The 72089-nt window shown below is 37.8% G+C and overlaps 1 protein-coding gene across 1 annotated transcript; it reads right to left on the bottom strand.

The window, feature by feature from the left end:
- Positions 1-38696: 38696 nt before the first annotated feature.
- Positions 38697-39220, bottom strand: LOC126500236 (phosphoglycerate mutase 1-like). Its single transcript, XM_050139952.1, has one exon. It carries the CDS (start codon positions 39120-39122, stop codon positions 38697-38699), a length of 426 nt encoding a protein of 141 aa, XP_049995909.1. The 5' UTR covers positions 39123-39220.
- Between the last annotated feature and the right edge of the window lie 32869 nt (positions 39221-72089).

The raw sequence follows: 72089 nt of genomic DNA, 5'->3' as shown, positions 1-72089 counted from the left end.
ATAGTGTCTAAAACAATTTGAAAACTAAAAAAAGAAAAGTCTACTCTGCAGCCAAAAGAAGACAGCAGCACTCACACCTTAGTAGTTTTAGAAGAGAAGCCATGATCCTCCTCTCCGGCTTAGATGGACACAGTGACTTAGCACTCTGAGAATGAAGGTTTAAGGAGAATTGAATAATTCATTACTGAAACAAACTTATTATTAAAGGCTTATTTTGGCTGAAACTTTCAGTTCAATGTCAGCTGACTCCATTATTCTGGCCTGAGACAAATCACAACGTCACAGGGTTAGCAGTGTGTAACAGTAAGCAAGGAAGGGCATGGGAAGAAGATTGCCATGTTGTATAAAGTCATTCTGTCCTGCTCCTAGCAATATACTTTTTCTATCTAGGCTTCACCTCCTGCTTTCGACCACACATCAGCAAAGCCATCAAATTATTAAAACATTCATGGATTAATCCACTGGTTAAGTCAGAGCCTTCAGGATCTGATCACTTCTACAAAGTACCACCATTTTGCAAGCAAGTCTTCAACATATGAACCTTTTTGGGTAAACATTTCATTAACTCAACATAACATAGAGTTGGTTGACATTAAAGTAGAGAAGCTGTAATAAAATACAAGGAAAGCTATTGACCCTTCAGATGTGCAAAGGCTAGACAAGGTCCTGGAGACAGAGGGAGCAGGATGGAATGGACCATCTGACAGAGACTATGGCCTTCATTTTATGGAAGAAGCTAGCATGTAAACCCACAACCGACCAGAAACATAAGCTTCTCAACATTACTATTCTTTCTCCTAAGCCTTGTTCATGCTTCTTGTTGGGTAGTAAGAGGAAAAGAAGACAATAAAATTCAGTCTCCTTAGAAATAGAGGTAACAAAAGGACTGTGAAGCCAATAGAATTCCCAGGAATTGTTTCACATCAAGACTCAACTTCAAGCTCTCTTGCCACAAAGCAATCTATGGTCTTGATAGACACTTGATTTTTAATGAATTCAGTGTATTTTTCTGATAGAGTAGATTCTACCAACATTGGAGAAATTAACAAAGAGTTAAGAAATTTTCTAACAATTCAGGTTTAACTTAGGCTTAATTTAGGAAAACCCAACATATCTCCCTTCTAAAATAAAATACCCAGCTATCTCAGCTTCTAAAGATAGGAGACTTCCTACTCAGATAAAGGCAGTAATCAAAAGATACATATAAAAATCCAATAGGATCCTTAAGTGGAGAACCTTTCTCTTACAAATTTTAGCATCAACAGGTTCTGTTATTTTTCTCCTAAATAAATAAAGTATCTGAACTAATTGGGCTATAAAGAAATAGTTTTTATGTTGGCTCAGTGTTTTGAGGTTCATAATTGATTGTTTCTATTGCTTTGGAAAGGCAGTACATTATAGTAGATGAGTATGGCAGAGGATAACCACAGACCATGTGACCAGAATGGAAAGAGATAAGGGAATCTCCATAAAGAGCATCCCTAGAGTGTACAAATGACTTGTCTCCAGGCTCCATTTTCTAAAGGAGACTCTGCCTCCCAACCAAGCCACTCAGAGAACTACACCTTTAATATACTGCCTTAAGAGGAGACTTGCCTAAGTCCCAGTTAGCAGTAGATACTGAGTATTGTGTTAAGTATAATTCCTCAGATTCCTCTAAGCATCATCTCTATATTACAGGTCATCTCTATTCAAATGATGCTCAACATCACCTCTGAACTTGTTGGTACTGTGCCCAGGACCAAATATTCAGATCTGAACTTTTAAAACATTTTATTTTAATTTTTAAATGATGTGGGTCATAGAGAATATGTGCAAGGGAAGGAGGGGGTGATGCTGAAGAGTCAAGATGTGGATGTCAGATCTTTGGGAGTTTAAGTTACAGGCTAACTATCATGGATACTGGGAATTGAACCTGGGTCCTCTTGAAAGGCAGTGTGTGCTCTTCATCACTGAGCTATCTCTTCAAGCCCAGAATGTGCAGTTTTACCAGGGTTCTACAATAATTCAGATGTTTCTTGGAGTCAGAGGAGTATTTACTCCAGTCTCCGTTAGCACCAGGCTTCTATGTATGATCTATGTCCACAAAGCCGTTTGACTACATTTACACAAGACTTAGATGAATGAAGTGAGCAATCTGAGACAGCAGTCGTTTTCAGACTTTAGCCTGGATCAGAAGCATAAATCATTAGGCCATATGCCCAGATCATCTGGTTCCATAGGTCTGGGTTGGGACCTGGTGATTTGCATTCCTAACAAGTTCCCAGGTGGTACTGATGCTGCTATCTGATGGAACACACCTTTAAAAGCATTTTCAAATACCAGAGTCCTGGGAGGTTGGAAGGGCTGTATCTTCTGAGACCTGCAGTGGTGGTGGTCCTTGCCCAGTGTGCTATCTTCCTGATATGGCAGACACACAGGAGTTCTGAGGCCAATGGTAGCAGCAGCTTCCTTAGCAAGCCAGTTTTCGATGTGGTTCCGGGCATAGTTCCCAGAAACTCAGCCTCGAATCTGTACTTTTAACTCTCCCAATAACTGTGTGAACTATCATAAATCTCTTTCCAAGTAAACTTGTTAGGTCAGATTCTGGTGCCTACAAATAAGAACTCTGGCCAACACAGCTCTTTTAGACACTTAGCAAAGGAGTTTTAAACTATGCTTTTGTTGTTCAGTCCACTTCACTTGGGCAGTTCAACAGATAGAAGGGAGAGAAACTAACCAAGCATTTAGTCCCATGTCCCTACAATATGTAAACCTAATCCTAGTAACTTAAATGAGCAGAGTTTGTTTCCAAGAAAACTGATGAACACATGGTATCCAGCATCCTTTAAAGGAGCTAAAGGCTATATTTGGCACGTGACTAATACTTGTATTATAGTAATACTAACATCAACATTAATTAATGCTGAATTGTTAATATACCCTGATGAAGTCACAGTATTCAAACCATATCATAACTGACAAAAATCCTGACTTTTGATCACGATTAAACATATTTGAAATAATTTTGCACAACTAACGTAGATAATTTTGGATACTAACAGATCTTTTTCTAAAGGAAAAGCTTGCCCTGCTATTGAGTTATAATAATGATACAATGTCAAGTGCTGGTTCCCCGAATACTATCAACACAAGGCTGATAAAGCCAACTTGACTTTGATCCTCACCACACAAAGGATACTACGAGTCTGGCAAGATTTTGAAGGTTTCTTGGAGAGGCAATTTTGAAAATTATTGGCAGTTGAAGGCCTTGTTTAAGGAGGGTCTTTCAGTTTGGGGGTTAAATAAAGAAAGGGATTGGTTAGGGCTATAGAAGAAGCATTAAACAAAAAAGGAAAGTTTCTGTTTTTTTTTTTTTTAAGACAAAAGGCTCATAAATTTGAGTGTTAGAATAATCCATTGATACTTTCCCATTGAGGAGTTAAAGTCATGAGTTTATGCATGAGTTTTATAGAAATATTATTTTAATGTGGACAGTGTGTCAAGTTGAAAAAACCAAGACATTTGGAAGGAAGGACTCTCAACTGAGAAGTCACCTCCATTAGATTGTCCTAGAGGCAAATCTGTGGGATATTTTCCTAATTAATAATTGATATGGGGGGCCCAGTTCTCTGTGTTTGGTATCACTCTAGACCAGTGGTCCTGGGTAGCATAGGAAAACAAGCTGAAAAATCCAGTAAGGATCATCCCTCTATGACCTCTGTTTCAGTTCCTGCCTCCAAGTTCTGCCTTGATGTCTTGCTTTTGGCTTCCCTCAATTGACTGTGACCCAAGATATGTATACTCTTTCCTCCTCAAGTCCCTTTTGGTCATGGTATTTTATCACAGCAATAGAATCCTAACTAGCCCAAAACATAAGTTGTGGGATGTAAAGGTTAAAAAATTTAGTGTTCATAATTTAAGCTTTGTGCCTAGGCAGATAAAATATCTTCCTTCTTATATCCTACTAGAAAATGAAATTTTTCAGGGAAGGAAATGTTTATAATGTGTGCCTAGTAAGACCTGGAACTCAATAATATTTGTTGGATGGATGAATGGATGGGTGGATACATGCATGCATGCATTAATAATAGATACAAACATATGGATGAATTGGGTTTGTTCATAGTCCCATGGGAGTCCTCGGGTGTCCATTCAGAGCCAAGGGCAAGCAGATATTTTCTCCTGTGACCAAAACTTTCCTGTATTTAATGACAAAGTCAACCGATAGGAATGATTCTCGTGGTCGTGAGGATAGTACATTGCTCCAGTGTAGATCATGTAGTATCATTTTGAATGGGAGCTGAAGCTCCTATGTTGTTTGTGTTGACTGATGCAGTGGAGGTCAGATCATGGAAGATCAATACAGAGGACAAGGTGCCCTTGCTCTATAAATACCGCATGATTATCTCTCGCATAAGAGAGTATCAGGGGAAGACATCTTGAATGTGAATGAATTTAAAGTCAACATCATTGGAAAAACCATTAAAATTAGCCAAACAGATCTTCTTGCTTCAAACTGAAAGGGAAGGCTGAGGATTAAAAATTAAATCTGATTCTAGAAAGACGAATAAAGTTATTTTTGCATTTCTGTGACTCATGCAATTTGTACAGTGCTATATAAACATAAAATTTCTGCCTCCAATAGGAAGATTCATGCCCAGATAATCCACATTCCACAAAGTAAATAAGCAAATAAGCACTTAGGAGAAAGATAGGACCAGGCCAACACGACTGTAAAGAAAGCTCTAGAGAATAAGATAGATAGGCTTTGTCTTCCTTCAGAACAAACAAGGACAGCACACTAAAACCCCTTCCCTGCATTTCCAACAGTGTACCTGTATCTTCACTTTGCTCTGCATGAATTCCACCTCGCCCAAAAGTTAAAGACAGCGGAGGTGTCATTGATCTGTTTCCTGGGCCCCCAATGATGACCTCAAATAGCTACAGTAATGTGTGGAGTAAATCCAGAAGCAACTGGGAAGGATGCTGCTCCACGTTATAAACAAGCGCCTCTCAGGCTGTATCCCACCCCAGTACCGCTCCACTCAAAAGAGTTCCATCCTCAGAACATGTGTTCCAGTTCCCCCTCCAGCTGATGGAACAAACACAATCCTAACTTTGCCTGCTCGACCACCTTAATTTCTCCGCAAATTGCATTTTAAATTTCTCTCTCCTGTTCTGCCACCTGTTTTACCTTTCTTTGCTCTTTCAAATTCCTACCTCCTCACTCCCCCCTTCTCAAATTGTCTCCAACAGGTGTGCATCTAATCAAAGTAAGATTTTCCTGATTGTGGAAAAGTGTATAAAAGTAAATCCACATATGTACATTTTCATGAAAGGGAAATTGCATAGGGTAAAGGCTTTTTTTGTAAATGCAAATCTGTGTGAAAAGTGCACTTGAAAGCCTAAGTCCCGGGCAGCTAGAGTGAAGGGGGATTCGTTGTATTGGAGACCTCTGCCAAGAGAATTCATATTTCCCAACTCTAAGTCTTTGAGAGAAGAAAGAAGAGGATTGGACAACAAAGACTGTAGGTGCGTCTGGGAAAGTTACTATAGCTGTGTTTTTATAGTGTATGTGTGTGTGTGTGTGTGTGTGTGTTTGTTGTGTGCATTCCACAAAACAGGAAAACTTGCAAGAGTTTCTCTCTCCTTCCACCATGTGGGTCCAGAAAATCCAATGTGGATAGTCACATGTGGTATTAAGTGCTTAAACCCACTGAGTCCTCCTCCAAGGCCCCATTGTAGCTAACTTTTGAAAGAAAGTTGAATCTGGACTTAAGTATCAGTTGACAAGAAAACCACAGACAAATTACAATTTCTTCTTTCTTTATCTATTTATTCAACAAATTTTATAAAGAAAATGAAATGTTCTATCTTCTGTTCTGAGAATATTAAAAGAAGCAAACACACAGCCTGGCCCTATACTTACGACACTTGGAATGAGATTTCTTTCTACCACGTTAACAATATACTTGGCCTTGATGATGCCCTGAAGACATAAAGAATAATAAAGCATAGGTTCTGACTAATGTCAGCCATTAATTTGCTACTAATGATAATAACAGCTAAAAGTAAATGACATAAAGTAGAACAAATTAATTCTGAGTGAAAGATTTTCCAATCTGTTTAAATTGCACTGATAAAGATATTTTTTATTTTTTCCTCTATAACTGAAAATTGAACTTAGTTTTTTACATGCTAGCAAGTACTCTACTACTGACTTAACTAATTTCATAGATGCATACAATATATTTTGATTATATCTACTCCACTCTTTCCACTTCCAGCTCCTCTAAGGCTACTTCGTTATGTTCTCTTCTCAACAAGTTCTCCTTATAAGTTCATGTCTTTTTTTCAACTGAGTCCCCTTAGTGTTGCCTATGCGTACATGGGCGTAAGGGCATCCACTGGAGCACCTGGCAGAATACCAGGGGTCGTACCATTGAAAAAAAAAAGTTGGCCCTCTTTCTTTTAGTTTCACTTAATGCATAACCAGGTGACTGGTAATTCAGAGCAGCACCAAAGAAAAAAAGAGTCAAGTGTTTAACTTCACAGACTGGAAAACACAGCTCAAGACCTGCACTTTTTAAAGGGACAAGCCACCCTGAAAATCTGAAACAGGAAAGCTGTAGGGATAAGCCCTCCCCTTGGGGGCGGGCTGCCCTCGGGCGTATGTTTACTGATTTATTGGGCGGGCAGAGGCTGCGCGCTCCTTCCCTTCCTCTCCTGTCTCAGCCGCTACTCCGCTGGAACCTTGGTTTCGTGAGTCTGGTTTTGTTATTAAACTTGTTCAAATACCTATTACTTTTGGTGATTATTAATCCGACCGCTGCAGAAAGCTGGATTCCCTATTCAAAAAATAAATAAATAAATAAATAAATAAATAAATAAATAAATAATGCTATGACTATCCTTCCAAGCTACCTGAATCTGGACTGCAGAAAGGTACCTAAATAAACAGCAAAATAAAATTTCTAAAATCCATGCTTTCAGTGTTTCTGGATTGTCTCATGGGCTCTGGGTCATTATTGTGTGACCTGGAAGCCTAGTGAAGCTGGCTTTCTCAAGGACAGCATGTCCCTTCATCCTCTTGGTCTTATATCTCAAGCTGTAGCTGTTACCTACAGCAAAAGAGGAAATAATTAGCAAGGAAGTTGGAAGAGTACCAATATGCACCGTCATTTAGAAAATTTGATTCCCAGGAGCAGAGGTTTTCACAATGTCAAACGAATTATAAAAGCAATAAGTACTGAAAATATTTTTTTTCTATTTTCCTACATGGTCATATCTGGTGACAAAGGACAGGAGTGAATACAATCTATTTAATGAAGAAAACAAAAAGAATTGGTAAATGGCTTATAATTGTGGGGGCCAGCCATGATAAGCTAAGGATGAACAGGTCATACAAAGGAAGTTCTTCATTTCCAACCATTATCACCTGCCAGAGTAGAGGCCCTCAATAAATTTAATAAAAGGCCCAAGTCTCAGTAGTTTACCCTAAAGCAATACCTGGTAGCAGAAAAGAACCACGAGCAGAGACCCGACCACAGCCCAAGAGCAGACCATTCAAAGGAAATGCCTAATATTCCAACCACTGTAGACAGAATCACCTGCCAGCACACCTCACCAGGACACCCCTCGACAAATGTCTGTCAATCAGAGGTCCTGAACCTCAGAAACTCCTCACCCCCACATTTAAAATTATAAAAAAATTTCTAATTGAGCTTGGGGTTCTCCAGTTATTCCAATACATTGGACATGTGGAGAGACTAAGTTTACAAATTTGATTAAAATAAAGGCTCTTTGCTATTATATATGGGATTGGTCTCTTTTCTGACTTTGTGGGGACATACCAGATTTGGGCATCCTACAGTATATCTCTGCTAGATTAATCCTAGGGTGATGTAGGATTTGCCCATTATCTTCCCACTGAATGTCTAAGTAACGAATCTATCCATTGACCAAAAGTTGATAAAACTGGAGCACAGAACACTAGGGTGGAAGAAATCTTAATGTGTTGGTTCAGTATTCCCATTCAATCTGTCCCAAAGTCCTCTTTTTTTATGACAAATAATTTTAAAGTTCTCCCTTTACCCTGAAATACATATCCAATACATTTGCACAAAGAATTTCAAATAATGTTAATATAATGCCTTGACTATAAGGTAAAAGGAACAGAAATATAATGTGTAATAAAATGATATGCATTTTTATATAAAAATTCTCAGGTGTCATAATAAGAAGCCATATGAAGCAGTCAGATGTTTGTGTCTATACTTAGAGTCTGCATGAAGGTGACAACCACAAATGGAGTCAAGTACAGGTGTGCTGAGTTGGCAACTCAAATATCACAAATGGCGTTGCCATTGGTGATGTAATTTTCTGAAACAGTGAGCAACTCTTGATAATTTCTAGCAAGCAATCCTCCCTCGATATGCAATGCAGCCGCATTCCTAGAAGCTTTGGCATTCATTAAAACTGTACAAAAGTCCCTTGAAGCTTTGTGCAAAATGGACTTGGGTTCTATGTACTTGTCATAGGTGTCTAAAGCATTTGGGAAACTAGCAGACAATTCAAAGGAAGCAGCATGACTTAATATATAATTTTAAATTATGATTTTCTTTTCTGCATATAATGTATTACATGGATACGGCAGTGAGAGTAGGAATAGACACAACTTTATGAATCCATTATAAGCAAAATAAAAAGAGGTGATAATACCTCAAACTGAAGTGAAAAGACACTGATACTTGTGTGTTCAGGATTGGTGTTTGAGAGGGGGAGAAGCAGCTTCTTCTCACGGGGTCAGATGTGAGAAGAAAGACAAAAGGAACTGAATAGCTTCCTGGGTTCTGGTCAGGAAAAAAATGGTAGACACATTCTGAGATGAAAAGATTAAAAATGGAAAGGTTTTAGAGAAATGTACGTTTTTATATTTTTGGACACTCTAAGATGCCTGTTGTCTCCATAGGCTCCTATGTCTGAGTATTTGGCTCCCAGCTTGTAGTTCTTCTTTTAGAAGATTGTGTAACCATAGAAGGTGGGTGTTGCTGGTGGGAATGGGTCAGTGGGAGCAGACCTTGGTCACATAGGCTGGTGCAGCTTCCTGTGCAGTTTCTGCTACCTGCTGCAGACACAGCAAGACCTCCCTGTTCGTGTGCTCCTGCCTTCCTGCCCTCTCTGCTAGGATGGGTTTTATCCCTTCTTAAACTATGAACTCAAGTTGGCCTTCCTTTAAGTCTTCCGACAGGTACATGATTACAGTCACAAGAAGAATAAGTAATAAAGCTACTGTGTGAATGAATGAGAGTGGTAAGAAGGCAGACGCATATGCTGACCTATAGCTCAGTGAGATGGTTGAGAGAACTAACTGAATTAAATCAGAAAGGATATATGAGCGAAGTGAACTTTGACGTAGTCACCTGTGACACCACAAAAAAAAAAAAACAGAGGAGATATATATATAAAAACAACGTCATGGAGGGGGCAGAAATTAAAACTTAGGTAATACTTCAAATCAGTCAATAAGTAGAAACAAAATTATTGTTATTGGGAGGAAAAGCAACATATACAGGAAGTACAAAAATACTTTAATAATCAAAATTGGAATCTAGCAGAAGTTGAGAAGCAAGATGATTATATCAGACTTTGGAAATACCCTGGCCACATCCTCTTTATACTTACACTGAGGGTAACACTCATAAGTACTATTTCCCAGAAACCAAATCAAGTCTGGTCCCCATGTAAGGCATAAAGCGCCCTATAATGTGATTGGTGAGGAATTAGTAAACCAGTGACCCAACGTCTCCACTATTTCAGAGGAACACTGAGATACATGCTACACTGTTTCTCAGAAATTTCAGCAGGATTTAACAGCAGGTACCAGCACGATTGTTAGGACATCTTATTCACTTCCTTCCCTTCTCTATGACAATTCTTTTTTTTATTGAGCTCTACATTTTTCTCTGCTCCTTTCCCTGCCTCTCCCCTCCCCTTCAGTCCTCCCCCAAGGTCTGCATGCTCCCGATTTAATCAGGAGATCTTGTCTTTTTCTACTTTCCAAGTGGATTTTATTCTCTGCCAGTGCCTCTTGCAATGACTTCTCAAAGGCTTCGCAAGCAGATCCTTGACTTACAGATTGCTTCTGGAAGAATGCAAGCTGAGACCCAAAGAAAGCAACACAAGATGAAGTATGATCTTAATTTTCTCAAAAATGTCATTTGAAGAAAAGCTGGGAAAACATGATTACATTGTTAATATTAATTTACTTTCAATAGTAAATAGCTCAAGGAAGATATTTTTCAATTGCAAATGATAACAAACAAATCCCAAAGTAGTTTTGTAAGAAATAGGATTTGGTTGCTGGAGAGATGACTCAGTGGGTAGAAGCATTGCTGCTCTCCCAGAGTCCTAGAGTTTAATCCCCAGCACTCATACAGGGCAGCCCACAAAAATCTATAACTTCAACTCCAATTAATTCGATGACTTCTTCTGGTCTCTGTGCACAAGCACATAAAAATGTGCGTTCATATGCATAGACATACATAAATAAAGAAATATTTAGATAAAATAAATATCTTAAAAGTTCTTATCTTGATTTACATACAAAAAAAGTGCAGAGTGGGGGATCTGAATTGATTCTGAATTCATGTAAATCTTATGAAGAGTTCAGAGAGTGGCTCTGTACCCTAGTTCTCTAAACGATGAATACAATGGAAAATAAATAACCAGCATCCTTGCTAATACAAATAAGATCAGGAATTAGAACTTCTGCCTTAAGGGCTGATTTGAGGCACGTGGCCATCTTACAGCAACTCATGGTGGTCATACAGATCCAGTGCCGATTCTGTCCACTTCAGTAGTTCGGGCTGCCTCACCCTCAGCATGAGCGGCACCCAGCAGCAAATTATTCTCTGGGGCCTTTTGGTGAAGATGATATGTTTAGATTCTCTCCTCCTCACACATCTGTACTCCCCTTCTCCCATTATGTCGTTTCTGCGTAATACATATATGTAGGCGGAGTTTTCCTGTTCTTACCACCTGCTCCCAAATAACTTGAAGCCACTTCCCACATCACTGATTCAGAGACTTAATACAAATTATAATAGTTAAGGCTTGTTACTAGCTAACTCTTACACTTAAATTAACCCATATTTCTTATTTACACTTTGCCATATGACTCATGGTTGGTTACCTCATTTTCTACACATCCTGCTTCCTCGGCAGCTGGCTACCATCTCCTCTGGCTCTGCCTTTCCTCATCCCATCATTCTCAGTTTGGCTTTCCCGCCTAACTTTATCCTGTTCAACTATTGGCCAGTCAGCTTGTTTATTAAACCAATCATGGTGACATATATTCACACAATGTACGGAAGGATTATTCCACAGCACTCATTTATTTCTTGATCTTTAATGAAATTCTTATAGACTAGCCCAAATAATTAGCATCTCTCACTTTGATTATTCAGTACACCTTTTTACTAGTTCAAATGCACCCTCTCTTCCTGACATACCCTTATTCCAAATAAAACACCCAGAAGTTTCTTCATGAAACACAAAATTATTATTACTTGTTTAAATCCCCTTAGTGTTGCCCAATGCCCTTCAGATGAAAACACATGTGTGCCTGCATCCTTAAAGCATATTCAAGAGCACTAATCACACCACATAGTCCTGTACTTTCAACATGCTGCATTTTTTTCTGCTCCTTGAATATACCCTACATTTTCCTGCCACAGGGCTTTTATACAGGCTACATTCTCTACTTACAAAGTATTTATCCATCCTAGCTCCTTGCTCTTCACTGTCCAATGAATCATCAGGTCTCACCTTAAATATTTCTTCACAACAAATTCTCACTGATTTTTTTCCAGATCCCTGCCCTTTCCTTACACAGAAGAACTACCAACAGATATTCCGACAGAAATCTACACTTCATTCTAATTCTTCCTATATTTGATAACCTTTAGTCTCTTCTGCTAGACTGCAATTCAATGAAGACATGACTGTATCCCATGGTTACAACAAATGAGAGGGTTACCAATAGCACAGAGAAGCTATAACAAAGCATAAGACGTCAGTAATGGATAGTGTTACGCCATCAGATCTCTTAGGCTGGAGGGCACTAAGAGAGAACCTGGAGGCAGTATAAACAGTGTGGAATGAGCCATCCAACAGAGAATGGTCATTGGAACAACCAAATTAACTAACAAATTATACCTTTTGCTGCTCCACACCTTGTTGAGTCAGAAATCCCTGAAAACCTATCTGTAGAAGGCTGAATATTGAAGTGTTAAACATATATCTTAGGCTGATAATCCTAAATGCTGTTGATCACTAAATGGAGCCAGGTGCTTCTGAGAAGTGATTCGAACAATAATACACACAGTCAGTCCAGAACACCTTGTGCACCAAGAAGCAAAGACATGTTCAGAAAACCATGATGATGTCAAAAGAAAGTAGAAAAAGCTGTGATTAAGGAGTGCCCTCGGCACACATGTGGGATAATTCAAATATCAAAGAAAAGAATAACAATTAAAAAGTATAATCAGTTGAACAAAGAAAGAAAATTTTACCAATATAATTAAATGGATAATTTGAAAGTTTTATGAGGGAAAGGTTAAATGAATGAATTACACATATTATTATGATATAGACATTGGTAGAGCATCAAATTATCTTTCTACCAAATTCATGTAAATCAAAAAAGGGATATTTAATATCAATGGTTTATGCAGGCAAGTATCACCTTTTAAAGCACTGGCAAACCTATGAATCAAAATTGTATATAGCCGACATGAAAAATAAAAACATTGTATCCTGATTTTGTGTTTCCGCCAATGATGTATAGCTTGCATCTATTCATGAGAAACTATCAGACAAACTCAATAACATTCTTCAAAATGCCTACCTTTTAATCTTCAGAAGTGTCAAGGTCATGGAAAGAAAGATGAAGTAGTCATTTCAGAATCAAGGAAATAACCAACAGCTGGAAGCCAGACATGATTTTGAATGAGATCTCTGGCTCTGGTGAATGATGGCAGAAGGAACTGTACCACTCACAGGGGCCTGAGATTATGGAACAATACTACATCAATGACAGTTTCCTTGTTTTGAAGATCTTTTTGTGGCTACGTGGAGAAATGATCTGACAACGTGAAAGAAGTCCTGACATGTTCAGAGATTCTAGGGCATGAGAAGAGCAACTTATATTTGAATGGGACAGGTGAAGTTCTTCATACTTGAAACTTTGCACTGCCTGGGGCTGATTATGCAGAGAAGACTGTAAAGTCCCAAGAGTATGTGGGAGTATGTCTCTTTCTACTCCTCTCATGCTCTAACTCTCAATGAGGTGAATCCTAGGTCCAGTCTGATCTTTTGTGTGGGCTTGTTTTGTTTTTGGTATGGAAAATAAATGTAAAGAATATAACTTTCTACTTCAAAAGATTGATAAGCCATTGTTAAAGTTGCTAGGGTTTGCAACCTTCCTTTCTTGGCCTCCCATTTAGAGACTGATGATTGGCCTTGTTTTACCCCAGCCACCTTAATTGAGCTCTTGGAACTCAGTCAGTTTCTTATATTTTTAAATTAACCCAGTCAACAGGGATACAAAAGTACTTAATAAATACCAATATGGTGCCTATTACAGACACCATACAAGACAAAGGACAAAGGTTTTGTCAGTTCTTCTCACGAATTTCCATTATAGAAGCAAAGACTGATGATATTTAGGAAAAGGTAATTTCCAAGGTCAGATCTGAAACACATACAAGCCCAGATAAATGTACACTAACAGTCAGAAGGGGAAGATAATAAATAAAAGTTTGTTATTCTTATCTACCATTCCCAATTGAATGGGAAACACAACAATAAAAACATAATTGTACCTGAACCTATCAAATGTCTACGACTAGTCTCTAAAGCACCCCATTTGATTTATAGCGATTCTGAATCAATTCTCCCAAAATATCATTAGTGTAAATGGGTTACTTTAAAAGAGTTTGGACAAAAGAAGTCTATATCCAGGGCTAGGTTTAATGTAAACACATTATATATGTGTGTGTGTGTTTTTATATATATATACATATTCTGACATCTTTCTTTGATAACAACTTTTGATTACTCTAGTGAATGAGCAAATGACCACATTTTTAAAATTGTGGTATCAAATATAAGACACAGTGACTTCTATCACTCTTAACTGCTATCACTCAGAAGAAATATATCCATCTATCTGTACAATTCATTCATATGCACAGCCTGTCCTGTTCTTAAAGAATTATAAGAATTTTATTTTACTGCAGATCTTCGAATTTCATTCCAAACTTCTCAAGGACATCCCATAAGACAATGTCTTGCCTAAACTGATTTTTATATAGTAGGCAATAAGTACTTTAACATAAAATTAGTTTTAGGGGATTGAGAGATGGTTCAATTTGATTCCCAGCATTGAGGAGGCTTATATCTACCTATAATTCTAGCCCTAGGCAAGTCAATACCCTTTTCAGACATCTGTGAGTATCTTTAAACACTCACACACTCTCACACATGCACACATACGTGTGAACATACATACATATAGTTAAAATAAAATAATTAAGGAATACAAATATGTTTTGATTTAATTTAAAGATGATATACATGCTTAAAATACAAGATCTAGTCCATCTTTTCATCTAGACAAATAGCACAATGATTGCAAATAGATCTCATTGCTTTGTATTGCTCACTGGTATCACTACTCCCCTCAAAAAAACATATCTCAGTGGTTAGTTTTCAGCTTTACATAGTTACCCAAACTGCCAACTTGTGAACATTTCCCTTTGTGCATTCTCTTACTGGCTCCTGTAACCTAGTGTGCTTTACCAACATTTGATTCTTGCCCACTTGCTGTGCTATCATAACCTATGGAAAACAGCCCACAGACTGCTTCCTAGTCAAATAATCAAAAGCACTGATCTTCCCAAGTCCCTGACATTCTCCAAGGCTTTTGAAGCTCCATCTTTCCATTATCCCATATGTTCTGTAGTTGTTGCTAGGTATGGTAGGGGTGGATGTTTCATTAGGACACATAGCTCACAGGGAGAAACTGAAACACAAATCAACTGAATGATAGTCCTTATGGCTTAAAATATGTTTCCATGCTGCACAAACAGATTGTTTGCCTAGATATAGAGAAAGCATCTATTTATACTTGTTCATGAAGCTGTAGGAGAGCGGGGTTTATCCAATGCCATCAGAATAGTGAATCTTGGCCCCATACTAACAGGCTCATGTTGGATACAGGTTAGACTTCATACTCTTGAAATACACAGATTTATCTTTGTATCCAAGGCAAAATTCCCTTTCTACTTAAACTGTTTTATTAGTAAGTTTTGTTCTTTACGTATGTATATACATGTCTGTCATCAGGAGTAGTGAGTTACCTCATTTAACTTTCTTTTTATACCTCTATTTGGCTCATTTCTCTCTTGCCCTGAAAGATTCCCTTTCTTATCAAATATATTCAACATTCTCACTACTTTTGGGTTTGTATTGTGTTCTACAGAATTTAACTAGTGCTATCTGTATGACTCTGGGTTTGTAAATGTCTATCACAGTCTAGTGTGCTCACAAGTATTTATACAACTGTATACTCTGCCTCCCCATATCCTGGAATATTTTGTCTTCTAATAAATAATCAGTGGGTGACAGGGCCCAATGATTGCCTTCCCCTTTCAGAGCTGACTGTTATGAGGCCTCAGTTTGTTTGAGGCCAGCACTAGAAGACACAGCCATTAGGAGTTCGTGACTGTTACAGCCATATTGTGCTTAGAAGACGGCATTTTGTAGAACTTCTCTCTGTCTTCCAACTCTTACACTCATTCTACCCTCTTCCAAATGTTTCCTAAGCTTTACTGAGTTGGTATAAATATCCTCCTATGACTGCGACCTCAGTAATCCCTTTCTCTCAGCATGTTTTGTCGTCATAGATCTTTGAATTTATCTCTGTTCACTATAGTGAGAGGCTTCCCTGATTAAGGTTAGTAGTAACCTTGTTTGTGGGTACAGATCTTTATAAGGTGAATTCTACATCAATTCAGCTACACAGTATTATTAGATTTACCCCCTATGGCTTAAAACCTTGTCAGCTGTGAGTTTCAAGATAGGTTTTCAGTACCAGGTATGTATTCTTTCTTGGAAAGCAAGACTCAAAACCAATCAGTAGTTAGTTACCCAAGTGCTAGTTAGTTTTTTGTCAACTCGACACAAACTGGAGTCATCTGGGAAGAGGAAACCTCAATTGAGAAAATGCTTCCATCATTATTGGCTTGTAGGCAAGTCTGTGGGACATTTCTCGATTGATGATTAATGAGGAAAGGTCAAGCAAACTCTGGGCAGTGTCATCCTGTTGCAGGGGATTTTGAGTTGTATAAAAAAGCAAGCTGAGTAAGCTTCTGGAGACAGCCTTCCTCCGGGCCTCTGCTTCAGTTCCTGTTTCCACATTCCTGCTTTGAGTTCCTGTATTATCATTTAGTCATGAAGAGGGTGAAATAAATCATTTCCTTCCCAAGTTGCTTTTGGTCCTGGTGTTTTATCACAGTAACAGAAAGCAAACTAAGACGGCCCATAATAATTGTGTCACTACTGACTCAGTGGACCAATCTGTCATGGGAGATTGTTGGTATGATAATTCGTGGATTTCTATTCACCCACAGCATTTGCATAATGTCTTTTGGCATCATGAAGTCTAGCCAATGCAGAGGAAACTTCCAGCTCATTTTGGGCTTGATTTCTCTAGATCTTGCTTCCAATGTATGTAAAGCCGTCAGCAATTAACTAGTTCTGATGTATGGTGACAATGGTGAGAGCTGTGCAGTGTTTAGCATGAGAATATTCCCCACTGGCTTCGAAATTTGAATACTTGACCCCGAATTGGTGATGCTTTTTAAGAGGATTAAGAAATGTGGGGGAGAGAAGTAGGGGGAGGGTGAGAGGAGTGGGAGAAGGGGGAGGGAAATGGGAGGCTGGGAGGAGGCGGAAATTTTTTTCAATAAAAAAAATAATAATAATAAAAGAAAAAAAAGAAATGTGGCCTTTGTCAGAGGAGGTGTGTCACTGGAGACAGGTGTCAACATCTCAAAGCCATGAATCATCCCCCAGTCTGGCCTCTGCATCCTGTCAGTGTGGCTCAAGATGTGAACCTTCATTCAGCATCCTACTTATTGCTGGCATGCTTCTTCCCCATCAAGGACTCAGTCTTCTGAAGGCAAAAGTCCAAATAAACTCTTTTTGTGTATAAGTTGCCCTGGCCAAGATATTTTATAATAGCAATAGAAAAGTAATGAATATAAAAGTCAGTCCCAGGGAGTGGGCTACTGTGGCAAACATGACCGTACTGTTTTTTGTTTTTTGTTTTTTGTTTTTTTGAAGGAGGATAAAAGACTTTGAACCATAAAAGCAGTTGAACAAGCAGAGTTTAATGGCCTCTCCTGGTAGGAGATGAGACAGCGCCCAGAGCAACATGGGCTGTGGAAGTTCATATCTAGAAGTCTCTGGGTGTAAAATATTACTAACTGAACAAAAAACTGATCTTGATTATTTTGTCAAAGAATGTGGCCATTTTTAGCCCTGTCTTAAGAACTGTCTGCATGTAAATTTAAAAGTAGTGGATTAATTTCTTTGGTGGGAGAGATTTCAAGATAACTGAATATCAAGTCTGCCCAATGCTAATTAGTAATCACTACAATAGAATAGACAAGTAGGGAATAAGGAAATAAAATGGAAGAAAAAATTGTAATAAATATTCTGTGTTTTTTGTTTTGTTTTCGAGATAGGGTTTCTCCGTACGTAGCTTTTGTTTTGGTTCCTGTCCTGGAACTAGCTCTTCTAGACAAGGCTGGCCTCGAACTCACAGAGATCTGCCTGTCTCTGCCTCCCGAGTGCTGGGATTAAAGGCGTGCGCCACCACCGCCCAGCAATATTCTGTCTTATAATGTATTAGAAATATAAAATTTGCTTTTTTTTTTTACTTTATAGGGATCAACAGTTATCTTGACTCTGAGGAGAGGCTGAACTTTTGAAGACTATTGAGACAGAAAGACTATAGAGACTTTTTGAAGTTGTACCAAATGCATTTCATATGTTGATATGGCTAGATCCTATAGGAGCAAGGGAGCACAATGTGGTACTCTAAATGAGAAGGTTTCCCATAGGTTCTGGCATTTGAGTATTTGGTCCCCAGTTTGTGGTACTGTTGGGTAGCTATGGCTTTGGAAGAGGAAGTATGTCACTAGAGATGGTCTTTGAGATTTCAGACAATGAGCCAGCTCCCGTTCACAGACGAGAGCCCTCAATATCTTGCCTGAGCTCCAGCCTGCTGTTGGCTACCGTGCTTCCCTTTCATAGGGAACTCTTATCCCTTGAGAGCTGTATGGCAAACAAACTCTAGCTTCTATAAGTAACTTTGATTGTGGTATTTTATCACAGAATAGAAAGCAATTAATGCAATCCTACATAGTTCTGAGTGCCTGCAGGTCCTCTCTGAACAATAGCTCCTGCAGAGGTAGTCCACACTTGGCAAAATTTTTATTAAATGATCCATTACTTCTAAGACTGGTGCTATCTATCCTTGTGTTATATACCTTCAATTTCTCTTCTCTCTCTCTCTCTCTCTCTCTCTCTCTCTCTCTCTCTCTCTCTCTCTCTNTCTCTCTCTCTGGTTTTTAGAGACAGGGTTTCTTTATAGCTTTGGAGCCTGTCCTGGAACTAACACTTGTAGATCAGACTGCCCTAAAACTCACAGAGATCTGTCTACCTCTGCCTCCTGAGTACTGGGAGTTATTTCCTTTTTAAAATTCTGTTACCAGATTGTACGTTTCTAAGTTTTCTAAGTAGTTTTCTCACTTTCCTTTCATTTTGATAATCCCCTATTTTTTAATTTCCAAATCCTCTGTCCCTCCTCTTTTGTAAAAATAAAAAAAAAAACTGCTGAAACTCTTCTACATATGAAAAATATGTACTTAAACTGCTAATGAGAAGCTGAGTTAGGTCTATGCCAACCTAGCCCAAGTCAGGACTGAACTAAGTCAAACCTGGCTTGCAGCTTTTATAAATCTTTCTCAAACCATGGTTTACCAATCTGATATTTACCTTCCAGGGTTTCACTTCGCTTTACAGATTGAGGCTATGGTAGTTTGAATGAGATTTGCCTCCTAGGCTCATGTGTTTGGCTATGTGGTTCCCAATTGGTGGAAATATTTGGAAAGGGTTAGTAGGTATAGCCTCGTTGGAGGTTGTGTGTCACTGGAGTGGAATTTGAGGTTTCAGAGGACTCACACCATTTGCTTTCCTTTATAAGTTGCCTTGGTCATGGTGTTTTGCCACAGCAATAGAAAAGTAACTAAGACAGGCTTTTTGATTAATTCATAAAATCTAGCTTTACTCAGAATAAGGATCATACATCATGATTGGAGAGATGAGCCTACAGTTTAAAGCAAATATTGGTCTTGCAGATGACCGATGTTGAGTTCCCAGAACCCACAAAATAGTTTACAACTACCTGTAACTCCAGTTCCAGGGACCCAGTGCCCTCTTCATGTCTCTTTAAGCTCCTGAATGCACACGGTGCATATAAAGTCACTCAGACAAACAATCATACGCAATTCCACAAAACATCAAGGGAGAAGCAGGTCTCACTCTACTTCTCTCTCCCGCCTCTCTGTTTCTCTTGTCCTGGCAGCCTTTATAACTTTGAATGTCAGTTTTTGTTTCTTTCATATTTTTAATCATCAGAAGTTCTGTGGGATTCTCTACCTCACAGCTGCAACTTTCACCAAGATTTTTATGCCCAAGAATTGGTGAATATTTTCCAGGAGGAAAGCTGCTCACAAAACATCTTCAGTTCAGGAACTGATGTCAGAGAGGAGTTCTATGCAGAGCACTGCCTTAGCAAGGGACAGTTTCTGAGTTCAATCCCAGCACCAGAAATTAGCTAGCTGGCTGGCTGGCTAGCTAGCTAGCTATCTTTATTTAATTATTTTTTTCTTTCTGCCACGTATATGTCTGTCTAATCAATTCATCTAGAAACAAAATGGCTCCTGAGGTGCTCACATACTCTCCAAATTCTTCGCACAAATCATCTTATATTTTGTCCAACTTTTCTGTCATTCTCAATGGGAGGCTTATTCAACAATAGCGAAATATATCATGCACTTTGGGATCTTTTTTGACAAGCTTTTAATCGGAGCAGTCATCACAGTTTGAAAGAATGCAACTTAAGCGCAAGTTCATAAAACAAGTTTGTAGCTCCTGTCTCTGTTCTTCTGTGGCATCTTATTATCTCTTGTGATATGATTTGAATAATGTGGTAAAAGGATGCCTGCCTCGGAATGTTTGATTCACATATACCTGTTATTTTAGATCCAACTATAGGAAATATATTCAGCAAATTATCTCTGCTAATATATCAATGTTTCTTGAAGAAGACTGGCAGTCACCACAGATAACAGAGATCAGACATTTATAAAAGGAGATATAGCAGAAAAATATGTGTCTGAATGCTGCTATGGAAGAATCACAATGCCATGTACAAGGTTGGTACAAAGGAGAAAAGAAGGATAGCATGATGTAAGAAAAGTAACCCGAGAGGATCTATTTTTTTTTTATGTCACCATTTGGGCCAAAACAGTAAGTATTGTTGCAATACTTCCCCCTACATAAATAAAGGCTGGTAAGAGTCCTATCCAATAAGACCCTTCACAGGCATGCTATAGACAAATCTCTCCATCTGCCTTAGAGGCTATATAACCCAACCAGACATGAAGTAATCACTATTTTTCTATTTTGTCACAAGAATGTGTTTTTTGATCCAACATCTTCAAGTTCATTATTTATTTTCTTCTCTGTCAATCATGAAACTCCTGTTGATGTCCTAGGCCTACACACACAAGAAGCAGCAAACTTCTGTAATGCCTGTGCTGTGAGCAATAACTGCTAAATCGCACATCTATACACCCAAGTTTTGGTACTAGATTTTGTTTAAAATGAAGCAAGCTCAGTTACTCATAGTGAAATGGTGTTTGGTTTTCGGTACCCAGGAAGTGGGTACTGTCTGATGAAGATGCAAAGATGCTTTGTCTAAGAGACAGAAAAACCAAAACTTTTGCACGTAATTAGTGTTTCCCATTCCATAGCTCATTGTGCCAACTTCTCCTAGCTCTGCCAGAAAAAAAAAAATACAGACACCTGTTATTCAACAAGGTATCTATGGGAAAGAGGGAGAGAGTAGAGAAAAGCCATGATGCTAAACAGCTGTGAAGAGTACTTAATTTAGTTTCAGAACTGAACGAAAGTGGTTACAGCCTCAGCCAACCTTGGGTTTTTATGTCCAAATTTGTCCTTAAACCAAGAAATATATCCTCCTTCTTCTGGGTTTTATGAGGACAGTATTACTGTGATATGCTGTATCCAGTGCCTTTTAAAATCACACAGAGGCATATGTTTCTTATGCTTCACAGTGAGACGTCCCAAGATATAAATTAAGGCCAAGCATGTACTTGCCAGCGCCCTGATACTATCATCCTGGCATAAACTGACATAGTGCTGGGCCTCCTCGATTCACGTTCTGTCAAATCCAATCACTTAATTAAAGCCCTTGGAATGATGGGAATTTCAATAGCACAGCTCTCTGGGAGCATTCTATAATCTCAAGCAAATACAGAAATAAAACTACTAGAGTGAACCTATCAAAGCCATAACACATCTATTACCACAGCTGCTCTCCCCAGACACGAGGCTCCCTCCTGATCCTGTTATTAAGTGCAAATGACCAGGCTTGGTGACTGTTATTTTAAAAAACATTACTTATCGTGTATTGTGTTCTGAATCTTGTTGACTTATTTTAATTTGCATAATTACAGTAATTTTCTACGATGTCAATGCCATGGGATTATATTAAGATTTTGCCTTTTATTTAAAGAACTATGTGTGTTCCAAAGCAAATGGTTATATTATTTTTGACCCTTTCAAGCAACGGAGATGCAAGGATGATCGTAAGATAGTGAGTGCATTTTGGTAAGTCTATTCTTGGCTCATATTGGAGTACTTGGCATAGGTATGAGAGATCCAAAAGGGGAAACACAAAGGAAAGGGCTTGAGAGAGTACAAGAATATAATGCGATGTCACAATAAGAGCTCCTCCTCTTCTATAGAGTGTATTCCGAGCACATGCCAATCTCTATTATAATATTTTCACTTGTAGCAACTCAGAGAGTTTGGTCAGCTTGGCCACATTTTACTGAAAACAAATTTATGATTAATTACCATTTGCATTAAAGCCTGGTGTAAAGTCTATATCTTTAGATTCCGATTCAGACCATGTTCTGTTCTGTAGATTAAGAACATGATGCACAATTTGCTTAGTGAGATATCCAGACAACATCCTATCAATTGTCCATTCTTTGAATGGATGATAATTACATAGCCAACTTAGTCATATTTATGAGAGCATAAGAATTTTTTTTTATATTTGCTTAACTTGAATACTCAACTGATCCTCTCATATCGGCCGCTAGAGTAGATGGAACTGCAGGAATACCATGACCAGCCATCATGGCTTAAATTCTGCTTCACTGGGTATTCCCCCAGGCACTTTAAGTCTCTCCATCAAACTTCAAAATAAATAAGTAAATAAGTAATTAACTGATTGAAAGACTTCTGATATAATCAAGTAAACAGGATGTTTAAACATGATTCCTATTCCTTCATCTCATGTCCAAGGCTGACTCCAAAAGTTCCATATCCCACAAAAATCCAAGACCTAGATTCCCCAAAGTGTAGGTATGAAGGAACCACTGGATGTGCCTAGAAATTGCCTGCTGTTATTCATCCTCCTATACCCGTCTTCTTTTTAAAGGTCTCTGGCCACTCAGTCATTGAGACATGAATAAACAAGTGCAGTGGCCTCAAAGGAGATAAGAATACACAAGACTCTAACAGGACTCAGGAAAATGATTCCTCCAGAATACCTAACACCTCATCTCTCTTTCTTTTTTTGAAGACATCACTGAATCACTGTGCCTTCAAATGACAAACCAAACATATCATTTTTGGCTATAAAGCAATTGCTCTTTAGAATTCCAAATCTCAACCAGGCCAGAAATCAAAGAATCATCCTCTCATTTGCTTCCTTCTTCCAATCAGCACCTGTAGCATGATATAAAAACACACTAGACTTAAAATCCCAGAAGCCAAATTGAATCAGCACCTACCATCCCTCACTGTCTGCCTCCAGTTTCTCATCCTCCATATCTTGTCTATTCCTTGTAGATAATACCAGTATAGGGGACCACGGGGACCAGATAATGAGAAAACATTAAAGGGTTTGTAAGTACTTCTAGCAAGTCGTGTTAATTCGTACAATTGCTCCTTGTATTCATTTCTAGTGTTCCCACACATCTCAAGCACTTGTTAGAGCTTGCCTGGATAATTTCACAAAGTTCTCTAGCCTAAGAAATCTCAAATACATTGACCTCAGTGGTCTCTTCTGGAATTGTCTTTTCTCACTGTTAGACCTGTGTCAATATTCTGGTCAGAATAGCTAGCACTGACTGATCCATCCTCAATCTGTTTTTATTTATCTGATCCCTGGAATCCCTTTCCACGGAAGAGGCTCCTTTTTCTTCTTTTGATTTATATTAACTTTCCCTAATTTTGCAAAAATATTGATTTGATCATACAAATTATATTTCGTATATGTGTACTCTAAACCAAGTTGTTCCAAGAATCAATGAAGAATGATCTTCTTCATTGATCATATTCTAACATTTGCCTCCTTGGCTGGAGAGATTGCCCCAGGGCCTTGACAACGCTAGAAAAAAAAATGGTCTTCCACTGAGCACTACATCATGGTCTTACTTGACTGGCTGCCAACAAAATGCCTATCACAAATTTGGTCTTTAATAAATTCTCACTTAAGTTGATTCTTAGTTTTAATTGGAAATGTGATAGCTATTTCACCTGTCATTCTTCAAGAAAGAAATTTACGCAGCCATACTCTGTGACCAAGGATTCCTCAAGGGGTTAACAAATCCTGACTGCAAATCACTAATTTGAACCAATGTGATTCTAAAGAAATTTTTATTTTATTTTGTGTATTTAGTCTTTGAGAATTCACATTTGTATACAGCATATTTTGATCATTATATCCCCACATCCTGTCTTTAATCTCTCAGATTCCCCACTGCAAGCCCCCTCCCCCAGCTTCATTTCATATTATTTGATTTATTTTTTACAGTTCCTGAAGTTCAATTATAATTGTCCATATATGCGTGGATTATAGGGCTAGCCTCTGAAATATGAGCAAACTCTAAGAGCCTATATCCCGGAAGAAAGCAGACTCTTCATACCCAGAAACTTCCGCTAGTCTATATTAATTTTAATAGCCATGGAACTTATTTTAGATGCTGTCGAAATTAATATTTCCCCCAATACAAGAGAGACTGTAGAGCCGTCATCAGTGAGAAAGTGAAGGCTTGGCAGAGATGACTAATTTGCCTCAGGTAGTGCAGGTAGGGCAGCGTCAAATCAAGACTCAGACCAAGCTCTAGCACACTCACGGATGTGCTTCCCAACACTTTACTCGAATTACCAGAGTTTCGACAGTTTCGGTTATAAATCATGAGGCTTCTCTTGGATTTAGTAATAATCACAGAAAGCTTAAAAGACATCCCTGAATCATGATCTTTTAGAAGAGGGCTTAAAAATTTTTGCTATAATGAACCAGAGAGTATTTTAGGCTTTAGACAATATGGTCTATCCAATTAGCCATTGTATCATGAGAGCAGCCATAGAAAAAATGTGATAGAATCTGCACACCTGGGTTCCAATAAAAATTTGAGGACTACAAAAATCAGAATGAAAGCTGCACCATGGTGGCACACACCTTTAATCCAAGCACTTGGAAGGGATAGGCAGGCAGATCTCTCTAAGTTTGAGGCCAGCCTGGTCTACAGAGTGAGTTTCAGAACAGCTAGGACTGATATACAGAGAAACTCGGTCTCGGGGGGGGGGGGGGGGGAGGGAAACAGCAACAACAAAAATCAGAGCTGGAGCCTGATTAGACTCACAGACAGTAGCTTGCAACTGCTTTTAGAATCCCTAATAGAAGTAGATCTACCCTCATGGCAATGAGACAATCAAAGTGGGTCTTATGCAGTACAAAGCTACTTATTAATTAATCATTTGTATTACAGTTATAGTAGATAAATTCAGGGCACAATGCTCCATAAAACATGGAAACTGACAAAATTATACATAATTGCAGCTCTAAAACACATGTTGTCCTCTCGGTAGAAATAGAGATAATTACTAAGACACATTTTAAAACTCTAAACGTGGAATGTGTTTTTTTTTCCCTTAAATTTTCTTATGAGGGAAGGGGTCTTAATTAATAGATTTTAAGTCTAGAAAATAAATGAAACTATCTTTGACCTTTGGTTTCTACACTGTTGCTTCTGAAGTAAATTGATCAGTTTCTGGGTGTGTGTACGTGTAGTACTTAGACTAGAGCTGATTAAATGGTGGTGCTTTTTCATGAAGTATGGCCTTGTATTGGAGATCACAGCATGCAGAACTCATTCTTACATGAATTTTGTTTTCATTTAAGCTAATGGACATATTTGCTCAGATGGCAGCTTATTTATATTTTTTTTAATCTTTCATCACCTTATAAGATGGTTGTGAGCATTGACTGAGAACTTTGTGTTGGACCTCCAAATTTTGGACTCCTCACACAAAATGAGACTGTGATTTCAAAGATCAATTAGAACTCTGCTGTCTCTGGAAATTCAACATCACTACAAGAACTAGTTTGTCTCTCTATGTCCCATTTCAGCGTACTCATTGGTATTTTGCTTCTGTTGGATGCTGCTAATTATTTTTCAAGTGTACATGTTGTCTGTAGAATTATGTTCTATCATGAGTAATCCTGAATTTCCCTTTGTGTCAACTTGTGGACTATTGTTAATATATTAATCTTGACTGAATTAATATCAGAGAATGATTCAGGGCAGGGTTATTCATTTCTATTTGCCGACCATCATAACCATAGTCACTGCTATCAATAACATCAATATTTGCATGTTTTATACTTAAGGATTTTTCCTCAACTTCCCAAGCCCAATTAATTGCTAATCAGCCTATTGAATTTTTAGATATTCAACTTCTTTCTTAAGGTATATTTTATTATTTTTTAATGTCTACTTTTCCCTGCTAAATAAGTGTTCCATGAAATGGTTCTCATAGAAGCTTTAAACATGTATTAATTAAATATAAAAATCAGGATACTGCTTTACCTTTATATGTTTTGCTCTTGAGAAACGGTGCATAATAACATGTACAAATAAGAAAGTTGTGAATCCAGTGCATTTTCATACGACGACACACAGGTAATTCTCTCTGTCTTTGTTATGAGCCAATGTTTGAGTTTATATAAAGCTATCTTGTTTCAGTCTTACATTTCTAAAAAGTAAATTGCAGTATATGGATAACAAAAATAAATTCAAAAGAAAATATATTCAAAGAAAAAGATAACTAGAGTATATGGAAGGACTAGTAATAAATTGCCAATGACCATTTTAGAACAACTGGGATGTGGAAGGACCTAATTGTCTACTGACTCTTTAGGATGATAGGCTATGAAAAATGGCAATTGGTGTCTTCTCAGTTTATAATCTAAAATCAAGGCCAACGAAACTCTCATAGTTTGATAAAGAATACCCTCTATGTAGGCCCATTGGGCCAGATGGTTTTAATTTCCTAATAGTAACTTTTATCACTTCTCTGCCAGGTATTTATCCTCTTAGGGTAGTGTAGAATAAAATCCTGACTCAAAATATCTCTACTTTACCACATCCCTACAATTCCCACTGTCTTAGAGATTTCAGGCAATTGGTGCCTAATTCCTGTAAGAACTTTTTTGTACTGATCTCTATTTAATTCGTTCCCAATGGCACTACACAATTGCTAACCCAGATACTACTTTCTACTTGACACTGTCTGATCAAGACCTTTCCTGTTTGCCAAATTTTTATAGGTTAGATGGAAGAACTACTGCAAAAGTGACCTCAGTCACAGAGCTGTTCGGTGTGAGCATTTGTGGTGAGATCCTCCAGATGACTCTCCACAGAGTGCTGGCCTAAGGACCCAAGTTCCTGTCATGATTTACCCTCACTGTCTATCTCTTCAGTATTTTTCATTATTCAAGTGAAATGGGAAATGAGAATGCAAAAGGGTCTTGTGTAACAGAACCTTGTGTAGATCAGTCTATTAAGTAGTGTATGTTAATATCATCCAATATTATTTGCTGAGACTGGGCAACACTTCCAGAGACCAACTTCAATGGAGACTGTGTATATACAAAAAAAAGAGACAGGAAACGAACACATAACAATCAGCTACCAGCCTTGCTTCCAGATGAAGCATACGCATACAATTCATCCTAAAGGTCTCTCTCTTTCACAAGAATACTAAAGAAGAATTTAAAAGAGAATTTAAAGTTCTTCCCTATATATTGCCTTTCCTCATCTTCACAATAGATTAGATGTATTCATAATTTTACTCCTATCATCCAAGTGAGGAAAGTAGTAAAGATCTGAGAGTAAATTGACAAAGATAATTTAACTGGAGTCAAAATTCAAGTTCAGGACACGTAGTAATGCAGCTGGTGATGATGCCACTGTGTTGAGCACTCACTTTTTACACAGTGAGCTCTTCTATATCCACAAGGTTGGTCTGAGGATCCCTTTTGTGGTGGCTTGAATGAGAATCATCCCCATAGGCTCATATATTTGAGTGTTTGGTCATCAGGGAGGGGCACAATTGAGAGATACTAGAAGGAATGATCTTGATATAGTGGGTATGATCTTGTTAGAGAAAGTGTGTCACTGGGGATAGGATTTAGAATTTCAAAAGCACAAGTCAGTTACAGAGTCTTTCTTTTTCCTGCTACCTGTGATTCTGAGTGTATAACTCCCAGCTACTTCTCCAGTACCATGTCTGTCCATGTGCCGCCATTGTCCCTGCCATGGTGATAATGGACCTCTGGAACTATAAGCAAGCCCCAATTAAATGCTTTCCTTTATACAAGTTGTTGTGGTCACAGGGTCTCTTCACAGCAATAGAATACACAACTAAGAGATCCATGGATATTAAAATCATTGGATACTCAAGTTCCCTATACAAAATGAGGTGTCTTTACATCTAACGCAGACACATCCTCCTAAATGACTTGAATCATTCTAGTTTATCATAATATATGTGCAGTATAAATGCTATGTGAGTAATTTTTATGCAGCATTGTCTAGGAAATGTTAAAAAAAGAACTACATGTTGAGCACAGAAGCAATTTTTAATGCCAAATATTTTCAATATGAGGTTGGTTGAACAGAAGGCTACTTGTATCCTGATCTGGAACATCAAGATCAGTTTCAAGTACTTACAGACCTCCTCATGGGTAAGAGAACAAGCTCTGTCCTAGCCACTGAGATCTAGAGACAAGTTGTGCCCTCGTACTCATTAGTGTCCACAAGCAATATACTTCCTGTACTTTTCAGTACAAACTGTCAGGCCCAAGAAACTCTCTATCCATTTTAATCCAGCCCTTACACCATGATCTCTTTACCCTCTCTCCATCCACTGTGCTGACCCCACTGTGTCTTCTTTCACTGTAACCAAAGGCCAGAGTCTCTTCCCCACAGCACATGTGACTGCCGACCGCCTAACACTGTTTGCTAGTGTTTTCGTTTGTCAGTTCATTTCTGAGCTTCATTAGCCCTACTTTCTCCTAGCAGAACCAATCTCACTTGTTTAAGTTTCAGGCTTATTATTAGAAGATAAACAAGGTAGTCATGTAAATTCCTCCTATACATTTGATGGAAAGCTGAAAATGGAGGCTATATATTGCTCAACATTTTTACAGGGTCAGCTGATACATTCTTCTGAAAATGAGTCTGAGAAAATGTCATTTTTTTTTCTTTAAAAACATCATAACACTTCCTTCCAGGGTAATGAGAATGATTTAATCACAATTTGCCTTTTGCCTGAATGTTTCTGGATTCTGAACAGTGATCTCTCCCATTTAGTCTGTTTGCCTTTTTCTTTTTCTGGGCTGTGATTCTTAAAAAACAACTCAGTGACATATATATTAACATCTCTCAATTTACATGTTGGTTAGATTCCTGGAAAGTGGCAAATGATTCAAAAACACTTAGATCAATGGAAATTTTGCATAATAAAAAAGGAGATATATTCTGGTAGCTTTAAAAAAATGAAGATTCTGCCCTATTTGTTTCTATACAATATCAAAATGAACTGTAAATGGTTTATGAAAATATGCAAATATATGAAAGTATTTATTGATAGACAGAAATACAGTCACATACATACACTCTATGCAATAGATCTACAATAGATGAGGTACGAAACCACTGGAAATTCTTGTATTATCGAGTGCTACACACGAAAGTGAAGCATGAACCTCCTGATTGTAAACAAAGACTGTTCTTTCTTTCCCAGCCTCCCACACCTTGAATAATCACACAGAACTATGCTAATTACAACACTGTTTGGCCTATTATCTCGGGCTTCTTATTGTCTAACTCTTACATCTTAAATTAACTCATTTCTATTAATCTGTGTATTACCACAAGGCTGTGGCTTTCCAGGTAAGGTTCTACTCTGATATCTTTCTCCTTCAGCAGCTACATGGTATTCCTTGAGCCTGGCTACTTGTTCTCTATGTCTCTTCCAGTCTGCCTATATTCTGCCCTGCTATAGTTCAAAGAAGATTTATTCATTAACCAATAAAAGTAACACATATACAGAAAGACATCCCACATCACATAATGGTCACCGACTCACATTTATAGGCATCAAAGAACCTAAATATTCATACCACTAGAATCAGCCTGTTTCGATTTCTTTATGTGCAAGTAGATTCATAACAAATCCTTGTGTAATTATGTCTGTCTTTTTATTTCCTTGTTAACTTTTACATTTGTCAACAAATTCCATATTATTTCTGAATGGGACACACACACACACACACACACATTCAAGCTAATATTTGCCAGAGAGCTGATTGTTAAATATTCAGAAAATTGTGATTTTATATATATACACACACAGAGAGAGCGAGAGCGAGAGCGAGAGCGAGAGCGAGAGAGAGAGAGAGAGAGAGAGAGAGAAATTGTCACACTATAAAGCAGCAGCCCTCCTCCATTCTTCATCTCCCCCCTCAGATAACCAGTTGACCAGTTAACCAGCACTCTGTAGGCAAACCTGTTGCTGGTTAAGGAATGATAAAAATTAATTAGGCTGTTGCCATTTTAGGGCTTTTAATTTTAAATATATACTTAATTTCCAGCTATTTAAAAACGACAAGTATTTTGAAGGTAATCCTGGAGATTTTGAACCTTGCATCTATTTTCAAATAGTATTATTTTAATGTTATCTGTGGTGTTGATTCTTTGATTTATATTCTAAAATCCCTAGAGTGCTTTGAATTAGCCTGGGAGTTCTGCACACATCTTGAAGGTTTCCTGGGCTAAGGCAAGCTGGATATACTAGTTTGTAGTGATGTAAAGGTCACTAAAGAACACTGTACTTTGTACTGGATCAGTGGGCAAAGCCTTTGCAGCACAAACCTGACAACCTAAGTTCAATCTCATGACCCCATGTAAAGGTTGGAGGTGAGCATCAGCTCCACAACGTGGTCCTCTGACTTCCAAGGGCACACCACATTTTACTGTCATTTCTGTTTCTCTGAAAAGCGTGGGCTTTCTTGAATTCATTGTATAGTTTTGACTACTTCTTTATTATTTTGTTCTTTGACTTTCACATTTGTCTAAATTTTATTTGGCATTTTACATTCTTTTCCCATAAGAAAAAATATTCTGTAAATACTCTTAACATTTCTTAGGCTAATAAAATACATAAATGAGTAGTGAAACCATATGCTTAGTAGTTTCCCATCAGTCTTCATATACAATGGAAAAATTCTTACCATTTGTTAACCATTGTTATTTCCTCACTTTAGAGTGTTATTACCTTATTCATGTCCTGTGCTTTATATCTACTGAAAGGTCACATATTCGTTTGCATACTTCTTTTAAATAAGAATAACTGTTATTTTATTTAAAAATGAGTATTATTTTCATAATGTAAATATATTTCCAGTTTGTTATTTGTCTTTCAAATGTCTAGGTTACTTTCAAATTTAGAGAAATTAATGAGTCTTTTACCTAGTCAAGCCAGCATTCGGGAGACGAAGACAGGAAGATAGCACTTTTGAGGCCAACTTGTGCTAAATAGTATGACCCTGACAGAAAAGTCACACCCAAGAAATCTCAATTATATGGTTGCTTAAACAATGGCACCAGTTGACATGGCAACACAGAAAGAAAAATTTCATGTAGCTCCGCAACTAGACAAAGAACGACAGGTAATTAATGGTTGCTGAGAGACAGACATTAGATACCACTAGGTGGTTATCTAATACCAAGGAGTCATCCCTAAAAACATACAAACAAGCAGTACTAAAAGTGAACAACAGGCTGTATTTATGCATTTATTTGCTTATTGATGAAGTGATAACAAATAAAATAGGCCATTAATTTGAAAGGAAGTGATGGAAGCGGGGACAGGAGGTTAGAGAAAGAAGGATATAGAGTAAATGATGCAATTACATTTTAATTATATAAAAAAAGAAAAATTAAAAATACAAGGAATCAAAGAACAAAATTCTCTTACCTCTTTGTATCGTTTTTCCTTTGGAATATAACTCTTATAAAAGTTTTATAGTAGTCCAGCATCAGAGAAGTACTAACCTAATTGCTTTGACTTAATGTTTTATACCTAAAACTGAAGTTTCTTTCAAGTTCATTGGTAGTATTTTTAAGGGATCTTACTATTTTACCAGCCATTAATTCACAACTTCATTCGCTGCCACTGATTTGATACACCGAGTTCATTACGTTTAAGTTCTCTTTCTTGGCCTTCAATTCTGTTCATTTGCATTTCTCCATCTCATTTGGAATGAGCACAGATCTACTACAAAAATTTTAGCTTTCTAATTAGCTTCAGAATCTGGCAATGAAGTACCCACTCCTTATTCTTTAAAATCACCAGGCATTTTCCTCTTTCCATTTTCCACATTAATTAATTTGAGATTATTAAGGTCTTCCCACAGCGCACGCATGCGCACTCGCTTGCACACGCATCCTAATCTCATACTAAAAATTGCATTACACTATACATTTAGATGACTAGTCATATAAACATTTGAACACCTGAGAGAAATAAAAAATACCATCTCCCATCACTCTCCCCCAGATTGGTAGAGACGCAGCCTATTAACTAAGCCTAGCTGCTAACAGCACTTTCAGTTCAACCAGAACTCAGTTGTCAACATCGAGCTGCATGACAGAAGCTGAGAGTCAAAATGTAGGTAAATTTATGTTATCTGCTCTCCAAAATATTGGAATAAACCTGGATTTTGAGGGAAACTATTATGTTAATGGGGAAAATGCATTTTTGTAGGCTAGTGAATACTACAGTACTCACATTTTTGCGATGTGAGTTAATATCTCAGATATTAATCTGAGAATATAATAATTGATTTTATTTTCAAAAATGTTAAGGAGTGTATTCTAATTTCTAAACTAAGACAAAAGCTACATTGAAGCCTACAAAAATCATATTTTGCTCTGTTTATTATATTTATTCACAAATATACATCTTTTCAGAACTGCAATCATATTAAGAAATAATTGTTAACATTTCAATGGTCATATTCAATTATTTTATAATCCAATCAAATACAAAATAGTGTAGAGTACTAAAAACAGTGTGTGCATTTGTGTACTTGTGTGTGCATGCGTGTGCTTGTATGTACATGTGAGCATGGGAGTGTGTGTACAAGTGTGCATACGCATTGTTCATACATGTGTGATGTGTATGTGTGTGAATGTGTGTGTGCTTGTTTACGTTTTGTTTATGTGTGTTTGTGTGTGCATGTGTTTGCACATTAGTGCACATGTGTGTTTGTGTGAGTATGTGTGTTTGTGTCTACATATATGCATTTGTGTATATCTATACATGCATACTCATATGTGTGTTTATATCTCATCTGGGAAACTTTTTGCTTCTATCTGAAGAACTCAGATGCTGGTTTAATTGGGGCATCTTTTGGCCATAACCTCATACAAACTGTGATTATAATTGATATGTGATTATTAACACATCGCAAAAAATAACCAATACAGTATTTCTACCTAAATCTAGGGTCTTTTATTTAAAGATATAGGTATTTCTCTTTAATCAAATGCTCTAAAGCATGAAACCCTTAAGCGATCATGTGACTCTTCAATTGCAAATTGTAATTTCAAAGATGTAACAGTTACATTTCTAATTGCTGCAACAAAATACCTAAAAAAAAAAAAAAGTAGCACAAGGAATGGTTTATTTGGGATTACATTTCTAGGGTACAGTCCATCGTGACTTAGAAGGCATGGCGGCAAGAATGTGAGGCAACTGTTCATACTGCATTTGCCCTTAAAAGACGAAAACAAACCAGAGTTTCTGCTCAATTCACTTTCTCCTTTTTACTCAGTCCTGGGACCCCAGTCCTTAAGTTGACACCACCCACATTTAAGGTAAATCCTTTTGTCATTAGTGACAGAAATAGAGGTGCAGCTCTATGTTTTCACCTTCAGCAGGTAGAGGAGTTCCCTTAGTCTTTTAATGACCTTGATGGGGGCAAACTAAGATTTGCAATTTCAATGCAGAAAAGGATTTCAGGACTTGCCGGTTTAAATCAGAACCTGGATTTTATTAAAAATAGGAAGAAGTACTCATGAATAAAAGACACCAAAAGTGTGAATGTGGGTTTCTTAAAAAAGAGTAACAGTAAAAGACGTTTTAAACAAACGCTTTAAGCTTGAAGTTTAAGCAAAAGAAAGATGCTGGAAGAAGGAATGAGATATACCAAGGAATGAGTATGGACTTCCCAAGAAAGTGCAACAATCAAGTGTTTTAGCATTTGCTGCATATATCATTTCTGAGGACCTTTGCTCAGAGGTTGCTAAGGATTCCCTAATTTTTCTTTCTCTCTCTTTGTGTTAAGTGAGATCAAAGAATGAGTCTGGAAGAGGGAGAGATTAGATGAAACCAGTGTCCCCTGGGTTTACAGAAGGTGGCTGGAGGGAGTTTCCAGTGAGAGCCTTACCCCTTTTCAGGGAGAAAAGCAAAAAGAACTCAAGCAGTCTTCTTACCATTATTGTGATAGAACTTCATTCTGATTCTCGGATTGTGAGATTTCCCACCAAGATTCCTAGGTTAGAGGTTTTTTTTTTTTTTTCTCCTTCACCTATGCCCACGGTTTTCTCTGTCCTTCTATCATGCTTCATTTCCACATCAATTAGCCCAGTCTAGAACCTTCATCAGAGATCCACTCAGAGGTTTGTCTCCTGAGTGACTCCAGTGCCTGTCAAGTCAGCAATCAATGTTAACTATCAAAATAAATGAGAAATCGGGCTCAACGTCACATGGGTAATACAAATTGATATTTCTTGTCAGTCAAAATCTCAGATATTCAGTTTCTCTTTTTGTAAGTAGATTATTTTATAAAAGCATCATATCAATTTAAAAGCATAATAATCTATTTTAATCGATAGCAAAAGTGTGCATGAATACTGAATTAAGAGTATTTTATTTAATATCAACAAAAATAGTGGTGAGGATGGGAAATTGAGTCCTGAATTCCACTGAAAAGTTTCTGCAAAGAGTGGTGGAATTAAAAGATTTGAAACTGCACTTGAAAAGTTCAAAATGGATTCTGATAGGATCTAGTTGTAAAACACAGGAAAAAGAACTCTACTTTAGGCTTTCTCTCCAAGAAGTGTAAGGTAAACTGTTATCCCTTGAAGATTCACAGACACAAGTTGCATATACAACTTAGAATGTTTGAATGGTGGAATGCTTGCCTAATAAAGGCTAGCATTTGAATTCTTCCCCTTTTAAAGCCCCAAGCTTTAAAAGGTGGGGTGTATATGACACAATTATTTTTAACCATAATCACAAATGAATATTAAACATCTATAATTTATTCAATATTCTGTATCACCTAGATTGCATAAATCTTATAGTCTTTCAGAAATGTAACTATGTGAAGAATTTGTAGCAATTTCTTCCAAACTGAAACATTACATCCTAGAGAAGGTCTCTCATTAGGCTCAGGAGGCAAACAAAACTCATAGAGCTCAGAAAGTAAGCAACTCACAGGTCTCATGAAGTCCCTAAAACTTACAAGACCCACAAGGCTCTTCTAGATGATGTAATTTGTAATGATTGCTAAGAGAAGAAAGGGACCCTTCAACCTGTTCAGTTGTCTGTAAATCATGCATGCATGGAGCTACGGAGATTCAGCTTTCATGAGGGTGGGTGAACTTTCCAGTGAAATAGTTACTGAGTCATTCATTCTTCTATAAATAACCCCTCAGCTAGACTCCGCCCAAGTAACTTCAATGAATGTGTTGATTTGCCATATTGGACTTTGGCGGTATCGTTACTTTGATCTGTTATCAGTTCTGATCTGAAGTAAACAGATATTTGCTTGCATCTCACAGAAAAATTTAACAAAACAATGAGGTGCAGGATACATTAATTAGCTTAACTATATAATTTCCAAATGTATACCTTAAACATTTTTATAAAATAGATTGAAAAGAAAATAATTTTTAAGGTTTGGCAGAATAAAAATAGAAGGGAGAAAATTGAAAAATTTGAACTTTCTACTTTGAACAATTACATGACTTTTACCTAATCATTTATGAAATTTAAAACAAATTAAAATGAGAAAGTAACAAATTAAATTCTCTAACACTAAAGACCTTTGAAAATGTCATATGGCAACTTAGTACCATAGAAGCATCCTAAAATAAACACGTATATTAAAGGAGTTTAAATGAAATTACCCTATAATATGGCAACAATCTCTTGCCCCAGACACCACTGGCTATCAAATGAAAATGCAAGACTTGGAGGAGGGAGGGAAAATGTGCTCAAACTCATTGTCTGAAATTCTCAAAAAAAAAAACTAATAAAAACAATTATTAATACCAGCTATGGGTTACATCTTTTCAAGTCATTGTTCAGTAGGATTCCATAAACCTCCCCTCAAGCAACATAGGTTATTGCATTGACCTTGGTTATCCTCCAGAACATGATGGTAAGACCATATTGCTGAAGACACAGTGTACCTGATTCATAGCACATAGAGAAATCAAGCTAATATCATCCTGGAGCCTTCATCCCTCCTGAATAGTTTTGGAAGATACTATGCAGAAGAATATCGTAATCACCAGTCCTACCCAAATCTGAGCCCTTCTTGAAGCTACATCAATAACCAGCCAAGGAACATATGCCACTGATGCAATAGTTGCAGATGATTGTGGGAGTAACCAAGAACTTCCTGATTGTCTTTAAAGCACATGCCATAACATGAATCTCATGCCTGGTATTGGTAACTGTGCCAAAAATCTGTGGCTGGCTAGATCATAGGCATTACATGAGACTAAATAAACTCAGTGGGTATTAAACTGACAAAGAAAAATGAGAGAAAGAGAAAATATGAAGTTGAGAGGGGAGAATAAGGAAGGGGTAGGAGAAATTGTAGAGAAGGAAATTGGGATTATTTCTTCTAAAGACATATGTGTATATGAATATTAAATAAAATACTTAATCCAAAAGGAAAGCATATACTCCAAAGGGGGAAGTTAAATCTCATTTTGTCTTCCCACAATCCTCTTTTGTCCTGTCTCACTCTCATTTCCAGAAGCAATACAATTTCACAGCTTAAAATACACCGCTTAACACCTTTTTTTCAAATAACTTCCTTAATACATGGACAAATGTGTAAATGTATGCTTTTAAACATACAGGGAGCTTTATTATAGAAGCCACTCTCCCTCTTACTCCACACTTAACAATATGTAATAGGAATTGCTTAGTGTTGATTCCTAAAACAAGATGCATTCTTTTAATTATTGAATAGCATTTTATAACACATATGTAAGCCATTGATAATTTAAACATTACCTTATTGAGGGAATCTTAGAACATTTCTATTTGATATGCTTAAAAGACTTTTGAAATTATCTATCATCATTTTACATGCATATTTCTGTATGCATGAGTTTCTTAAAAATTAGACCAAATAGAAGTGCTGACTACAAATTATGTTTTCATAGATACAAATTTCTTTTAGAAATGTTATGGTTATTAATAACAACATGGAAAGTGTGAGTAGATGTTTTGACTTGAATGTATTAAATCTTAGGTGTTATCAATATATCTGTATTTTATACTCTTAAGAGTAAACAATTTTTACTTAAACTTTTAACTCGATAATGTTTGTTTATTCTTTTTATTTTTTCTATGACATGCTAAGTTATATTTTATATTTATTTTCTTATTTTAATCTTGAACTTTTCTTATGAATTAGAGAAAACAATTTGCTCTAATGGTAAAACTGCAATTTAAAAACGTTATCTAGTCCCGGATATTGAACACAAGACTTCACGCAAGCTAGGCAAGTAATTTACATTGCTCCATATCCCAAACCCAAAGACATTCATAAAATATTTTACCATTCCTACTCATAAAGAGTAACCTCATTGCTCCCTTTTTATTATACTGTATTATACGTGGTGATATTAATTAGTATATTTAGGCCTAAAACAATATGTGTCATATTAAAAATATGATGTCTTTAATGCTTTCACCGTCTCTTGTCATATTCTAAGGATTCAGTGATGAAAACATTAGCATCAGTGGATGTCTGCTGCTGCTGATTTCAGTAAATATGTTCTTCCTAACACATGAGATATAAAACTGTTTTAGTTTGTGTAGTGTATCCATAACAATGCAATGGCAGTTCCCATTGACGCCCTCTATATACTATAAAGACTGGAAGCCTGAGAATATTTTCTAAAAGGTTTTTCCCAAGAGCTTCTAGTTTTGACATTATTGGGCGTTCTTTTGTGGTGTTTATATGAGGGATCACTCAGGAATAAAGACCAGAATTCTGGGCTCTGGCAGATATTAGGTTTATCATTGATACCTGCTTCCATCTTGAATCAACCAATTCAGTGTAGTACCTAGCTGTCACCAACAGGACTGACTTCCCGCAGTGACTAATAGGAAGCTAACAGTAATTTTCTCATTTCCTGGAAACTGTAGACATCATGAAATCCAATAGGAGACTTTCTGGAGCATTAAGCTCCCTTGTCCTGTCAATCAAGGTGTTTCTTGTGTTTTCAGTGGGAAGGTACAGAGAAGTGTTTCCTTCAGTTTTGAAAATAACTGATTTCCTGTACTAAGTTTCAGTGTGAAATACCTAGGATGGGTTTTGTTTCCCTAGCAGACACATAACATTTTAAGATTGTTGGTTAGGAAGAAGTATTAAATTCTTTGAAGAGATTTTTTTTTTTTTTGCTTCCAAGATAATGGCATTTAACTCGGTAATAAATTACGTACAAGAACTTTCTGATGTAGAAACTCTTCTTGCATTTCTGGTCCATACTTATTGAGCATCTATGTTCAATAAAATTTATTTCAGGATTATGTATGGTTTTCTAACATGTTTCTGAATTTAAGTTATAGTTTATTTAGTATTTTTAGTTANGATCCTTACTGATGTTGCTGTAGAAGGGATGGTCAGGCTCCATTGGCGGTGGTGGGACATCGTAAGATCGCCTCCAGATCTTTACCTGTGCCTCACCATGCTTAGCAGCAGTTTCTGCTTTATTGAGACCAGTCAGACCCCCATAGTGTCGCTCATTGAGGCGCCAGGTCCTGACTACTGGCAGCCACATCTGGTCAATGGCATCCAGGACTGTCCAGAGGGTCCGGATTGCTCTCTTCTGCACGGAGGTGAAGCTGATGTCGAATTCATAGCCAGCATCTCGCAACGCCTGTCCGCCGCGCTTCGCCTCCTCGTGGCCCGCCGGGCTCAGGTCGGCATCGTACCAGCCGCTGAAGCGGTTCTCCAGGTTCCAGGCGCTCTCGCCGTGCCGGATGAGGACCAGCTTGTAGGCGGCCATGGCGATAGGCAAGGGGATGCAGCAGAGACTGAGGCTCGCTGAGATTCCGCTCACAGCCCGCCCCACACTCGCGCCTGCGCACTTGCGCACGTCCGCCCTCTCCCCTATCAGTAAATTTTGAGCACTTACATATGCCATAAAATAAATAATACAGAGATATCATCTATTACATGGCTAAGTAAAATATTGTTTTTGTAATTCTTAAAATTTTTCCATTGCAATAATAGTTTTTTCTGTTGTTTTATGATAAGTAGTTTTTAGGGAGCTGTTTATGTTTAACTGAACTTTTTGCTTATGGTGTTCTCTATTGAGAAGATTCTCTTTTTTCTTTTACTTATAATTGCATGCTTTATTTTAGTAGTTCTACTTAAATCTCAAAAATATATTATGATATATTTTATTACATTCACTACTACTAACTTACTTTCTTCATTCAGTTTAATTTTATTTAGATTAATATCTTACTCTAGAACACTAAGCTTCCAACTTGTTTTTTTTTCAATTTTTTACTATTTAGTAGAAGTTAATTTTTTAAGGCATTAGAAACAACTCTGTCTGTCTTCACCATTGGGGATCTATTGAAAGACTGTCAGTGAATAACAGCAAACAAGTGAACTATGGCTCCTAATGTATGATACAAAAGTTTCCACTATTGAGAAGTGAGGTTCTAAATCTATTTAAGAAGTAAGATTTTTAAGAAATGTGAACCTGGAATGGAGAAAGAGTTGACTCAGTAGCCAAGAACATTTGATATTCTTGCAATGGACCCATGTTCAGTCCTCAACACACACATGGAAAATCACAATTGTCTGTAGCTCCAGTTCCAGGGAATATCTGACATCTTTTGGCCTTTATGCACAACAGACACACACACATGACACGAATACATACATGCAGGCAAACATTCACACATAAAAATAAAAAGTAAATAAATCCTTTTTTTAAGTGCAGCTAGAGCACCAACATATAAACTCCAATTTTACACTGTCTAAATCTGTTAATTCTGTGAAAAATAAATCTATACATCTCTGGCTGAAGTTTCCTTAGTACAGAGTGGAGGTCCTAATAGTAACCTTCCTACTGGGTTGATAGAAATCAATATGTTAGTATATTCAAATAAATTGTGCAGAATACTCCAGAAACACAAAAAAAAATAATAATACTTAAAAGGTGCTAAGTAGGATATCTACCCCCACCACTGAAGCCCCAGAGACCTGGCAGCAGCCTCGCCATACCCCCAACCATTTGCCACCCAATCAGGAATCACTGGAGCCATGGGCCCACCTGCATCTGGCAAAGCCCCAGAAACAGGGTAGATGCTTCCCCACACCCCCAACCATCCCCAACATTGAGAAAAAAAAACAAAAAATCATCAGTTCATACTTCAAAAACCTCTACAAAATTGGAAAATCTAAAGGAAATGGACAATTTTCTGGATAGGTACCACATACCAAAATTAAATCAAGATCAGATTTTTAAAAAAAAAATTAAATAGACCTACAACCTCAAAGGAAATGGACGCAATCATAAAATCTCCAAACCAAAAAAAAAAAAAAAGACGATGGTTTCAGCCTAATACCAATATTACTCAAATTGTTCCACACAGTAGAAACAGAAGGAACATTACCAATCTCTTTATACGAGGCTACAATTACCCTGATACCCAAACCCCAAAAAAATGCAAGAAAGAGAATTACAGATCAATCTCCCTCATGAACAATGATGCAAAAATACTCAATAAAAACCTGGCTAGCTGAATCCAAGAACACAACAGAAAAATCATTCACAATGATCAAGTAAATTTCATTCGAAAGATGCAGGGATCATTTGACATATGAAAAATCTGTCAATGTAATCCACTATATTAAAAAAATACTGAAAGGAAAAGCACATGATCATCTCATTAGATCCTGAAAAAGTTATCAAAAAAATTCAACACCCCTTCATGGTTAATGTCTTGGATAGATCAGGGATACAAGGTACATATCTAAACATAATAAATGCAATATACAGCAAGCCAACAACCAGTATCAAATTAATGGAGAGAAACTCAAAGCTATTCCACTAAAATCAGGAATAAGACAAGGCTGTCCACTCTCTCCATATCTATGCAATATAGTATTCAAAGTTCTAAAGCTAGAGAAAAAAGACAATTAAAGGAAAACAAGGGGATACAAATTGGAAAGGAATAAGTCACACTTTTGCTAATTGCAGATGATATGATAGTTGGTATACATAAGGAACCTCAAAAATCCTACCAAGGAACTCCTCCTATAGCTGATAAACACCTTCAGTAATGTAGCAGGATACAAGATTAAGTCAAAAAATCAGTAGCTCTCCTATATACACGTGATAAATGAGCTGAGAGAGAAATCAGGAAACACCACCCTTCACAACAGCCATAAACAACATAAAATACCTTGGGATAACTCTAATGAACAACTGAAAGAATGAATGAAAAGAACTTTAAGTTTTTGAAGAAAGAAACTCTCCCATGCTCTTGGATAGGAAGGAACAACATAGTAAGAATGGCAATCTTACCAAAAGCAATCTACAAATTAAATGCAATCCCCATTAAAATTCCAGCACAATTCTTCACAGCCCTCAAAAGAATAATACTCGACTTCATATGGAAAAACAAAAATTCCATGATAATCAAAATAATCTTGTACAATATAGTAACTTCTTAGAAATATTAGCATCCCTAATGTTAATCTCTACTACAGTAATGAAAACAGCTATTAGCATACAAACAGTCAGGTGGATCAATGGAATCAAATGCAAGACCCTGATATTAATCCATACGTCTATGAACACCTGATTTTTGACAAAGAAGCTAAAATTATACAATGGAAAAAAGAAAGCATCTTTAACAAATGGCAGAACTGGATGTCAGCATGTAGAAGAATGCAAACAAGTTCGTATCTATCCCTATGCACAAAACTCAAGTCCAAATGGATCAAAGATCTCAAAATAAATCTAGCCACACTGAATCTAATAGAAGAGAAAGTGAGAGGTAGCCTTGAACACATTCTGCTTCCTATATATAACACCAGAAGCAGACATGAGAGAAACAATTAATAAATGAGGCCTCCTGAAACTGAGAAGATTCTTCAAGGCAAAGGACATGTTCAACAAGACAAAATGGCAGTCTACAGAATGGGAGAAAAAATCTTCATCAACCCCACATCTGGCAGAGGGCTGATCTCCAAAATATACAAAGAACTTAAGGAACTAGAAACCAAAATACCAAATAATCAAATTTGAAATGGATACAAATCTAAACAGAGAATTCTCAATAGAGGAAGCTCCAATGACTAAATTACACTTAACAAATTGTTCAACATCCTTAGCCATCAGGGAACTGCAAATCAAAATCACTCTGAGATACCATCTTACATCTGTTAGAATGGCTAAGATCTAAAACACCATTGACACCTTATGCTGGAGAGGATGTGGATTAAGGGGAGTCCATTGCTGCAGGGAGTGCAAACTCATACAGCTGTTGAGGAAATCAGTATGGCACTTTCTCAGAAAATTGGGAATCAATCTACCTAAAGACCCAACCATATTACTCTTGGGCAAATACCCAAAGAATGAAAACTTATACCACCAGGATATTTGCTCAAATATGTTCATAGCAGCATTATATGTAAAAGTCAGAACCTAGAAACAACCTACGTGCCCCTCAACCCAGGAATGGATAAAGAAAAAGTGGTACATTTACGCAATGGAGTACTCAAAAGTGGTTTAAAAAATGACATTTTGAAATTGGCAGGCAAATGGATGGACCTAAAAAAAAGTCCTGTGTGAGATAATCCAGATCCAGAAAGACAAACAAGGTATATACTCACTCATAAATGAATATTAGATATAAAGCAAAGGAAAACCAGCCTGCAGTACATAACCCCAGAGAAGCAAGGTAACAAGGAGGACCCTAAGAGAGACATACATGAAAATCCCCTGGGAAGGGGAAACAGACAATATCTCCTGAGTATATTGGAATCATGGAGGGGGAAGAAGAAATAGAGAGGAGGGGGAAAAAGAAGGGAAGGGGAACATGAGGGTACTAGATGGTTGAGTTGGGGTAAGGACAGATAGGGAGAACAAGGAAAGAGTTATCTTGATAGAGGGAACTGCTGTGGGACAATGATCTTGTACAGTTTTAATAAAATGCTGATTGGCCAGTATGCAGGCAGAAAGTATAGGCAGAGTGACCAGGCAGGGAGTAGAGGCAGAGTGACAAAAACAGGAGAATTCTGGGACAAGGAAAGTCTCAGTTTGCAGTTTACCCAGAAGAAGCCAGACACAGAGGAAGCAAGATAAGAATGCCTCACTGAAAAAAGGTACCAAGCCATTTTGCTAGGACAGACAAGACTTGTGGGCTAATTTAAGATATAAGAATTAGTTAATGAGAATCCTGAGCTAAGAGGCCAACTAGTTTATAATTAATGTGGACCTCTCTGAGTTTCTTTGGGATTGAAAGGCTGTGGGACCAGATGGAACAGAAATCCTATCAACAAAATGACACCCAACATGGACAGATAAATCCACTTAAAACCTGAGAGAGCTTGGGAAGTAATGCTAGACAAAAAGTAACGGAGTTAAGCACAGCTTCTTGGAAGCAGCATTTTCTCATGTAGGTTCTGATTGCTAGAGGCAAGCACATCTTATTTAAGAGGCTTCCTGACTCAGCTTTAGCTGCAAAAACTTTGCAGCTTATTTAAGAGGAACTGCCCACAAACACTTAATGGTGTTTATGAATAGCCAACAGCATGCTTCTTGGTGGTGGCATAGATCATGAAATGCCATATAGTTGTGGCAATAAAAATGGCTCTGGCCAGTACCTCTGCCATGAGGCTAGACTCTCAGAAGGCTAAGGAATGGGGTAGATCCAACTGTCAAAGCCATGGCTTTAATCTTAGCCATATCACTTAGCAAATTAAAGACTCATGTGGTCAGAAAAAGAGAGAGATACAGTAAAAATAAATTCAGACAGAAAAAATAATAAACCTCTAAATGGTTTACAGTGTGTTTTAAAATATATGTAGGCTTGGGAGAGAAATGAAAAATGATAAATTCCTTAAAATAAAAAAGAAAGAAAAAGAGTAGTTGGGTGTGGTGGCACACCCCTTTAATCCCAGCACTTAGGATGGGGAAATGAGAACAGAAGAATTCTGGGAAGAGGAAAGACTCAGTCTGCCTTCAACACAGAAAAAGCCAGACACAGAGGAAGCAAGATGAGAATACCTCACTGATAAAAGGTATCAAGCCACATGGCTAGCACAGACAAGAATTATGGGCTATTTTAAGATGTAAGAATTAGTTAATAAGAAGCCTGAGCTAAGAGGCCAACCAATTTATAATTAATGTTTCTTTGGGACTAAACCACTGCAGGACAGGGCAGAACAGAAACCTCTGTCAACAGGGAACCATTATGGGATTAGTGAGAAATTTGGGATTAGGGAAATTCCCAGGAATCTACAAGAATAATCCCTAAGACTCTAAGCAATAGTAGAGAGAGTACCTAAACTGACCTTATCCTGTAATCAGATTGGTGACTACCTTAATGTCATCACAGAACCTTCATCCAGTAACTGATGGAAGCAGATGTAGAGGTCTTTGATTAAATCCTGGGTTGAGCTTCCAGAGTCCATTTGAAGAGATGGAAGAGTAGTAATATGAGCAAAGGGTTCAAGTTCATGATAGGGAAACCAACAGAAACAGCTGGCCCAAACTGGTGTCAATGACTCCAGACTGTCAGTTGAGGAACTTGCATAGAACTGAGATAGGCCCTCTGAATGTGGGTAACAATTGTATGGCTTGGGCAGTTTGTGGGGCCACTGGAAGTAGGACCCATATTTATCCATACTGAATGAATTGACATTTAGAGCCCATTCCCTATGAAAGGTTATCTTGTTCTGCCTAGGTACAGGAAAGAGGGAACTGGTCCTGCCTCACAGTGATGTGACAGACTTTGTTGACTCCATATGAGAGGCCTTACCCTCTCTGGGGAGTGCATGGGGTAGGGTGGAGAGGGTGGAGGAATAAAAAGAGGAGAGAGAGGGAGAACTGGGATTAGTATGTAAAATTTTTTTTAAAAACGGTTCATTTTAAAAAATGTGCTAAATATTATTCATCCTTCCACCAGAAAATTCATTCCCATCTAGTATCCTCTGTATTTGGTGAGAAGTCTCCATAACTAATCTAATTTCTATTCTACATCTTTTTTGGGCTCAATATCCAAGTTAGTATCTAAATGTGGATATTTACTTTCTGAAAAAGAAAGCTGTTTCTAGTGAATATCTTTGTGGTGGCTATTCTAGAATTTCAACTTGATTATACCTCACTCAACTAAAACCCCCAAAATGGAGGCGCACATCTCTGAAGGATTTTTGACCTAATTTGAAGCGGGAAGATCTACTTCTAACCTGCATTTTGAGGTAGGAAGAAGCACCTTTAATTTAGATCTTTGGAGCTGTGAAATCCCACCTATAATCTGGGCCATGCCTGCTGCTGGAAGCCTACATAAGGACATGGAAGAAGGAAGCTTTTGCTCTCTGTTTGCTTGCTCTCACCTCACTAACATATCTATTCCTTCTCTGGCATTAGGGCTAACTTCTTCAGGATTCCAGTGTATACTGAAGACCAGCTCACGGACTGAACAACTACTGGGTTCTTGAACATTCCATTCATAGGCACCTGCTGCTGGATTGGTAGAACCACAGTCTGTAAGTCATTCTAGTAAATATATATTCTAATAAAAATACATATGCAATTTATATAAAAAGGGAATGTATATATATATATATATATATATAATGTTGACCTCAAAAAAGAGAGAGACAAAAATAAAGGCTATTCATTCCAAATGACACCTTTTACAAATGTTTATTTTTTGACAGTTCGCTAATTGTATATAGTGAATTTTCACCCATTTCACACCCCATTGCCCTCTCTCAGTGTTCCCTCCCTCTTCTTTTTCCCAAGATTTCCCTATCCTACTTTCATGTTCTTTTTTGTCTGTGACACAGTGAGTTTAATTAGGGCTGCTTCTGTGAGCATGGGTGGGAGGAGTTGGAACTTAGGCTACCTTTCATTGACTACACCACTGAAGAAAATTATACACCTCCTTTCAACAATGATACAATGCCATTAGTCCTCTTCTGCCTATAAGGAAATGTTGATAGACACAACCGTATGCAGGCCCAGGCCTTATGCTGGCAACCACAGCTTCAGGGAGCACATTAGTGAAATGGACATGTGTCCAGAAGATGTCCTTTTTGCAACACAATCCTTTATTATTGGCTCTTACCTTTGTTCCACCCATGCCCACTTCCTCAATGTTCTCTGAGCCTTGGAGGGCCATCAGGCCAAGAACACCAACACCAATTTTAAACTTTGACAAGTTATGAATCTCTGTTTTACTTGCTGCTACAATTGAAGCTCCTCTGTTGAAGACAGGGACTAGAACAAAGCTCTGAGAATTTAGAAGTTACTTTAATGACATTTCCACCAAATGACACCTTTGAAGTCCCTGGATATTACTCTGAATAGGTGAGAAATTTGCTGAAAGTCACTTGTGTGCTACAAGTTTTAACCCTATAGATAATGAATCATAGGGAAACTCAGAGGCCTTGAGAACTTGGGTTCGACAAGCAGTTATTTATCACCTTGTTAATGGGTTTTAGTCATGGAAATCAACATGGCCATACTTTGTGGAGGCACACACCTGTTCCACTTACACTCCTCTCAGATCTTTATTTTATTGTTGCCAACTCAGAAGTATCATGATCTGCTTGGAGGGGTGTACCCCACCCATTTTTGGTAGCCTTTCCACACATTCTCTGTACGTGAGACTTTGACCCTTTCTATTTATCAAAATCTGTAATTATACCAAATGATTTATCTTATCCTATTTTATCATCATTTAAAACACATACAGTCTTTGAAAGACTTACAAGTGATTCCCAGTGAATTGGGATAAAAAGAAAGAAGTTTGTCTAATTAATTACCTTGATTTATTTCACTATTTTTTAAGTGACACCACTGATTATTCATTTACCTGACAAAATAATTGCTTCTGCTCCACATAACCAAGGTCAGATGTTCAAGGTATTTCAGTCAACTGAGTATAGGTTCAAATTAAGACATGAATGTAAGAAAGTCATTGTTTTGTTTCTCTGTGTAATAATTTAGCAATAAATATCAAGCACATTTTAAATATGTGATGATTACTAACATTAAGCAGTGTATAATGAAATATTAAAGTTTAACTCATGACAAATACTGAGGAATAGAGAAAAGTTTTTTAAACAATCAATACAGGCCATACTTCTAATAACACTACAATTTTTTAATGAACAGCTGTGCCTTAGAGGGTATAGAGATTCTGGTAAAAAATTTATATACATATATAAAGGTCACATCTTCAAGTGACCATAATCAGTTCTCTCTGTTTCTTATGATAAGGTTTACATTGATATAGTGATGAGGCAAGCAGGCCTGCTTTTCTTCCCACCTGGATCCCGCATGGCTAGTTTTACACCCCGAAATAAAAACACACAAATTATATTCATTCAAACACTGCTTGGCCCATTAGCTCTAGCCTTTTACTTGCTAACTCTCACATCTTGATTAACCCATATCTATTAATGTGTGTAGCACCACAAGGTGATGGCTTACCAGGAAGATTCTAACCTATGTCCATCTTGGGCTGGAGCTTCATTTCGTCTGCCTCACTGCCTTCTTCCTCCCAACATTCTGTTCTGTCTTCCCTGCCTACCTATGTTCTAACCTATCAGGCCAAGCAGTTTTCTTTATTAATTAACCAATGAAAGCAACAGACAGATAGAAGACCCACCTAAATCACATTGACAACAAAGAAATTTGAAATAAAACTGGTATATAAAGGGAAAGGCAAGTGACACCTACTGTAAGATGCTATCTGAAACTGCTCAGTGGGAAGCATAAAACAGGACACTTACAGTTCATTATAACTATGAAGGCAATGAAAGAAGGTAAAGAAATGAAATTGAGTTGATAATAGACATGTTTGTGTTCATCTAATAGATCTAATATTTTATAGCAATCACATTGAAATAAAATTCTAATCAACGTAACTAACAATGTGAATTTATTTTTCAAGATGTTCTTGAATTTAAAATTTATAGCTGCTACCTAGTAAGAATGGCTTTCATTTATAAATATGGTCTCCAACCCATGTGTGTATAAGTCCCAGAAGAAAAGTTTATGATTAAAGAAATATGTTGACCCAGCCATACCACCTTTGGGTATATACCCAAAGGATGCTCAATCATACTCACAAGGACATATGCTCAACTATGTTCACAGCAACATTGTTTGTCATAGCCAGAACCTGGAAACAACCTAAATGCCCCTCGACTGAAGAATGGATAAGGAAAATGTGGTACATTTATACAATGGAGTACTACACAGCAGAAAAAAATAATGACATCTTGAAATTTGCAGGCAAATGGAAGGATCTAGAAAACATCATACTGAGTGAGGTAACCCGTACCCAGAAACACAAATATGTACTCAGTCATAAATGATTGTTAAACACAAATCTAGAAAACCAACATACATTTCACAATCCTAGAGAACCTAGACAACAATGAGGACCCTAAGAGAGAAATGCATGGATCTAATCTACATGGAAAGTAGAAAAAGACAAGATCTTCTGAGTAAACTGGGAGCATGGGGACCATGTGAGAGGGTTGAAGGAGAGGAGAGTGGGAGGGAAGCACAGAAGAATGTACAGCTCAAAAAAATCAATTTTAAAAATGAGGAAAAAAGGAGAAGCATGTTGCCTCAGAGATCTTAGACTTTTTTTCTTCAAGGAACTAGTGTTACTCTCATATTCCAGCCGCAGGGGAGCTCTGCAAGAAGAAGGTTATTCTACATGTATCAGTTGTCCTCATACTCCACTAAGAAAGAATATTCTAGATGTATCAGTTGTCCTCATACTCCACTAAGAAAGAATATTCTAGATGTATCAGTTGTCCTGATACTCCACTAAGCAGAGCACACAAGCACTTGGAATTCTTTCATCTTAGCAAGAAAGAGTCAAAAGGAAAAAATATCAACTTACAAATTACAAATTAACACTATAAAATGTCACTTATCCTCTCCAATACCACTAAAATCACTGCTAAGTAATCATGGTAATTTTCCCACTAAATACAGACTCAGCCTGGAAGTCTTCTCAAGGCAGAATTCTAGGCTATGTCTAATTCTAGGCACTCAAGGTAAATCCTGTTTGATATGATGGCATAAATGCAAATGATTTTCCTGATTAAGCAAAACATATCCATATTTTGACCTGCAGTTTATAAAGGGCTCTCTGATAGTCTAGATCAGTGCTCAGATCAGGGGAATGTTTTAGTTATGTGGGGCAACTGAAGTACAGAGATTAAAAACACCCAACAACAAAGAGCCAGGACATGTCTTTAAACATTGGGTTGGGGCTTTTGTTTCAGTTTTGGGGTTTGTATTTTTTTTTGCTTTGTTTTGTTTGTTGGTTTTTTTGGTGGGGGTTGATTTGCTTCTATTACTGTCATTGTTTGTCTTGGTTTTTGTTTTGTTTGTTGAGACAGGATATCACCTTGTAACTGCGGCAAGCCTGGGAGGCACTCACTATAAAAAATCAGTATGACCTCAAATGCGCAAGTTCCAGATGCTCTGCCTTCTAATGCCAGGATTAAAGATATAAATCCACTATCCCCAGGGATCATTTGGTTTATAAATCTGGTGCTTTTGCTATTTTCACACACACACACACACACACACACACACACACACACACACGAGTAAACATAATAAGAAAAAACAAAATGGGAATGGTTACCAAGGACCGCTTCTAAAATACTAACAGTGAAGGAATATAGCGACTGCTGCTATTCCTGCTAAATTCCCTGGTGCCTTTGCTGCTGTTTAGTTATCCTATAAAGGCCAGTTCTAGATCATCTGGATTTCCAGATGCCGAGGTCCTTTGAAGATAATACTCAGTTCCACAGTTGGCTCCTCCACTTGGCTCTGGTAATTTTTAGCCTTGAATTAGATGATGACAAAGACATTTTGAACTCATCTTGGCATTGACAACATAGTCACCAGACTATAATTCATTGTGAATCTACATTGCCGGTTCCCCGTTCTTTGAATAGATTATCTTGTTTATTTATTTCATTTTGCCCCCACAGGTATTAGTAGTTTTATCCTGTAGATGATGACCACAAGGCCCAGAGTTTAGATAAGTGTCTAAATTAGTTCAAACAGAATGGAAATATTGGCTTTACGGTCTTCTGATAATGCAACGGTCCCTTTAAGATAAGAAACAAGTTAACCTACCTGGAGTAAAGATTTCACAAATCCATTCTCAAATTTTTCTAGGTCACCAAGCATACAAGCCTGAGGCTGTTCTCGTAGCATTGCAGATAGCATTTCATACCCTAAAGATGCTATAATAAGGGGCAGTTTCTCTGGGGGTAGGATTCAAAGACAGGGAAAACTTTTAGGGATGTAAGAAGAAAAGGGAGACTTTCCACTCTGGAATTTTGAAGTATTTTGCCAGCTGAGAATCAAGGATTCCTGTACAATTACACTGGCAGTGAAAACTGCCTACAAAGCCACAAAATTTCTTGATGAAGAATGATTTTCACATGTGGAAATAACAATAGATTAAAATAAGGCCAGAGTAGATGTGAAATTTGTTGAGTACAGGATCATGATCTCTGGATATTTTCTGGCATGTTTGCAGTCAAAACTTGCTAACTTTCTCTACAGTGCAGATATCCAATGTTCCTGCATCCCCGTGACCTAGGCATTTACCTTACAAAGTGTAATCCTCTAATGTGTCTTTCAGGAACCATTCTGTGAACTCATTTAAAATTTTTGACAGTCTTCTGAAGATAGTGTCTGTGAATATTGCAGAATCAGTGAAGTAGGCTCTCCATGGGGCGGCCCACGCTCATGTTCTTAGGTGTGTCTCGCTTACCCTTAGTGGCTCTCTTTCAAGTAACGTCTGTGCTTAGATTATGCGGAAAAATCTCTTCTAATAAACTCCAACGAATGCCATCTGTTTGGTGGTGTACCCCTGGTAAACTGTTTGTGCTCCAGTAAATAACACCCATCAACATTCACACAAATGATCCTAATTTAATCCAGTGATCCCAACCCTCCTTTACCACACACACACACACACACACACACACACACACACACATTCACAGACACACTCATACACTCATACACCGACTGAACAGGAAAGTGGGATGGGGATTTGTTGGAGAACAGAAGTTCAATGAGAGTGGACCAGAGATGAAAGAGGATAATGCAGGAAAGTTGAAGCTGGACAAAACACATAATGTGTGAAAGTGTCAAGGAATATATAAATAAGCAAACACTTTTAAAAAATAAAAAAGAATGAGAAGACATCTTAAGTACTTTGAAAAGTTAGGTAAAATCATGTGCTTGAACTTAATGTTGACATAAGTAGTATTGTTATGTGAAATAAATTATCTTTAATGCCTGAAGGTTGTGTGTGTGTGTGTGTGTGTGTGTGTGTGTGTGTGTGTGTACATCAGTATGTGATAGTTCACACGTGAAGGTCAAAGGACAATTAGTGGGAGACAGTTTTCTCCTTCCACCCTGTGTGCCCTAAGCTTGGAATGCAGGTCCTTAGATTAAAGGCAGGTTCCTTTATTTACTGAGCCATTTTGCTGACCCAATAAATTATTTTAATGCAACAAAATTTACATTAAGTCCTTACTAATTTATTTTTTAAATGGTGTTCAAAAGAAACACTCCGATTTTGCTTTATATTAACATCTCCTAAAATTCTTTTCTGCAAAAAGCTATGAATTCAGTTTGTGTGAATGGGAGTCGCTAATGGATTAAGAGGAAAAGAGGGTGCTACAGGTTGTCACATGCCCATGCCTGCACACCAATGCTGTGAGTTCAACACATGAACATATTCTTCCTTGCTTCTGTGCTCACTTTTTCCAAAATTAAAAAAAAAATCTAATATACCAAAATGAGACCCATTCACAATTCTGCTGTCGCTGTTTATCTCTTTATGTGTTTCTATCTCTGTCTCTTACACAAATATATGCATTCATATCACACACACACACACACACACACACACACACACACATGCATACAAGTGCAAAACCTCCCATTTAGGGCTGTGGAGTTACAGCCTTCTCGGTATCGGTGCCAATGTCACGCTCATTTGGGATTACAATCTTGTCTTTAGCTTTCAAATTTCTTACTCCTTGCCCAAATGTGGTCACTTATATCCCTAGAATGTTTCTAAATGCATGTTTTCTCTCATTGGGAAAACCACCACATTAGCGGTTCATCACTTCTGGCATAAATAGCTATTATAAGAGAGTTCAAGGTCTCTAAGAATTCTCATTCTAATCTATTTTTGACAATGATTGTTGAATACTTTAGCCAATGTACAGTCCTATTTATGTCTCTCTGTTGTCAATAAACCTGCTCAAGTTACCAAATAATGTTTGTACTTCTCTGGCAAGACACTGAAGGCTTTTATCTTTTTTTTTCTATTTGTTTTAATAGTGTAATGTAATTACATCATTTATCCCTTCCCTTTCTTCTTTTTAAATTCTCCCATTTGCCCCTCCTTGATCTTTTTCAAATTCATGGCCTGTTTTTCACTGATTGCTGTTATATGAATAGGTATATACACATATATAATGCATATATATCAGATTTTATTTAGAAACACACACATATGTGTGTGTATGTGTATGTTTGTATGTGTGCATTTCTTAAATACAATCTGATCAGCCCATATAATGTCACTTTATATACAATTTCAGGATTGACTGTTTCCTATTGGATAATCAATTGGTGTGGTCTTCCCTAGGAAGGATGACTCTCCCACACCCAGCATTCCTTAGTTGTCTGTAGTTCTTTATGTAGTGTTGAGGCCTCATGAGTTTTCCCCAGCCCACTTACGCATGTCTATTTTTGTTGTACTTGTTCAGCTCGTGTTTAGGTAGCTTTATTGGTGAAACTTTATGGATGTAGCTTCTGACATTACTGGAAGACACAGTCTTATAGCAAACTCCCTGATCCTCTGGCTCTTACAATCTTTCCACTCCATCGTCTGCACTGATTCCCGAGTCTTGGCTACAAGAGATGTTTTGTAGAAGCGTTCATTGGGTTTCACAATTCTACATTTTGATTCACTGTTGTTTTCCGTAATGCTCTTTGCCTGTTACAAAGAAAAACGTCTTTGATGTGAAAAACTCATCTGTAGATATAAGAACAAACATTTAGAGCATAGCTAGGAATTATGCCCGTTTTGTAAAGATGTGGTGATAGGTTCTCCTCCAAGATCCATGACTTCACTGGCCCTGGATAATAGACTAGGTTTCCAGTACCAGGCTAGACTAGGTTCAGTGGGCAGTGGGTTGTAGGTCCAATTAGAGAGCTGTTGGTTACTACCTAGGAGTGTGTGAAACTATTGCACCCTTAGAGTTACCGTGCAATGCTGGTCATTATTGTGGGTTATATGTATCACAGCTGGTTAGGAAGGACCATTGCTTCCCTCTTTTGGAAGCTGAATAGCATCTATATACCATGAAAGCTGATCCTCAATTACGATTGAGCAAAATCTTAATCATTGAGTAAATTCAAACTATTTCTATTTTATCTTATTGTTATGAAATCTTAAATTCTGTTTTTAAATTTAGTTGTTTAGTCTCTTTCTGTTTCTCTATCTCTCATATGTATGTGTACATACATGAGGGCATGCGTGTGTGTGTGTGTGTGTGTGTTGTGCAGGTCTGAGAACAAACAGAGAGTTCTCTTTCTACTATGTAGGTTCAGAGGATCAAATTCCTTCTATCGTGTGGGCTCAAGGGGCAGAACTCAGATTGCCAGGCTTAGCAGGAAATACCTTACATGCTGAGTCATCACCTAACTGCACTCTTGAGGAAACTGATTCAGTCATTCAAATCTCAATGATAACAAAATAATATGCAAAAATATATGGTTCTATGAAAAAGTTAAGTGAGATAAGATACATAAGAGCTTTTAATGAACAAAGAAACATAAGGACTTGTAGTTAGAAAAGCTTTTCGTATATAGTCCATGTGGGTACTCTGACCCTCCATTTCCAAGGGCCCTTCCCTAAATCACTGAGTTCTCGCAGTTCTTCTGCCCTGACCTTTTAACTGCTCCTCACTTGAAGTGTCTGTCACAGACTGTGGTGTGCCACCACCATTGCTCACTGGAAGAACCGAGGACCGGCTCCCTCAACTGTGCCTTCCAAAGTACACGAGAAATGTCTTCCTCACAGCCGGTATCTAATAAATTATATTCGTGTCTGAACAAACTATATATCTGGTATAAATTTATCTCTATGATAGCACAAACTCTGACTCTTGCTTACCAGCACTTACGGGTTGAAGGAACATGAGCGGGTAAATGATTTTTTTCTAAGATTAAAATAAATAAACATGAAAATCTAAAGAAAAAATAATAAATATTTGCAAATTGTCACGATGATAATTTTAGGACATATTACCAAGTTTTTTTTTACTCTTTCAATCAAGAAATGGATTTATTTCCTTTTCTTTATATTGAACCCTAGCAAATGGATAGAAGCAACTGTAATAATTCACACTTTGTAAGGCCTTATCACGCAAGATAATGCAGCTTATGTCTGCCTCTAGGTCTCTCTCTTAGGAGTCTCATCATTAAAACAAAGCCACTAAGATGTAAGAAGATTTAAGCCAGCTGGAAAAGTACCTGCCACAGGTGTTCCAACCAAGTCATTGCCGGAGTGTTTGGTGCTGGAAAACACTTACTTCCTAATCAGAGCTGAAAGGAAAGTGACCCTGGATTTTAGCCTGTCCAGTGAAGCAGTGGACAACTGTCCCTCAGAGTCCTTCACAATCTGCAAATTGATGAGCAGAATGACTATTCCTTTAAGGAATTAATTGAGTCCTATATAAAAACAGAAGTATAATGCTCGAGACTCTTATTTTTCCCGCAAAACAATAAAGAATTTCCTAGTGGTAAGCTTTTACATAGAAGAGGGGAAACCAAGGCTTAGAGAGAATAAGAAAATGTTCATAGTTATAGTGTATAATTGAGCTACAGTTCAAGACCTAGTCAATGTAAGGCCAAATACCATATGTCTTCTTTTACCTTATTGCTTTCTCTCAAATTCCTTAGCAAGGGTTTCTAACCAATACCTTTAAATCTTTCTTAGCATTTCAAAGAGAAAAGAAACCAAAACCTCAACATTATATGAGAGTATACAACAAATAATACAAATCAATGTTTAAAAAATTGCAAAGACCTCTTCTATGCCGATGAAAACACTGTATCCTTAAGCAATTATCGGAAAAAGATCACCAACACTTTAAAAGCCCTGCAAAGTGGACAGCAAACCCTGGGAATTTGCACTCGAATTGGTTGAAGGCTTCTTACTTTATCTGAAATGTGTATGCATGTTCATAACAAATTCATTTTAAAATCCCTCGGTATTTTTGAAAGAATACCTGTGGATAAAATACTCTTGGAAATTTGCTGCTAAATTCTATTTAGTGGAAATTTGAAGGCATTAATAGGTATCCCAAAGATGGATGGTTGAATGAATTCATCACTCTAAAGAATGTAAGCTAGGTCTTTTCAGTAGCGAAACAGCTTGGTCATTATTTTTATACCTATATTTTGAGAGGACTTCTAGACAAATAAAACCCATGGTCAAAATTGTGGCATCTATGAGTTATTTTAAGCCATGTAAATGGGCTGTTATTTACAGATTAATAGATTCAAAACTAGTATACTACCTAACTTGAAGTGTTGTACTTGTATCCCAATAATCAGGAGAGTGAGATAGAGATTACTATGAGCATGTGGCCTATTCTAGCTACACTGTGGGTTTATGGAGAACCTGGGTTACATATCCAGAGTCTAGCTTCAAAAGTGAAGAAGAAAAGGGGTAGAGAGGAGAGATCAGAAAAGAGATAAAGAGAGAAGAAAGAGAGAGAGAGAGAGAGATCTTGACTAATTCTGATCTCCATATTTTAAATTTTACTATTTAGAAATCACAAAACAATAAATTAGAAAGTCTTTCAGTATCAAAATTTATATATAGATGATATTAAAATGTATAATAAATGAGCCTCTGAGCTTTCAAAAACTCTCTTGGCTTATGGATAGAATTAAAAAAACTATTGGGTCAGAAACTACAGTACTAGAGTAGCTGGAACCATGATAGGAACAGGAGGTTGGTTTTCATGGTAAAGCAGTTCATAACTTGCATGAATTGCACATGTGAAGTCATAAAATCCTTGACTTCCTCAATAACAATGCAGCCTCTCAATTAGTTTTTGTCTAATAATCAATTAAACTCCTATAATCAATTAATTACTGGTGAGTAATTAGTGCTTTTCATGCCAATGACAAATTACCTCAACATACCTAAAAGCAGAAGCAGCAATGAGATACAAGGTACTATATTCTGCATAAAATGGAACATCTACTTTGAACGCCATAAAAATTTGCTAAGTTCAAAGGCAAGTACTGTTTGACTGTAAAGCATGGGAAAGACTTTATATTAATGGGCAATGTTATTCTCAATCAATATTGTATGCCATCTACCCAATCATGGTAGAAATCATACTATTCCAAAAAGCTCAATTTCATCCTTTATCTTTTAATAAATATTTATTATAGGATCCTAAGTGATATCCTAGAAATGCTAAAATCAGCCTTTGCTTTTTGTTTTTTTTGTTTGTTTGTTTGTTTGTTTTTGTTTGTTTTTCAAGATAGGGTTTCTCTGTGGCTTTGGAGACTGTCCTGGAACTAGCTCTGTAGACCAGGCTGGTCTCAAACTCACAGAGATCCGCCTGCCTCTGCCTCCCGAGTGCTGGGATTAAAGGTGTGCGCCACCATCGCCCGGCTTGCTTTTGCTGAGACAAGTATTAATATGTCAAGAGAACACATAATGTATTATGTATTTCCCCTAAGTTATCTTCTGCTATTTTTACAGTTGGGATATTATACATGCATGATATAGACTTTGGGGGTCAGAAACAGAGAAAATCAAGTGTCACAATCCAGTAGGTTCAAACCATGCCTAATTTTCAACAATTGTACAATGAAGAACAGCAGCACAGAAAGACAGAATTTTATATTCAAACTGATGGCTGACTATATTTAACCATGCAGCTTCTCAAACCTCACAAGAACTGGGCCCTGGCCCTAACTTTATATCATTAGAAAATCACATGGGATAATGGACTGTGGCAAAACTCATGCTCACTCAGCTAGACAGGATCATCTCCTTGCCAGAGAGCGTCAGGTGGCTTGTACTGAAATAATAATCCAACCTTAGTTGATACAATAAAGACATAGTCATTGTAAATTAGGGCTTGGAAGATAGTAAAGGTCAGGTCAGTGTGCTCTGTAAAATTCCTCCAGAAATCCATCTGTAGGAACTGAGGAAATTATGAAGCCGGGGAGGAAAGAACTTGCTTTACTATGTACAACAATGGTGATGTGTGGCTTAGCAGGGTGAGTCAACACTGTAGATTGCCATGCATAGCTAAGGTCAACTGAGAGAAACCATGGCATTTAGTCTTCAGGGAAATGACACCATAGTCAATCCCCAAGCAGAACAGGACAGGACAGGGCAGGAACTGAATTCTGAATAAAGTCAATTAAGAATTTCCTTCAGTGAATGACAATGCCTGAAGCATCCTCAGGATTTGAGGCAGAAATCTATTATTATCATAAGCAAAAGCTGAGTTTCCTAACCTGGAAATTTAAAAGAGACTCTTGGTTTCTACCCTAGGCTCTGCAGAAGGGTCTCATACACATGTCAGAATGTGTCATCCCACTATGAAAAATGAGTTGACATATGGAGAGGCTATTACTGGCTGGATGAAAAAACACCTCATTTGGCTAAATGCCCAAGAATATTTTCATTTCCTCACTCAAATATACTAAGAAAAAAAAAAAAAACCCTAGTTTAAGTTGATCCTATAATCCCCGGGTGCACTGAACTCATTGAATCGCTCTTCTCTTGCTCTTGCTCCCTCTGAGAGTACCATAACAAAACTTTGGCAAATTGGTACCTCTAATGTTCTAAGAGTATAATTCTGCAGAGCAGATCTGAATTCACTCTAAAAAAGCAGCTAGTTTCCATGAAGTGTTTGCCATATTTTCTTTTCTAAAATGTCTTTTATTTCATAGCAAAAACCATTCTGAACTCAGTCCTTGTAGCATTAATTGGGTAAGCATTATGAATAGCCTCAGACACAGGGGTGAAAGAATGTGCACAGATATGCTCTACTGAAAAAAAAAATGTGACTTTACCAACAACTACGGAACTTTGCCTAAATTACATATGAGGTTCACTCTACCTGTTTAGCCTATGATAAGATCTATTGTGGTTATATGGATAGCTACATTTTACTCAGCATCTTTATGCCCATGTGAGGAACACAACAGCCAAATATTATTGCATTGGTCAGTACTCTTTGCATGGCAAATTATAGGAACCTGTAGGCAGGGGAGTGAAGGGAACAAAAAGAGTAACATATGTACATTATGGGTGAAGAAAATATCAAAATAGCAGTATGTACAGTTGCATTTCATTAAAAGGCTATTTCCTCCCTTCCCAACTCACAAAGTAAAATATGTTTTTATTTTTTGAGATTTGCAAAGGCACTTTCCTATGGCTGTATTATTACTTTTAAATAAATATCTTCACTAAAATGATGAAATTGCTATCGATGTACCATCCACTCAGTCTGTATATTCACATGATTTTCATTTCGTTCTGCATTCTAAAACTTTATCCCATATACACATGTGTGCATGCATGGGTGTGCATATGCACTTATGCATTTACATGGTTTTAAATTCATTATCACTTTTTCTGTGTGTGGCATTATTTGTATTACATTGAGATTCATCTACATGTATGCTAGTTAATTCCCTCTGTAGAAGAGATGCTACTTTAGGAAGTTAGCACAAATTGTGACCACTTAGACTAAGTTGGATATTGTTGTACATACACAAACAACACTGTACTGTGAGTCTCTGGGAGATGCAGCAAATATGGTAGGTTAAGAGCTCTTTGGTTGATCAATGGAATATGACCATTGCCATATTTGCAAAATAAATGTAAATTTCCTCCAAAGTGCCATGCCACTTTCTAAACCCCATTGTGATATGTAGGCTCTCTCACTGTGAGACATCCTTGTCAGCACTTGGCAGGCAGCAGTTTTATGGTGTCAAATTCAGTCTGAAGGCCAGCATGTTATCATGTAATAATAGTCTATGTCCCAAGATGAGCTTCCTCCCATTTGCAACCAGACCAAAAGGAACGGGCAACTGTCATCTTTTAGAGTGAGGGATGTCATGCACAGTAATGGTAAGGATGCTTTATCAACATAATATTACAATTTTATAATTCTTTAAAGATGATGTGCAAAAACTAAGTTTGTGCCATCTCATGCCTGAAAATCTTTAGCAATTCTTTTTATTGTCTATAAATCATTTTCTTTTCCATTTTCTTTGTTAATAATTGTGTCATCTGTGGCAAAGACCCTCTAGGCAACTGAATTCTTGGCTTGGCTTGGATTTGATTATTCAAAAAGCAATTTAAACCACTTTCCTGCTTTTAGCCTAAAACTCCCATCAAAGAAGTCCTTGCTAGTATGAGCAAGCCTGGCCCAAGCATCTTTTTAGGCAAAACTGTTGAAGGAGGCTACTTGTTGGTTCCCAGCTGCTCAGTCCCAAAATAATCACACAGAAACTATATTATTTTAATAACTGCTTGGCCCATTAGCTCTAGCTTCTTATTAGCTAACTCTTACATGTTGATTTAACCTATCTCCATTAATCTGTGTATCGCCACAAGGCTGTGGCTGTCTCCGGTGAGGCTAAATGGCTTCTCTTTGACTCCAGCTTCTTCCTCCCAGCATTCAGTTTTATTTTCCCTGCCTACCCTATCAGGCCAAGCCACTTTTCTTTATTCATTAATGGTAATCACACCATAGATGGGAATCCCACATCACAAAACCATTTTCAAAACTAAATGCCTGCACCATGTTTAGAAAAACATATTACCTTCTTTCCTAAGAAAATATCTGTAGTCAAATACAATTACTGTAAAAAGACTAAGTGCAAACCTAGTGTTACTCTCAGAAGTGACTATTTGTAACTGACAAATAATTTCTGTTTAATAATGTCTCCTTTCAAGATGACATGATTTGAACACACAAAACCAAATATTTTCTTTGTATAAACCCTGTTTTAAAATATGGATCAAGGCCAGGAGCTCCTTTTTTCTCTCAACCTTCCTCCACAATGTTCTGACTTTTAGATATTGCTTAACCTTAAGATGCTTGGTGTTGGTCACTGTAATAAAACTAAAGTTATTGGCTTCCCTGAACGAAAATTGTTGTAAATATGGCATTAAACCATTTTAAAGCAAGTTTTTGAAATCCGAAGAGTCTCAATATGCTTCAGCCATTATACGCTGATTATTTTTTAGCATAACATTTTTCATTTATAGATGGTATTTCCATGAAAACATGTATTTACTGTCTTGAGGCCATGATATATTAGAGTTCACAATTTCGGAACATAAGCTTGTCAAAGCATCTTCCTTGATGACTGAGACTAGGAGATTTTGGAGCCTGCAGTTGCATTTTCCTGTCTTCCTGTTACTTGCTTTCATTATGTTCTTTGTCCATGTCATATTCTGCACCCACATCCACTTCCAACTATTCCACCCCTAACCATATACCATCTATTCAGCAAGTTCAGCCTCCACAAGGCTACATATAGTCCCCTCAACAGATTCAGGTTTCTTACTCTTCCCCTGGACAATATCCTAATTTCAGCCATCACTGGACAACTCTCTCATCCAGAGTCCTATGTTCAACAACTGGCTTGGCAGAGCAGTGGGAAAGTGTCACTTTCTCTATCCTCAGACTCCACCCATAGTCCAGTAGACTCGTGAAAATATTACAGTGTGGACCACCTGCATCAGAAACCTGGAAACCTGGTGATAACTCCCAGGGCCAACACAAAAATTAGCAACATCCTTATCATACCTCCTACCCATTCTCCAGGACTTTCTTCCTACCATCAGCCTCAACAATATCTGCACTGGGCTCAGCATCCTACCTGTCCACACACTTCCTCTAGCTTGGGGGTCCTGGTCAGCCATTATAGTATAATCCATTCATCTGTCCATTCTTGTTCTTTGACCAGAGCAGAGAATGTTGAAGCATAGAAACTGGGGCAACAGATGAGCACTCAATTCTACATCCACTGACAAAGAACAGCAGATTCTGTGCTAGGAAGCATACAGGAGGTTACATATAGCCTGATGGCATGACCCACACAAAAGCATCTAAACTCTTCATCCAGCTTGACATATCTTGGATGTCACTGTCTTGCACACCATTGTGACCACATTCCCAAGTCCCCTTGCAGCTCATAATGCCTTCCTTCTCCTCAAAAGCTTTGTGAGTTACTTCAGTCTTTGAATGGTCTAAAAAAAGTACAACCTGAGGATCCTGGAGCAAGCCAGCTCCTAAGAAATGGAGAAGGAAATGGAACTTGCCCAGGAGACAAGCAGGCTGAGTAGAGTGAGCCAGGATGAAAAGTTTGGGCCAGAGGTGAAAGGTAAGGGGGCATCTGCTAGACTAGAGCCTACCGCATGCTGGCTGAAGAGAGAAGTGAAAGATCCTTAGACTGGCAATGGACTCCTTTGCACGCCATGGCCACCTTTTCTCTGCCCGGTCCACTGGTGTTTCCCTGTTCTCCCCATTCTCTCTTCTCACCTTTTAAAAAATTTCATCTCCAACCGTGAAATTAATTTCCCTCATGTTTTTCGGTCAGGTGGAACTGAGAAGGTTCCATACTCCTCTCTTCTCCCATGCCCTACTATTTCCCAATCTCCCTTTGCTCTTTGAGTTTTAAGTGAGTGTATTTATTTGGGCACAACTAAACAATTAATTGATTTCCCCATTCTCTCACTTCCCGCATTGTGTCTCTCCGAACCCCACAGAGTTAAAGCATGGGGCTACTCCCTACCCCAGAACATTTGTATGCATTCTTTACAGTTTTTGACACAGTCAGAGACACAGTATTCAAAGGCATATACAAACTCACTGTACATTTTATTGAATCTTGTGTTTGAGAGATACTTGGGTCGTGATTGGTCTTGTTTCTAAATAAATACAAACAACATAACTGTGGGAAAATGACTTTTTCAAATTCTTTCAAAGGCAATTTCTTATCTTTTCCTACTGAAATCATTAGTGACATATCCACAGAAAGAAAAAGTACAAGTTCTTAAACCAATTTGATGTAGGACAAAGTTAAACTTTAGCCAACTTTGAAATGAAACTATCAAAATTCCCAGAGATGTTCAATGTGGGTAGCTTGTGATAGAATCAGCATACTCTGAAGATTTTCAGCCTTTCCTTCTCTAGCCTGGTCCATCTTTTATCTTGTGACTAGAACCTAGTAGAAACAGCACACACAGCACAAAAGCAATCTGGGGGATTTTGGACTCATCTTATGTCACAAAATGGGATAATGTCTAAAACAGTTACCCGAACAGCTTATTGGGTTTTTCTATAGGCTACTCAAGGAGAGGAAACAGGAACATTCTCAGCCATGTTTGTGTTTAAAGCAGTGTATGACCAATTATAGTCAAGATATATTTTTTTCAGATTTAAGAAATTACTTAAAAGAAATTTTGAATTTTGTGTTTGCACTTGGCAATGCCTCTAGAAATTGGCACAAACATATTCTGAATTATCTGGAAAACTGGGAACATTGGTTCCTAGCCGCTATTTGCTCTTGATTTGAAAATCAGGTCTGCATGCCAGATGATCAAACGAGGCCAACCTGTACCTCATTAATTACCGTGAACCAAAAGAGCAAAAATATCAGACAGATGGACTATATAATATATTCATGCCAATCAACACCAAACAACACCATGATAGGGAAGAGACTATCACATCAGAACCAGTAACACACACACTGTGTAGTGTTACAAGGAGATGCTTGCTGGATATATGCATAATAAATTCTATTTAATCTGTTTGGATTGCATTTGCTTGATTGGTTGGTTTAGGGGGGTACTTTGAGAGATGCTGTTATTTTGTTAATATTAAAAAATCATATCAGTGAAGAGTACTATGACAAATTTTTTCAAAGGAAATTTTTTACCTATTACTACTGAGATGCATATTATACTCTACAAAGCTAGCATGTGGATTATGACTATAGCTCCACTCTAAGTGACCCATTGAGTTTTGTCAGCCAACATTTTCTGTCACACTAAATTAATGCTGTCCATTTACATTTTATTGACTCCATCGCTTTACTCTCATTCCATATTTTTTTTAAGATTTTACAACAGTAGGGAAAAGTTAATGAATAAGAAAAATATCCATGGTTTAATAAGTTTAAGAAAATATTTAAGAGCCCAGGACTGTATCTTTCAAATGGAGTATAGGCAACATTCAAGTCAAACAACACTATACCTTTTTAAAATATCTATTCAGAAATCTCCAGACTTAAGCAAGCGCCTCTCCTCCTAGCCTTCCTTCATTACCTGGAGACTCTGTACCTTGGTGCAGACCAAGGATTCGCCCTAGCGATTTTTTACCACCCTGCTCAGCCTGCCCTCCTATCCCATCTCCATTTGTGTGTGTGTGTGTGTGTGTGTGTGTGTGTGTGTGTGTGTGTGTCACCCACTGACCCACAGACGCATTCTCAACCAGGAATCTCACAGCCACCACGTTTGCCTATGATCCAGAGAAGCCAACAGCAACCAAAGAATGGAACACACACCCAAAAAAGACAAGATCATATAGCTACATAAATAAACACCACAAACATCATTACTCCAGACCCAAAGCCCAAAAACACAGACATGAACCACCAAGAAAATATGCCTCCTTTGAAATCTAGTAATTGTACTACAGTAGACCTTAATAAATACAATTCAAATGAAACCCTAAACAACAAGGTAGCAATTGTTAATACATTCATATCTTCTTAAAGAAGAATATATAAATTCCTTAATGAAGATCATGAAAAGGCTAACAGTCGAAGAAAATAAGGAAATCAGTTTAAGACATGAAAATAGAAATAGGAATAACAACGAAGATCAAAGTTGAACTGGAAATGAAAAACTTAGGATGTCAAACAAAATTCTCAGGGTAAGTAAGTCTTACCAACAGATCACAAGACACACAAAAAAACTCCATGTCTTAAAGACAAACTAAGAGAAATGGGTAGCTCACTCAGAGATAATGTTAAATCCTAAAAAATATCTAGGCATAAAACATTCAGGACATCCAGGACACTATGAAAAGCCCCAACTAAGAAAGAGAGATGGTGAAAGGAGAAAAACGCAGCTCTAAGGCACAGAAAGTCATTTTAACAAAATCATGGAAGAAAATTTTCCCAATCTAAAAAAGGTGCCTATCAAGGTAAAAGAAGCATACAGAACACCAAATAGATGAGACTAGAAAAGATATACCCCACATAACCAAACACAAAATATACAGAACAAAGAAAGGATGTTAAAAAGTTGCAAGGGGAAAAGACCAAGTCACATATAAAGGTAGGCCCATTAAAATAACACCTAGCTTTTCAATGGAGGTTCTGAAAGCCAAAAGGAAAGACAGATGTTCTACAGACTCAGAGACCACACTAATGCCAGTGTAGGTGACTATAATCAGCAAAACTATCAATCAAAATTGATGAAGAAGATAGAACATTTCATTATAAAATCAAAGTTAAGCAAATTCTATCTACTAATCCAGCACTAATGAAGGCGACAGAAGGAAAGCTTCAGCTGGGCATAGTGGCACACACCTTTAATCCCAGCATTTGGGAGGCAGAGGGAGGAGGATCTGTGAGCTTGAGGTCAGTCTGTTCTACAAAGTAAGTTCCAGGACAGCCAGCCAGAACTGTTCTACAAAGAAACACTCTGTCAAAAAAGAAAAAAGAAAAAAAGAAAAGAATACTTCAATTTGAAGAGGTTAAGTACACCCAAAAAGACACAAGGAGGGCTGGAGAGATGGCTCAGAGGTTAAGAGCACTGGCTGCTCTTCCAGAGGTCCTGAGTTCAATTCCCAGCAACCACATGGTGGCTCACAGCCATCTGTACTGAGATCTGGTGCCCTCCTCTGGCATGCGGGCATACATCCAGGCAGAATGTTGTATACATAATAAATAAATAAATCTTAAAAAAAAAGACACAAGGAATAAATAATTCCATAACAATAAACCAAAAATGGGGGAAACCACATAACAACAAAATAATAACAATCAATAAATACCATTCATTGATGGCTTTCCATATAAATGGTTATTATTCCGCATTAAAAAGACACAGATTTACAGAATAGATTAGAAAAGATGACGCATCGTTCTGCTGCATTAAAAAAAAAAAAAAAACCACACCTTACCATCAAGGGTAAATATCTTCTCAGGGTAAAATGACCCAAAAAGATATTCCAAACAAATGGACCCAGAAGCAAGTAATCATTTTAATATCTGACAAAATAAATTTCAAACCAAAATTAACCAGAAGAGGCATGGATAGACACTACATACCCACTAAAGGAAAGAAATTACAAAAAGGATATTGTAATTCTAAACATTTTTGCACCAAATACATGGGAAAAATAAGTTCATGAAAGGAATACTACTATAGCTAAAATCACATATTGACCTTTGACAGTGATACTGGGTAACTCAATACCCCATTCTCACCAGGAAACAGGTTACCTGGACAAAAGCAAAAGAGAAAAGTGCTGCAGTTAAATGACTTCATAAATCAAACGGACAAGACAGGCATCTACAGAACAACCCACCAAACACTAAAGAATATGCTTTTCTCTCAGCCACTAATGGAACTTTCTCCAAAATGTATCACATATTAGGACAAAAAGCAAGTCTCAACAAATATAATAGAATTAGCATAATGTCCTGCATCCCAGAATACATCCAAAAAATTGTCCACCACAATCACGTTGCCCTCATGTCAGAGATGCAGAGATGGCTCAGCATACATAAATCAATAAATGTAATCCACCATATGAATTAGACTGAAAGACAAAAACTTCAAGGTAATTTCATTAGGCACAGAAAATGCCTTTGATAAAATCCAATATCCCTTCATGCAATTTACAGCAAACCAACAGTCAACATCAACATAAATGAGGGGAGACAACTTCAAAGCATTTCTACTACAATCAGTGACAAGCGTTTGCACACATACTTATCCAACAGAGTACTTGAAGTCTTAGCTAAAGCAGTAAGATACCTGAAGGAGATCAAGAGGACATATGGGGAAGGAAGAAATCTAAGTAGCTTTACTTTGAAATGATTTTATGCATAAAAGACCCCAAGAATTTACTAGGAAACTTCTACATCTGACAAACAATTTCAGAAAAGTATCAGGATATGAAATTAACAATGTAACAACATAAACCAGTAGTCTTCCTATATACAGATATCAAACTGAGAAAGACATCAAGGAAGCAACACCTTTCACCGTAGCCTCAAAAAAAAAATAAATCTTGAGATAACTCTATTCAACCAAGTGAAATATTTGTATAATAAGAACATTAGAACATTGAAGAAGACAGCAAACGATGATAAAACCCCCATGCTTATGGATCAGAAGGATTAATATTATGAAAACGGCCATTCTACCATATAATATTTGTTTTCCAGCTGCCCAAACGTAACTAATAACAGAAAATCTATATTAATTTGTTCAATTAGCTCAGGCTTCTTATTAACTCTTACATCTTAAATTAACGCATTTTTACTAATGTATGTATCACCACAAGGTTGCAGCTTACCAGTAAGTGCCTTTTTCCTTCGGTAGCTATATGGCATCTTCTTGACTCTGCCTACTGTCTATCTCTATTTGGATTTCCTGCCTGGCTTTACTCTACTTAGCCACTGGCCCAAACAGCTTTATTCATTAATCAATAAAAGCAAAAATATACAGAAAGATATCCCAATTACTACCAAAAGCAATCTATAGATTTGATACAACCCCCATCAAAGTTCCACCATACTTCTTCATATAAATTGGAAAAACAACCTTCAATTTCTCATGGGGACACACACACACATACACCAAGGGCAAAAAAGAAAAAAAAAAGACAGAATGGTTAAACTATCTTGAATATTAAAAGAACTTATGGAAGCATCAACCACCCAGATTTCAAGCTGTATTACAGAGCCATCGTAATAAAAACAGCATGGCATTGGAATAAAAATAGACATGTTGATCAGGGAAGTTGAATTGAGATATAGACACAATCTCTATTAATGGATATTTAATTTTTGACAAAGTGGTCAACAATAAACACCAGAGAAAAGACAGCATTTTTAACAACTGGTGCTAGCCACACCTGATACACAGAAGAATCCAAATAACTCATATCTTCATCCTTCACAAAACTCAACCCTAAAGGATCAAGGACATCAACGTAAGACTAGGTGTTATAAATCTGACAGAAGAGAAAATGAGAATAGACTTGAACTCATTGGAACAGGAAAAGACTTTCTGAGCAGGATACTCACAGGATAATAGCACAGGCACTAAGACCAACAGTTACTAAATGAGACCTTATGAAGCTGAAACGTTCCTTTATGACAAATAGCACTGCCATTTGGGCAAAGTGGCAGCTTCAGAGTGGGAAAATATTTTTACCAATTACTCATCCAATAGGGGGTTGGTATCTAAAATACATAAAGAATTTTAAAACTGGGACATTGAAAAAACCAAATAACCCGATTAAAAATGGCATACAGATATCTAAACAGTTCTGAAAAGATGAACCACATATAGCTTATAAAGACTTAAGTAAATGTTCAACATCCTTGCCCATCAGTGAAATGCAAATCACAACTATTTCCGGATTTGTTCTTACCCGAGTCAGAAAGGCCAAGATCAGTTAAACACGGTTCATGTAAACAAATGTGTGGGGGAAGCAGAACCTTTTCACTGCTAGTGGAGTTTGAACATCTACACTCACTATGAGAATCAGATTGGCAGATTCTCAGAAAGCTGGGACTCAATCTACCCCAAGATCTAGCTGTACTACTTACTCTTGGTGATAAAGGCTTTACTCTACTAAGCCATTGGCCAAAACAACTTTTTTAATAACCAATAGAATTAAAACATATTCATAGCATACAGAGGAGAATCCCACATCAATATGCCCCTATTGCTAAAGACAATGTTTACTTATGTTTATTGAGCACAGAGAAGTCAAGTTGGGACCTAACCAGAAGACTCACCCCTACTGATTAGTGTTCACATTACTGGAAGAAACTATGCCAACTCTCAGTAGGGAAAGGTAAACATCACTCTCATTTATCTACAAAACCTGTGTCCTGCAACAGTGACCTACCTGTAAAATGCACAGTGCAATCATGGCACAAATGTTATATAGGTAACCAACCACTTCCTGGTTGTATTTAAGGACCACTACATGAGATGTAACCCATACCCGACGAAACTAAAGTGGCCAAGAACTAGAGACTAGATAGGTCAATGGCCAAAAGTTAAACCTACTACTATGCTAAAGGAGCATACAATAAAATGACCCCTAATGACATACTGCTATACATAACTTCTTCTTGAGGTAGTTGAGAACTAACACAGAGACCCACAACTGGACTGGACAATGAGAAACTTTGACACATCCAGTACTAAAGGGATGTTTTCATCAAACACCTCCTCTCAAGGCTCAGGGGTCCTATTTGGAAGAGGAGGCAGACGCCTTGTAATAAGCAGAGGTGATGGATGACTCTGAGGAAACAGTGTCTTCTAGACACGAAAGGACTGGGGCACAAAGAACTCATAGAGATTGGTGGCAGCATCCCCAAGACCTGTCCAGGTTCAAGCCGGGTGCAGCAGCAGCGCTGAGAGTGGAATCGATGTAGAGTTCCACTCCAACCAAGAAACTGTCTGCAATTGACACCTGCTGTTAAAGGGAAATCAGTTTTCTCCAGCGGGGTGTCAGTGGCTCCATCAACTTCACTCAAGGGCAGCTCACATGGACAGGAGTAGTTAGGTAACAAAATGAACTCGGTGGTATTTTTGTGGGCTTTTTGTTTCCGTTGCTTTATTTTTACTTTTTTGGTTTGTTTGTTTGTTTGTTTACTGGTCTTTTGCTTGTTGTTATTTGTTTGCCTGCTTGTTCCGCTTGTGTTTTGCGGACTTCCTGGTTTTTTTTTTTTATTTCTTGTAGTTTTGTTTGTTGTTTGTTTCAAAAAAGAGGACAGACATATTTGGGTGTGTGTAGGGAAGTGGAAAGGATCTGGGAGGATGGGGGAGGGGAAACCATGATCAAAATATATTGTATAAAAAAATTTTGAACAAAAAAGAAAAATACAGTCTACTGTAAATACTTAGACTCATTACCACAATTTTAGATCGCATATAAATAAAACCATCAACATACACAAGGAACAAATGTCGATTCTTTCCCTTCCCTACGCATTTCTCATATTACTGAAGCTAAAGCAGAGTTCAAAAATATTCCTTCCTTATGAGGTCAGTGAATTCTAATCAGCCAGTTGTCTCTGCGAATGCTTTCTCCTACAGGAGTAGTTAATTCTGTGAGACAACTAAAAACAGCTCCCAGCCCATCATTTAGAGCTGGGGCAACAGTCTACCATGGCAAAGAGTGCCTTGAGAGCCGTAGAAGTTGAAGCTTATTTAACTGAAAAATCTTTTCAGATGTAAAATGAACACAGGTATTTCGGTCATTTCAGCATCGAGATAGAGCACACAACTGCAGTTCCTGCAGCTCACAGTGGGGACAGCTTCAGGCATCCAGAAGGACCGCTTTTTAGGGCAAATGACACTCGCTGTGACCACTGCCTCAGACTTCCCGCATCAAATTGAGGGCATCATTTACATGGAGTCCCCTCCACCATCAGCACTCTGACTTCCAGACAGGAGACAAACGCTCCCAAAGCCCAGCTGATCAATAGGTTGCTCAGGTACCCAGCCAAGCTTTGCAAACAGGCTGCTTGCTGGTGCTTTGTCCGGAGCCATGGCTCATGCAGGATGAATGGTGCCCCCGGTGATAGAGCCAGGAGCATCGCCCAGGCAGCAACTTGTAATTCAGTCTCAGGTTTGTACGCCCTCCATTTGCACCACGGCCAGCAAGCACTCCAGCTGGGCAGCAGAGCCGCAGCCAGGCCTCCTCACCTGAGCTGCCAAGTTCGGCAGTTGCTTGTTGTTCACCATCCAGGCTCCCATGTGACCGGGAGGGAGAAGGCATGCCCATGCTTCCTAATGGTGAGGAAGCTGGAAAGTGGCAGGGGTTTTGTTGTTTTAAGCACAGTCTTACTTAAGAAGGTCAGTTAGAAAGGAAAAAGGGAGAGAGAGCACTCTCTCCAAGAGAAGATGATCTAGTCAGCATGGAGGATGCCCTGACTGGGTTTTTTTGTAATCTCTTCCATCTGAAAAAGTAGTGGGGCTTTTGCAACAGAACGCAACCATCACAGTGAAAAGCAGGGCCACTCTGGCCTCCCACTCGGAGACCCAGCTGCCGCCCCTGACACGGCAGCACAAAGAACCTGGTTGAAAGGCAAAGCGGTTTCAGGTTTTCCTGCTGTGGTCATTAGACATGTGAGCCGCTCTCAGAGGGTGTGTTGGGCCTGGGAAGCCAGGCACCTGTTGTCGGCAGAAACACAATACACTTATTGATTTGAGAGGGCTGCGCAGAGTAACTAGAGAGGACACACAAAAATCCAAAGTAATAAATGGACCCCATTACCCGATGACGTTGCAAGGGGCCCTCAAAAGGAAAGCCGTAGATCCAGCTTCCTTTATCTAAGGCAGGACAAAGCAGAAAGGATTGTTTATGGGCAGTTGGAGGAAGGGCAGAGAGAGAAAGCAAGGAGGGAAGCGCCGGTTAATAGAAACGGTGCTGTACTTGAGACCCTCTGGAGGAACCCTTCTGATTTATCCACTCCTGAAGCTGCAGCAGCAGCAGGGATTGAAGTGACTATAATAGCCCAGGAGAAATGTTGGTGCTATTAGATGGGTGATTGATGGAAACGCTGCCAAAACAGCGAGGGAATTTGTCAATGTGTTTTCTGAAGTTTGTAAATGATGACACCGGCAAAGTGTAAACAAACTCCGCTCAGCAGACACGTTGTGCAGGCCCCCAAACTGACACTCATTTGCCGGATGGCTCTAATTAAGAACCACCGGCTAGAGGAAGGAGCTCCCTTGTCCCAGGCCAGGGCAGATAGAGCTTACAAACACACAAGATTTGCAAAAGAAAGGAGTCAAAGTAATTTTTCGACTGTTCCAAAGGACTGTGCTATCCCACTGTTGGCAGAGCACCTAGTGGAAGAAAAACATAAGGTCTAGAGACTTTTAAAACCTAAAGTCTCAGAGTCCCGTCGCACTGTGGCCATTGTATGAGTCACAAGCCTTTCTGAAGGTCAAGGTTGCAATTGCTGCCACTCTCGTTTAGCTTGAATAACTGAAAATCTGATTTTCCTGTCAGATTTTCTTCCCAAAATATTTCCTGGAGAAAGTGTCTAGGTCCTCAAATCATTTCTGATTGTCACTGGGTGACGGACCAGCTGCCCGTTGCACTGCGCTTCTCTTCAGTGTTTCTTTCTCCCACGGAGACTGTCTGGGGAAATCGGGTTCCAGGCAGCCTGCCCACAAGAAGGTAAGGAGGAGAAAGTCCAGAGAAGCCCTGCTGATTTTCGTTCACTAAACAGACCCTGACATTACTAAAATGGAAATAAACTATTAGCTAACGGTCTTAGTCAGGGTTCTATCCCTATGAGGAGTTATCATGCCCAAAAAGCAAGCTGGGGAGAAAAGGACCCATTGGG

This window comes from Alexandromys fortis, unplaced genomic scaffold (genome assembly GCF_014885135.2).
Source record: "Alexandromys fortis isolate MF-2015 unplaced genomic scaffold, M_Fortis_MF-2015_v1.1 scaffold_33, whole genome shotgun sequence".
Classification (NCBI taxonomy): Eukaryota; Metazoa; Chordata; class Mammalia; order Rodentia; family Cricetidae; genus Alexandromys; species Alexandromys fortis.
The sequence above is the reverse complement of the archived record's forward strand: the minus strand, read 5'-3'. Positions and strand labels throughout refer to the sequence as shown.